Below are 72,089 nucleotides of genomic sequence, written 5' to 3' on the forward strand. Positions count from 1 at the left end.
TTATCAGATTTAGGTCATAAAATTAATTTAGGTAATAAAATCTTAATTTAATGACATATTTCTGCGGGAGACTAAAATAAGACAGCCCAGGCCCACCGGCCTCTGATGAACAAATCCAGAGGACTGGACAGTTCTGTGTCCCTCGACTCTTTCGATTTCACGAAGGCTCGTACTCTGGGTTATGGGAAAAAGGGGTTATTTCATCTGATCCGGGACACAACTGTGTGCAGAAGATAATGGTATCCCCATTTCACGAATAAGTTTGAAATTCAGAGAGGCAGATGACTTGCAGGGTCCCACCACAGAGGTAGAGGTAGGATTCCAGCTGAGTGGGTCTGACTCCCCAACCTATGCCCTTCCATCTCGCCCCAGCAAGAGGGCAGGTGGTGAGCTGACCTCCTGTGGTGAAAATCTCAGTGCTGGGTTGCTATCTGAACACAAATGAAGGACCCTCTGGTGTCTGATCTCAGGAGAAGGCCTCAGACCTGCATCTACTCAAGCCCTTGCATAAGATCCAGAATCCTACACCAAAAAGCAGAAAAGCAAGATTTGGGTGGGGAAAAAAATCTACATTTAAGGTTCAGTTCACAAACCAATTTCATACCTGACTCAATCATTGCAATAACTCTGTGAGATAAAAAAGGTACATTTCATTCTTATGTTACATATGAGGAAACAGGAAACCAAGTCTCAGGGAGGTTAATGCCAACATCTTGTGAAATTTGCCTTATGAATCTTTATTTCTGTCTTTATGAATCTTATGAATCTTTATTTAAGGGATGTAGCATGACGTAATTCCTAAGATCACATAGTAGCCTTAGAACTTAAACATAGACTGTGTTTTTAAATCTATACACATCTTACTTCCAAGAAGTAGCCTCCACTTGAGTTCTTTGATCCTGATGTCTTAATTGAATACCCTTGCTCTCAGGGCTGCCATGTGAGTCTGTGCAGGTTGTACACTGCACAACTCTGAGGTATGTATCCTGAGCTACATAAGTGTGAATGGCACATCCTAGATTTATAGTGCACAACATGGAGGATGTTTTGCAACAGCGCTTGTTGTAATGCAGAATCTGAGATGGCTTTGAGAAAGGAAAATGTAGTCATTACCAAAAAATAATTCTCATAACATGTACAAATTTGTATGAAAGCTGTATTGGCCATGGAGCAAGGAGGTATTTCCAAAGTTTCTACACAGGACCCTGTTCTCTTATAAGAATTCAGCCCTCTATATAATGTTATAATCCAATGTTACTGCAATAAAAAAAAAAAAAAGAATTCAGCCCTTGACGTTAGATGAGTTCAGGTCATCACATGCCATGGAGAAAGGGTTTGCTACAAATAATATCAACAGTACACTGTGTGCTCTTTCTGATTTATTTGAAGAAACATTTATTGAGTGTCAAGTAATAAACTAGATATTCCAGAGATGGGGCACAATCTCTGCCTTTAAGGAGGGTAAAATTGGGGAGAAAACATACATGTGATAATTTTTAAGAAAGCAATCTAAGTAACATTTTAAAAAACCAAACTGTATTTTGCACAAAATTGCATGTTACAGACTAACTTTGCAGTAGGAGACCAGAAAGGGAAGATTGCCATGAGTTGGACTAGTTGAGCACTGGTTATGAAAGAAGTGGTGAGGGTGGGGCCTTCCTGAGAGGAATCTTAATGAATAGATAGAATCTGGGTAGATGGATAAGAAGATTGGGGGTGGGGAAGGAGGAGCATTTCAGCATGAGCCAAGGACTCTCCCTCTACTTGTTTTAACACTTTTTTTTTTTTTTTAAGATTGGCACCTGAGCTAACATCTGTTGCTAATCTTTTTTTTCTTCTTCTTCTTCTTCTTCTTCTCCCCAAAGCCCCCCCGGTACATTCTTGGTTGTGGGTCCCTTTGCCTCTGCTATGTGGGACGCTGCCTCAGCATGGCCTGATGAGGGGTGCCATGTCTGCACCCAGGATCCCAACCGGTGAAACCCTGGGCCCTGAAGCCGGAGTGCATGAGCTTAATCACTGCCACAGGCCGGCTCCCTGTTTTAACACTTCTGTACAACATCAGAGAGATATTGCCTGCGGCTGGCATTCTGGTGAGGCTGTTTCTTTATTAACAATAGAGTGGTTATAAAAGAAACATTGAATTCAAGAAATCTAGATAGGCCTAATAAAAGAGACAGCAAAACCCAAATCCAAAACACCATGCAGGCTCTCTCTCTTTGGTGCTCATGAGATGCCATGTGCAGAAGTCAGTCAACTGAGAAGGGGAGATGCCTGAAGGAGGTAGGGAGGCTGGAGGCGGTTAAATCGGATGGCCTCCATTTACAGCAGGTGGGGCTACAGTGCAAATAGGACTTTTCCTGTTTGGAGCAGAACCCCATTACTTTGCTGGAACTGGACAGCAAGAATAACATCAAGTTTATGAACTTTCTATCAGAATGTACCCCCACAGAATACTGGAGGGCTGGGAGGTAAAATGTGATCAGCAACAAAACTGAGCCTGTACTTGCATATGTCACAAAGTTTCACTGTCTTTAAAGTCATCAGGTACAGCGTTGAAATGAAACTGGAAACAAGAGTCAAGAAAGAGAGCAAAGTCGGATGTTTTTATACTCCATAGTAATCCTTTTCCCCACGGTCTTGTTTCTCCATGGAAAACAGAAGACTGAGCTATGTAAACCACAACTGCGGGTCGGTGGGGGGGGAGGGCGGGGGGGGGGGGGGCGGGTGGTGGATGAGGGGCAAAATGGGAGCAGAAGGAGCTGCTGGTGACATAGAAGTATTTTCACATGCACTGAAAGAAACGTTCTTCATCTTCAATGCAGGAGACACCATGTGACACTTGTCATGGAGGGATTTGAAGGATCCAGTGAAGTATCCCCAAAGTTTTCCTTCACAGTGGGTATTTAATATGGGTCTTCCATGCTGAATGAAAAACAAGAGAACATAAGTTAAACTAAGGAGTTTAAAAAATTGCAAAAATTAACATGTTACTACTAAAGGTAAATATTCACCAGAGGTGAGAAGAGGCCTAAAGGAAACATCTTTCAGACCGGTTAGACAAGCTGCAAGGCATGCACTAAGGCCAAGGAGCAAGCGGAGAGCCCTAACGCAGCACTTCTCACACTTTTAGGGCTTTCTACCCAGAGATGGCATTAAAATCAGGCTCTGAATCAGCTGGTCTGGGTGGGCCTGAGAGTCTGCACCTCAAGGAGCTCCTTGCTGATGCTCATGCTGTCGGCCCACTCTGAGAGAAATTTCTGTCATCCAGGCTGTCCTCAGATTGAATGAGCATGAAGGACGTTTTAGATAGATTTTGAGTGGTGGAAAGTCAGGAAAGTAGAAGACATGCTCAAATGGAAAGAGAAATCAGAGAAAATCATTAAAGGCCTGGTGGTAGTTCTAAACGACTGATTCTGGTGGGATAGGATTTGAGGAGATGGTAACAAATTTAGTTTCATAGAATAAATGCCACATTTCTGTGGGTGACAAAGTTGTCTCATTCTTGGAAAGGGTGGGGGAGAACCAAATATGGGTGTCTTAATAGCACCTTTCGAAGGGAGAACCAGATTCTGAGTTGGTTCTCATGAAGAACTCCCAGGGTAAACCACAACTCAGCAGCTGCAAACGTGCTGGCCAACACTGAGATAAAAATGTTTCTGAAAACAAAATTTCGCGTATACCCTCCTCTGAGGTTGGCATCGTATCTTCCTGTGTATCTTGGGTGTAGCTTTTACCCAGGCAGAATTTAGACACTAGAAACCAAATGAGGTGATAAACAGAACCAGTTTGCAGAAGAGTCAAAATAACCCAGAAAGAATTGAAACCACAAATGCCCTAGGAGTCAGTCATTCACCAACCCAAAGCTAATAAAGAGCTCAGTACCTTTAAATAAATTGATATACTGTGTTTAGTGTAACAGTGTTCATTTTACCTTTGGCTGGTTCTAGAAAAATACCCTACCTCGTCCACCCCACCCTTCCTCAGTGCCATCGCACAATGGTTTCAGTGTAAAAAATAGAAATCACATTATTGGAGGGGGGAGGTGTCCAGACTAAAACTCCCACCTGGGAATCCAGAGTCCCAAGTTCTGGAAGCACAATGGTTAAAGAGCATGATCTTTGGATCCAGATGGGTACAAATCTCAGCCTTGCAGTTTATTCAGGGGCCTCAAGCTGCCTATTTTATTTGTCCGCGCCTTGTCCCTTTCCCTGTAAAATGAGGATATTAATAGTACCCGCCCCCGCAGGCTGGTAGGCCATATTAATGATTTAAGACGGGTAAAACACTCAGAACAGTGCGCAGCATGGAGTTAATGTTTGATAAATGTTTACTATTACTGTAACTAACTCGGTCACTGGCTCAGGGCCTATGGGAAAGTTATTGAATCGGCTCCATTATAAAGACAGTTTGAAAAAAATGTCCACTAAGATCCTTTCTAGACCTAAAATTCTATGACTCTGTGAATTAAAGTCAGCTTGGTCAATAAATGAGAGGTGTGCCAAGGAAGCTGGGCAAATGATTCTTCTCTGCTAGGTCCTTCCTGAACATCTGGTGAAGTATTCAAGATCTATGTTGATGGAGCCAGGCTTCACCTACAACTTCTGTTCACAGCTCCTCAAGAAGCCATGGCTCCAGGCACTTTACTCACCGGCCCCGGTAGGTGCTTTCACAGTCCGGGTACCATACCACTGCTTTTATCATTTCCTCCTCTAGACTGTCTTCCCTGCTTCTCTCCACATACCTAAGTCCTATCCATGCTTCAGAAACCGACTAGGTTCTACCTTCTTTATAAAAGTTTTTTGTGATCATCAAGCTGCTTCTGTATTGAAGAAGTCTTTTCTTTAATGCAGAATTCCTCTGCCATTACCATTCTCTGCCTTGTATTTTTCTGAATTTTTTTCTATAGTTCTGTCCTCAACTAGATAATAATCTCCTTGAGGTCAGGGTCAAGGACTTACTCCTCTTGGTGTCTTGGTCAAGCTCAGCATTGGTCCAACACAAAGGTGTTCAATTAAGAACTATTGATTGATTCATTGTAAAAATCAGTGAACCATTAAACTTAATACAGCAATTAGCTTTACCTGGGAATTAACTTAATGCTAATACTCTTCCTGATAGCATCTCTTCCTGCCCCCCAAGGTCCTCTAAAAAAATTGAACTGATCTGCTTCCATCTAGTGGCAATTAAAAAACAGGTGGTGCCTATGACCAGAAAACAACTCTTGTGTAGATTGTGCCAGAAAAGACTTTCACTCAGTGGTTGTGAGCATGAAAGAAATCTTTACATCTTGTGGATTTCCTGCCCACAGAGATAGGGAGGCCAGCCCAGAGAAGGATCTAGGAGCCCATCCCCACTATAAAATAGAATAAAAGAACATCCACTGACCCTCAGTACTCATCCAGTTATCACCTCCCCCCCCACCACCCCCCCCCCCGCCCCAACACACACACACACACACACACACACACTCTTGTCTCCTTCTGGCCAAGCTGTTGAAAAGAGATGACTTACAAGTTCTGCCTCTGCTTTCTCATCCCCACTGATTCCTCCACCCCTGGCTATCAGACTTCTACCCTGACCTCAACACTGAAAACAGTCCCTCCACTGACACCCTTGTTACATCCAGTGGAAACTTACTGATTCTCCTGGAGGCATTTGAAACAGTTTCCATTTCCCTCTTTCCTTAGTATTCACCACCCAAACTTTCCTCATTTTCCTTCTGCCTCTCTGGAAAACCTCTTCCCATTCTCCTTTTCCTTAGCTGACTTGTTCGATGTTGATGTTCCTCCAGTCCCCACTCTCTCTCCCACATCCTCTTCCATTCTCACACTGCACATTCTCCCTGGATGATGGTGCCTGCTCCTGAGATAGCAGTTACCTCTTGTAACGTGAGAACCCCCAAATCCATTCTGTCCCAAGATAGCCCCTGTGCTACAGCTAGAACCAATGGAATACGGATGAGCCACAGGCACCTAAAGCTCAATATGTGCAAAACTGAACCCATGATCTTCACCTCCAGAACTTCTCATTCTTTCGTGTTCCCTTCTCAGTAAACAGTATAATACAGACAGCAACCATCCATCGGTTCCCAGATCAGAACCACGGCAACTTCTTTGATTCTTCTCTCTCTCTCTCTCAGCCAATCAATCACCATATTCAGTTGATTCTGCCTCCTCTTGTCTCACAAGCTCATCCTCACTGCTATTTCTCTAGACAGGCACCTAATAACTTCAAATTCCTCGAAAACAATTCTTTGCCTCCAGGCTCAACCACTTCCCATGCATGTTTGCATACTTTGGTATAGAGTGACCCTCCTAGACCAAACGTTGAGATCCTCAAGATGCATGTTTCAACGTGACATTCACCTGCTTAAACCCCCGTGGTGATACCCCAAAGACCTCAAGATGAAGTCCCTACTCTTTAACATGGCTTATAAATTGCTTTATGATCTGGCCTTCCTTGCCTTATGTCTCCGCAGTTTCTCTTTTGCATTCTAAGCTAAAGCTTACTGAACCACCGCGAACTTCTCTATAACAATTTGTGGTTTGTAGGACGGTGGTCTGAACAAGAAACCAGCCTCCTCATGGACCATCCTGCTTCATTTCCAGCATTTTAAAAGGAGCTCAGTTGTCTAGCTCAGTACTTAGCATGTCACCAAAGTCTCATCTCCATAGTTCTTTTTACTTGCACCCTCCTTCCTAAAATTTCAAAGCAAGTCACTAAACCCCTGAAACTGAGAAATGTGTTGCCATCTTCATTTCTGCCAAATGGGCCACATATTTTCACATGTCTGCATCTCCTCTCAGTATATGTTTCTCCAATTGTGAAACATGAAGTTCAAGACCAAACTGAAAAATTGCCTTTTAGGGGAAGCTGCAGATAGAATTCCTGCTCCCCACATTTTCCACATTTCTGAAAGTCAATGCTTACCAGAGGAGTAGTCATTCGGCCCCTCAGGCTGGGCATTGAGGGCCGGGGCTCTGGAATTATACCTTCTTCTTAGGGCCTGAGCTTCAATAGTTTCTCAATAAAGACTTGTTGAATTGAATGTTTCCTGAATACTGTATTTTGTATTGCTCTCGTGTTCATCCAGGACAAGAGGAAATATACCATAATGCTTCCAATCCTTAATGAAAATTCAGGGACCATCAGAAAGATCACCCTTTATACAGCTGCCCTTTCTTAATAGGGCATTACTTGTTTATTCATTCCTTCAGCTCTACTAGCACTAAAAAAACCCACAGCTTTTAAGGGAGGCTAGCAGATCAATCATTTTAACTGGAAACTTCATTTGGATGAGACCCCATGTAAATAACTACTAAGGAGTTAATATGTCTAGCTGTAACAGGAAGTATCTTAAGAAAGGTAGAGAAGAGATCAACAGATGTAGAAACTCCTCACTCATAAAACTTACCTTTTCCGAGACTTCTTGCCTAAAAATAAAAGAAATAGAAAAATGACATCAGCAAAACTAGACAATTTCAATATTTTAAAGTAAGAGAGAAGGGAGATTCCAACTCTCAAAATTGTCTTTTGAAGTGAATTATGCATTTGTTACGTGGGTCCCATCTGTGTCTAAAGGGATTTGAGGTACTGGCTTAACATTCAAATTCAAACAGTGGTGGATATTCAGACAGAACAGACGCATTGAGGCAGATGCTTCTCAGAGTTCCACTCCATCCTCTGTGCTCCTCCTAAAGACAAAAGTCTAACCTGAATTGCCTGATAGTCAGGCCCAATACCCCCATTCACGTGTTTATCCCTTCCCGACCTGCCGTCTCCTCCTACTTGCAGATTCTCTCCTAAGAAACATACCTGCTAATACTGCAAGAATATGTGTCACTACATCTCACACCACCTTCTCTGTGAGAAACCACAGGAGACATTTCACTGAGGTCTAGTGGTGGGAATTACATGCTTTGTCTGAGTAACCAATGTGTTTTTATCTTACAAACACAGTGAACGTAGTGACTGGTCGTGCTTCCTTCTTTAACTGGCCACAAGGAAACAGAACCAGATCTGAGACCCTCTTCTATCAAGTGGGTAGGACTTTGTGACACACATTTTTCTGTCCCAACTTCACCCCTGGCTCCAACTTATTGTCATACCCTAACTTTTGACCTTTTCTTACCTACTTTTAAATTAATTTTAACTTGCTATGTTGAATGCATTTTGTAAACTATCTTACATTACTTTTGAAAAAAGCAGAGTACAAATAGGTAGATAAATGAATGAACTGTAGAGTTGAGCTCCAGAGGAAATAAAAGCAAAAAAAAGCTTTTTGAGGAGTAAAAAACCGCTGGGAAGCAATATATTTCAGTGGCTATACAGTGGAGCTCTAGAATCATACAATCCGGGCATAAGTCATATTTTGCCACCTGCACTGTGTCTTTGAAGAGCTACTTATCCTCTCTAAGCCACAATTTCTTCATCTCTGAAAGAGGCATAATAATTATGTCTTTCTCCTTGCATTGATAAAATAAAATGTAATCAAAGATTTAGTCCAGGGCCCGGAGTTTAAACAGTGCTCAATTACTGTTTTAAACCTTTAAAATGTTAGAAATTACTATTTTAAATATTTTTTCCAGAATTCAGCCTGCTGATGACATGGACCAAAAACACTTGAGCAGGGAGAATTAAATCTGAGTTCACTTCAGATTCATTCCTTTATCTTCACATAAACATATTTTTCTTTTAGGAACAATGAAATGGGTAACAATACACAAGCAAGAATCTGTTCCTACTGAGAGAGTTTCTTTTTTGAAAAAAAGGGAACTAACGGGGCATGGGTTCATTTTCATGCCCTGTTCTAACCAGGTGAGTTGGCTCAGGTGGAAAATTCTTCCAACCGAGGAAAAAAATAGAGCCCCATTAATCTGAAGACCAGTGGTTGATTTTAGGGGGCATATTTAGATGGATGTCTGATTTCTAGGTGGGCCTCTGCTGATGCGGGACTTTAGAGATTTGTCCTAAAACATCATTGCCTCAGTTTCTCATTTACCAGACAGGGCCAATGATAATAACTTATTAGAGAATGATGATGCTGGGGGAAATTGCTCCTGGATGAGCTCATGCACAGGGGAGTATGTTTCTGGAGCCTGCCCTATGACTTCCTCAGGAGAAAGGAGCTAAAATCTAGATATCAAGACAACTAACGCAGAGGCCGAGTGCAAATTCAGAAGATCCACCTGAGGACAGAAGGATAGTGGTCAAATTCTGGTCTTTGCATTGGCTTCTAGGATCTAAATATTCACCTGTGCCCTTTCTCAGCTTTCTGAACCCCAAAGCCTACAAAATTCTTAGAGTTGGTGAATACTGTATATATGCAGATTGAGGGGTTTTGACTTTTATTCTTGTATATGCATCAGCTACATTGTGTTACGAAAGCTCTGGGGGGTTAGCCTGGGAACCTACCCATCATTTCTAACATTGTCTCTACGGGAAAAATAGTCTTCATGTTTCAAAGAACTAACAGCTAAAATTTTTAGAAGACAGAGTCCCTTAAAAGTTGGAAATATCAGAAGATGTTTCACAAATGAAGATCATTTAAATGTTGCTTTAAAGATACCCTGATTTTCCTACAACTTCAGTGATCTTTTGGGGCGTCTATTCTCTCTGTTGGCATAACTGTAACTCGTCTAACTGCCTCTTATCTGTTTCCTGTTTGCCCCACACTGATTCCCACAGCAGGGGCATGCAATGTTCAAGTTATCGGCTTGAGATCTTGTACAGAAATGACTCCAAGCTAAAAAATTTGAAAACAACCCCACTGCTTTTCTCATCACTGCCCATAAAACAGCCTGAGCCAGCTAACCAGCCCCGCCCCCAACTAAATAAACATGACTTCAATTCTATTCTTTTGATTCTACTAACATTTATTAAAATATTTTAGAATTTAGAAATATCTTCCTTAGTAAGGGGACTCGCAGCCCCAAAGTCCTTAAAAGTTTATTTAAATCATAGCCCCCTTATCCCAGAGGGCGGTGTGCAATTACCCACTCTATTCTCTACCCTCTCAGCTTTGCCGTCTTTACCCAAGGTAGGAGGAAAGGACTACTGGGATTTGATGGAAAGGATAATCGATGGTAGGAGAAGCACGTCATTCTTCTTTTGCCTTAGTGCAACACTCAAGTATATAGTATAGTACTATAAAATGGTATAGTACTATAAGGGACCCAATCTTAGCAGAATTTCTAATAGCAGGAGCAGAGACATTTTAACTGCTCAGTGCTGTCAGGTTACAGTTAATGAAGTTCTTGCACATTGACAGTGTGCACCTCCATTGTCTTTCTGGGTTGGTTAGGAAACTAATCTAGTTCCTTTATTCTTAAATTTGGGATGGAAGATCAGATCATTGTGGAAGGACATTAGGGGTTGGTAGATAATATTCCTGCAATTTTTGGTGAGGATGGTGGGAGTGGGGGTAACCTTTACCTACCGTATTCAGTGACAAGAATACTAATTAATTTGATGGAAGTAAAATTAAAGTGGCAATTAACTGACCCCATAGAAAGGCAAGACACAGCAGTCGGTTAGCAGTTGTTTTGAGGTTGTTGATGGCCCCTGAATTTGAAGCAGAGATGTCTTAAAAGCTGCCTAATGTCCATGAATTTCATAGTCTGGAATGTTTCTGCCAGAAGAGTTTTGCCAAATGTGGCAGCACACATCCAAGGCCTGCCACAGACTGTGGACCTGTAACAGGCAGGTTGGTCCCACTTTAGAGGTTGGACACACTTAAGAGGGAGGTTGGGCGTTGGGGATGCTGTTGTTCTTTTCTAGTGATGTTCCATCTACTATTCCAGGAAGCAGATATTAGCTTCTCAAGGCAGTCCTCGTTATTCCCTTTTCTTCTCCGGTCCAGGGTGGAAGGGAAGCATGAGTATGGAGTGCATTTAGTTAGAGCTCTGACCTTGGTGCATAGACATTAGGGAGAAAATGTGGGGATTTCTCCTAGGGACAATGCAACTCCCACGTGTCAGGAGCCAGACAGGTATGTGACTCATGATGAAGTCAGATATTTGAGAACAGTGCCTTGGAAATGTTATCAGATGTTAGACTCACTTCCTAGTGGAACTGTAGCACTGAAATCAAAGGCATGGAGGCTCTTAGAGGACAGAGATTACTCATCCTTCTTTCAGAGTTAAATAAGAGAAAGAACCATTAAAATATCTCATTTGTCTGTTGTCACCCTAGCAAGGTACCTTGAAGACAGTAGGCATTTTTTAGAGGTTTATTAGATAAAAAGCAAAAATCAGCCAAATTGTTTTAATGAAAGTATGTACTGGGCTGCTTCACACATCTCCAGGGACTGATGTCTATAAAACATAGAGCTTGGTATCCTGCTTCAGCTGGATCTATCATATTTAATTTCCTGTGGGTTTCTATAGTTTTTCCACTTTAAAGTTATATTATTTTCATATGAAGGTGAACTCACATACCTTTTTTTAATCTCCTTGCCAGCCAAATGATAAATGCCAACCCAGATAATGCAGTAACCATGACTGCCACAGGGATGAAGAGGGGGTTGTAGTCACCTTCCTTGATCGCCGTGAAACTCCTGTCCAACTCTGAAAGAGAAGTCAGCACAGCACAAAGCATGAGGCCACAAGCATTATTTCCTTAGCGCCATCTCATGATATTAGACTTCTTTCCTCCTACATTTCCCAGTAATAGCCCGTTTGATGCTGTTTGACAGATGAGGAACCAGCATGGGAAGGCCCATGATGAGTCTACGGCAGAGGCAAAGACTAGACCAGCTTTTCCAGCCCAGTGCCTATAGATTTGCAATCCCCAGACTTGTGACTCTTGGAATTCCTGGGAGATGTACCTAAAAATCTTGGCAAGACGTGATCATCATTGTATTTATCTCCATAGCCTTGTTCAATAGTCGGGACTCTGAAATACTAAAAAGTCTATTATGACTTCAGGAAAAATAGAAGCCAGTGATCTGAACCAGGTAACTTATCAATTAAAGGGAACTATTAATGCTTTCACTTTGAAGCAGTTGTACAAACACGTGCACTTGTTGTTTACAAGCCAAGGACCTGCACTAATCTATCTCTCAAATGACGTGGTGCTATCATTTCCCTCTACTTCCTTCACAAATAAGTAAAAGGATACATCTATACATCCTCTTGTAAGTGTGAACTAAGTTCATTTGGAGACTTTTATTGAAAAAATACTGATGTGAAAAAAATCTATCTTCTGATACCACCAACTTCCCAGAGGATCCAAACAGAGGACACCTATTGGCAGCATGAGGATGAGGAAATGGACACTAGCCCAGCCTTGAAAGGAAGTCCCATAAGCCTGATATACAACCCTCCCCTAAAGGCTCCGTGCCTCCTCCCTGATCCTCTACCCTGCTGCCTGTTCCTGGGCCACACAAACACCAACTTCTCTGAACCATCTACTGATCCAACTATTTAAAGTCTTTTGCCATTGGTACAGGTGGTCTCTTGGCAGATGTGGGTAGCTATTCTTTTGCATGCTAAATTAAGGTTCCTTTATTTAGCACCTATTGCCAGGCACTGTGTCAGGTGGAGGGTATAAAGAGATGAGGAAGACATGGTCCATCTCACGCACAGAATAAATAAGAAATAAGTCAGTAAACACAGTGAGTTTAGACATTAAGAGACTAGCTGTTAAGGGAGGAATGAGTCAAGGGGGAGTGAGTTTAGATGTCAAGGAGGAGTTGAGAATTGCCTGAAAAAAGAACTAGCTGTCACTGAAGGAAGAGGCAAAAACAAGCAAGGATTTTATAGTAAATTAATGTGTACAAATTTATTTTTAAGCCACATACATTTAGCCAAATGAAATTTAAAAGTTCAGTATATCTTTCTCCAGTATCTGCTCATCCATCAGCTCCACCTTTAAATCTTCAGTAAATTGGGGCAAAATTACTCACTTTGACACATTGGACTAGTGCTGGACCAGATTCCTGATGATCCACAAATAGTTTTCCTCTCTCCAATTAACTCAGTTCCTTCTGAGCAGTTGAAGGTGCATGTGGAGGTAAAGCTGAAGTCTGCCAGGGGGTGACTGCAGTCCATGGTCCCCAAATCAGGTGCTGTTAGAGGCTCACACTGAATCACTTCAAGAAAAAGAAAAGCAGAGACCCTCCCTTCACCAACGGGTTTTTAGCCAAAGCAGCCTGACTCAACTGTGGAACCATCCACATGAGTCTAGATATTTCCAATTTCAAAAATTCCCTCGGCTAATGCTCGCAGACTTTATTTCCTGGAGAATGGTGGAGAGCAGTGAGTCAAGGGTGAAGCCAGCAGAGCACTGAGAGTCCTTGGGGTGGTAGGGAGGGGACAAGGGAAGGGTTGGTTGCTCCAGGCTGCTGCCCCAGCCCTGGTAACTCCCCAACTCTGCTGGGAGTGCCATGCCACGTGGTCTTTGCCTCAAGAGCTCTGATGGAATATTCTCAGTGAATGGAGAGAATTTCCACCCTTACCTGTTCTGAAGTCTACCTAAGCAGTTTTCAAAGACATCCCAATTTTCTGAGGCAAGTCATTCAACTTTTGTAAAATTCAGCAGATTGGTCAATTTACTTCTGTGATTTCAATAAACGATTTTTGATAGTTCTTTTGAGAATTAAACCACTTAAACTAGGGTGTCAGAAGCATAAATATAGAACACGTAACCAAAACCTCACAGGTTCAGACACCACAAGTTTTCTCTCGTATAGAGATAGCCTTCTTGACAGTTAAAAGAAAAACCCAGCATATTTCAGACGAACAAAAAGACCAAGAGATTGTGTTTTAGTGTTTACAGTAGTTGTTATTAGTCTGAGAGTTCTTAGAGAGGAAAAGTAAAAAATGAATAAACAAGATAAAACAATCAAAAAAGACCTGTAGCCCCGAGAAGGAAACTGGTTGGTGTTAAGCAGAACACCACATAAAATAGGTGTTACCAAGAAGAGAGAACAACCAAAAAGCACCTGAAGGTCAGCAAACCTGATTATTTATGCCACGGGAATGAGAAAAAGAAACACAGCATAACCATGCTGTTGTGCTGAAAATTATGTGTATACTGTAAAATGGCTTCAGAGGTATTCGGTTGTTATTTTTGTTTGTGGGTTTTTTCCTATTTTAGTAACAATAACGCCTTTGAAAAGCATCACGGTATAATCTAAGTTAGGTTCAATTAGGCTCCAAAAGAAGATCCAGACTTCTTAGCGAGACTCTGCTGCATTTTCTGTTTGCAAGCCGAGGACTGCCGTGACAGAGCCTCCAGTCGGGACAGTCACTCACCTTGACAGGTTGGTTCTGGAGATGACCATTTTCCAGATGGCCCACAAGTGGTTTCTTCAATCCCGACGATCTCTCTTCCCTCAGAGCAGTTGAAGACACACTGTGAGCTAAAGCTGAAGTTTCCCAGAGGATGAACACAGGCCATGGTACCCAGCTCTGGGGCTTGCAAAGGCTCACACTGAATCACTTCAAGAAGAAAAGAAACAGCTCTGGGTACTTAGTGTTAGCAAGACGTGCTGACTGGGGGTGAGTCTTAGCTCTGCCACTTGATAACCAAGGGCGTCTAAGCAAGGTGACTTAACCCCTCCAGCTTCAGTTCTTTCATCTCTAAAAGAGGAAAAATGATAATTGCATTGACTTCCTACAGTTGGTGTGGGAATTGAATGATTTAATGCAAGTCAAGGACTTAGAACATAGCCTGGCTCATAGGAAGTCTTAATTAAACATCAGCTAGTCTTCTTCTTATCTTTAGTGTTATCTTGGGAGAGAATTTTTACCTCTGGCTAGGTTAAGTGGGAATGACCTGCTCAGTTTAGAAATAACTGTCACATCAGAACAGCTGAGCATACTAAAGTGTTGGAAGTAGGAGATCGGAGAAAGAGTGGGTGTCCATAATTAGTCTTCTTTACCAGAAGAGAAGATAAAACCTTCGGGAAACACCTTAGCCTCAATTCTGTCTTCACACTGTCTGGCTCAGTTCCAGAATTTCAGTTCTTTTGATTTTGGCAGCCCTCTCCAAAAACTGTATCTATTTCCCTGCTCTAAATGCTAATGTAGTAGATGAAATTAAAACTTGTAAATCAGAGGCATGCCCCATGGCTGAGTGCTTAACGTTCTGCGTGCTCTGCTGCGGCGGCCCGGCTTCCAGAGTTGCGGTCCCAGGCATGGGCCCACTCCACTCATCAGCCATGCTCTAGAGGCGTCCCACATACAAAAAATAGAGGAAGATGAGCACAAATATTAGCTCAGTGCTGATCTTCCTCAAGCAAAAAGAGGGGAGGGTTGGCAGTAGATGTTAGCTGAGGGTGAATCTTCCTCACCAAACAAAAAACCTAGAAAATTCTTGGAAATCAGTCTTCACATTTTAAGCCCAGCCATGCCATTTTAGCAAATATTGCAACTCTCAAGTCTTATTCCTTACCACATTTGAGCCATTGTTGTGATCTTATCATGGGATTTCAATGTAGAATGGACTGATGGAACTAGAAGAATTTTCATATTTACATACACAGTATAAGTCCAAATTACAGTAAATTATTTTGTCTAATTTAATCCACACCGACAAGCAAGTGCCTAATATATTCCAGGCATAGTCTCAATCTTACAGATGCAATAATAAATAAGATGCTTACTGATCTCAAACTACTGTCAGTTACCAGAAGATACAGGCAAGTAAGTAGATGACTTCAACGAATGTGGAATAAATAAAGAACTATGTGGAGCTATTGGAACAGAGAATAGGGACACTTAGCCTGTCTTGGGGTCCAAAGAAAGCCTCCTGAAAGTAATAGTCCCTGAACTATGTCTTAAAAATGAACAGGTGTGATAACCATGTGCAAACTGAGAGAGAGCCATGAGCAAGTTAATGGGATACAAAGCACAGATGGTAAAAACTCCAAGCGTTTTTATGTTACTAGAAGGAAAGAAGAGGCAGGGGATGATGTGAGATGAGATTAGGGAGAAAGGAGCTAAGACAAAATGCTTTTATCTTTTTTCATTGATTTGAATGAGTGCCAACTATATATCAAGCATTACTCTAGGACTTGAGGAGATTAAATTTCATCCTATAGGGCAAATGATGGGTAGAAATAAAAGAGTGTGATGTTTGCTTGATAGTTTTTGATTGATCAGCCTGCCTGTAGTATGAACAATACATTTGAAGGGAGCTAATTTAAAGTCATGGAGCTCAGCTAAGAAATTGCTGCAATAATCTGGGAGAAAGATAATAAGGGCAATGGTAATAGAGTTGACAAGTAGGAGACAAATTGGGGAGATAGTAAGTTGCAAACATGAGTAGTGTGTTACTTTACGTAAATGCAGGGGGAGATGAGAGAGTTTCATACCAGAGTACCCATATGAGTAGTGTTACAACATACTGAAATAAGGAATAAAAAAGGAAAGTGGGCTGGGGACAACTGATTTTACAGTCTTTTGGGCATCCCAAAGGATATGCTTGGCATATTTGGAGTACAGGATTGGAAGCAGATTTGTCAGTCCAAAGCTCACATAGGTTTATGAATCCACAAAAATTTGTACATTTGATCAGAGGGGCCGTGTAGAGTCCGAAGAGCAATGAACGGAAGATAGAAGGTGAGAACTAACAATAGCTTCTGGGCTTGGATAAGTGCCTATGAGGAAACCAGAGGAGAATTGATCACAGGAGAAAGAATAGCAGGAAAGAGTGATAAGATGGAAGCCAAGACAAAAAGAGTAAAATGTTCAAAAGGAGTGAAGTGAGCATGCCAATGATAGAGGAATTTAAAAATAAAATTTACGAATGAGAGGGCCAGACCGGTGGTATAGTGGTTAAGTTCAGTGCTCTCAGCACTGGCAGCCTGGAGTTCGTGGGTTTGGATCCGAGCCCAGACCTACCCCACTCATCAAGCCATGCAGTGGTGGCATTGCACGTACAAAATTAGGAATATGGGCACAGACGTTAGCTCAGGGACAATCTTCCCTACCAAAAAATAAATAAATAAAATACAATTTAGGAATGGAGCGAGGGTTAAGTATTGGGGAGGAATCATGGTCAGGAATCAAGTGAAATGAGTTAGATCTATTCCAGTTGGTTAACATTTAAATTTATTTTGGCTGTAATTCTCCATCTATTCATTACAACGTTGCTTTCTTTTTCTTCTTATGATGTTCTATTTTATGCATGAGATACTTCAAACAGAGTTCTGAAACTCAAACAATATTACTCAAAGGATTTGACATTTCTTTCAGCAGTGAGTTGACTGGGTCAAAGACTCCTTGTCTTTGAATCTATGTATTCTTTCCTTTCTGTTCATACCACCATGACTCTGAACGATTTCAATAGACTCCCGATGATTCTCTCCATCTTCACTCTTTGCTCTCCAATCCATCTTATGCACTGCCCTAAATACAAGTGTCAAGATACCACGTGGCCTCCCCTTGTCAATTAAAGGTCAGATTGCTTTGTTAAGCAATTTCCGGTCTCCACAAGTTCACCCCAGCATACCTTGCTTTCCACCAAACTAAATTATGAGAATATATAATTTCCACTAGTTAGTTGTAAATCCTTTAAGGGCAGAATCTATACTAGATTTGTCTTTGTTTCCCCTGAAATACCCAACCCAAATAAATGTGTTGGATTTATTATTATATATCTCTGACATATACTGCATAAAATTATGTGAACTTTTCTTTTTGGCCTTGCCCTGTAATCCCTTTGAGGATTACATAAAAAGAAAGATTACTTTCTTGGTAATTCACCCCCCAACAATAAACCGTATAGTTCTTCCAGACTTTAGAATTCTAATGAATCCATCAAGCTCATTAGATTATGAGTTTCTTAAGAGTGGGAACCCACCATGCCTGGTTCATTATTGTAATCCTTAAAGCTTTTATCTCAGTGCTGTCTTCTTTGTGGCACTCAAAAAGACATGTCTAGAAGTGAATTGAAACTTCATGCTGACTTATGAAATCTTTACGGAAAAGTAACAACATTGTGCAAGCATAGCCTTCTGATCAAAACTTCTCATTTCTCAGAATGGCTGTTATCATTTTGCCCCAGCTGACCTCCATAAGCTACAATAAGCCCTGTAACTTTGTGTAGGAAGAAACAAGGAAAGAAAAGGGACTCACCAAACTGACACAGGGGCCCACAGTACCCCACGTCACAGATGCAGATGTAATTATTATTTTTTCCTTTTTGAAGTTGATTGGCCTTGAGCTAATATCTGTTGCCAATCTTCCTCTTTTTTTTTTACCCACAGCCCCAGTGCATAGTTGTATATCCTAGTTGTAAGTCATTCTAGTTCTTCTATGTGGGATGCTGCCACAGCATGGCTTGATGAGCAATATGTAGGTCCACGCCCAGGATCTGAACTGTCAAACCCTAGGCCACCGAGGTAGAGCATGCAAACATAACCACTCAGCCACGTTGGCGGGCCCCTGCAGATGTATTTATTGACAGTTTCCTCTACTTTGGGAATCAGGTGGTCATTGGCGACCTTTGTAGAGAAACTTTAATGCACTAACAGAGAAGTGAGATCGTGGTGGAACAAAAGAAAGGATGAGAAATAAGTCAATAGAGACAGTGAGTTTAGATGTTAAGAGACTAGACCTTACGGGAGGAGTGAGTTTAGATGTAAAGGGAGGAGTTGAGAAGTGACTGGACAAAAGAAATAGCTGCCATTGAAGGAAGAGGCAAGAATAACCAAGGACATTATAGTAAATTAATGTATAAAAACATAGTTTTAAGCCACATACATTTAGCCAAATCTTTCCCCACCATCAGCTCGTCCATCAGCTCTATCTTTAAAACTTACTCACCTTGACACTTTGGACTAGTGCTGGACCAGATTCCTGATGATCCACAAATAGTTTTCCTCTCTCCAATTAACTCAGTTCCTTCTGAGCAGTTGAAGGTGCATGTGGAGGTAAAGCTGAAGTCTGCCAGGGGGTGACTGCAGTCCATGGTCCCCAAATCAGGTGCTGTTAGAGGCTCACACTGAATCACTTCAAGAAAAAGAAAAGCAGAGACCCTCCCTTCACCAACGGGTTTTTAGCCAAAGCAGCCTGACTCAACTGTGGAACCATCCACATGAGTCTAGATATTTCCAATTTCAAAAATTCCCTCGGCTAATGCTCGCAGACTTTATTTCCTGGAGAATGGTGGAGAGCAGTGAGTCAAGGGTGAAGCCAGCAGAGCACTGAGAGTCCTTGGGGTGGTAGGGAGGGGACAAGGGAAGGGTTGGTTGCTCCAGGCTGCTGCCCCAGCCCTGGTAACTCCCCAACTCTGCCGGGAGTGCCATGCCACGTGGTCTTTGCCTCAAGAGCTCTTGTGGAATATTCTCAGTAAATGGAGAGAATTTCCACCTTCACCTGTTCTAAAGCCTGCCTAAGCAGTTTTGTTTTGTTTTGTTTTTTTAAAGATTGGCGTCTGGACTAACAACTGTTGCCAATCTTTTTTTTTTCTGCTTTATCTCCCCAAACCCCCCTGTGCACAGTTGTATATCTTAGTTGCAGGTCCTTCTAGTTGTGGGATGTGGGATGCCGCCTCAACGTGGCCTGACGAACCGTGCCATGTCTGCGCCCAGGATCCCAACTCTGGGCGGCCGCAGCGGAGCTTGCGAACTTAAACCACTCGGCCGTGGAGCCGGCCCCTGCCTAAGCAGTTTTGAAAGACTTCCCAATCTTCTGAGGCAAGTCATTCAACTTTTGTAAAATTCAGCAGATTGGTCAGTTTACTTCTGTGATTTCAATAAACGATTTTTGATAGTTCTTTTGAGAATTAAACCACTTAAACTAGGGAGTCAGAAGCATAAATATAGAACACGTAACCAAAACCTCACAGGTTCAGACACCACAAGTTTTCTCTCGTATAGAGATAGCCTTCTTGACAGTTAAAAGAAAAACCCAGCATATTTCAGACGAACAAAAAGACCAAGAGATTGTGTTTTAGTGTTTACAGTAGTTGTTATTAGTCTGAGAGTTCTTAGAGAGGAAAAGTAAAAAATGATTCAAGAATAAACAAGATAAAACAATCAAAAAAGACCTGTAGCCCCGAGAAGGAAACTGGTTGGTGTTAAGCAGAACACCACATAAAATAGGTGTTACCAAGAAGAGAGAACAACCAAAAAGCACCTGAAGGTCAGCAAACCTGATTATTTATGCCACGGGAATGAGAAAAAGAAACACAGCATAACCATGCTGTTGTGCTGAAAATTATGTGTATACTGTAAAATGGCTTCAGAGGTATTCGGTTGCTATTTTTGTTTGTGGGTTTTTTCCTATTTTAGTAACAATAACGCCTTTGAAAAGCATCACGGTATAATCTAAGTTAGGTTCAATTAGGCTCCAAAAGAAGATCCAGACTTCTTAGCGAGACTCTGCTGCATTTTCTGTTTGCAAGCCGAGGACTGCCGTGACAGAGCCTCCAGTCGGGACAGTCACTCACCTTGACAGGTTGGTTCTGGAGATGACCATTTTCCAGATGGCCCACAAGTGGTTTCTTCAATCCCGACGATCTCTCTTCCCTCAGAGCAGTTGAAGACACACTGTGAGCTAAAGCTGAAGTTTCCCAGAGGATGAACACAGGCCATGGTACCCAGCTCTGGGGCTTGCAAAGGCTCACACTGAATCACTTCAAGAAGAAAAGAAACAGCTCTGGGTACTTAGTGTTAGCAAGACGTGCTGACTGGGGGTGAGTCTTAGCTCTGCCACTTGATAACCAAGGGCGTCTAAGCAAGGTGACTTAACCCCTCCAGCTTCAGTTCTTTCGTCTCTAAAAGAGGAAAAATGATAATTGCATTGACTTCCTACAGTTGGTGTGGGAATTGAATGATTTAATGCAAGTCAAGGACTTAGAACATAGCCTGGCTCATAGGAAGTCCTAATTAAACATCAGTTAGTCTTCTTCTTATCTTTAGTGTTATCTTGGGAGAGAATTTTTACCTCTGGCTAGGTTAAGTGGGAATGACCTGCTCAGTTTAGAAATAACTGTCACATCAGAACAGCTGAGCATACTAAAGTGTTGGAAGTAGGAGATCGGAGAAAGAGTGGGTGTCCATAATTAGTCTTCTTTACCAGAAGAGAAGATAAAAGCTTGGGAAGCATATTGCCCTCAATTCTGTCTTCACACTGTCTGGCTCAGTTCCAGAACTTTAGTTCTTATGATTTGGCAACCCTCTCCAAAAACTGTATCTATTTCCTTCCTCTAATTGGTGGTGTAGTAGATGTACATGAAACTTGGAAATCCATCTTCACATTTTAGCCCCTGCCATGCCATTTGAGCACGTATTGCACCTCTCATGTCTTATTCCTTATCAAATTTGAGTCATTCTCGTTACCTGCTCTTTGAATTCATTGAAGAATGGACTCAAGGAAGTTTAAGAATTTTCATATTCTCCATATAGAATATAAGTCCAAATTACAGTAAATTATTTTGTCTAATTCAATTCATACCCACAAGCAAGTACCTAGTATATTCCAAGCATGGTCTCAATCTTACAGATGCAATAATAAATAAGATACTTACTGATCTCAACTTGCTGTCAGTCTACCAGAAGATACAGACAAGTAAGTAGACAAGTTCAAAGAATGTGGAATAAATAAGAAAAAAATATGTGGAGCTACTGAAACAAAGAATAGGGACACTTAGCCTGTCTTGGGGTCCAAAGAAAGCCTCCTGAAAGTAATAGTCCCTGAACTATGTCTTAAAAATGAACAGATGTGATAGCCATGTGCAAACTGAGAGAGGATGCCATGAGCAAGCCAATGAGATACAAAGCACAGACGGTAAGTGGACAACTCCAAGCATTTTTATGTTACTAGAAGGAAAGAAGAGTCAGGGGATGATGTGAGATGAGATTAGGGAGAAAGATAGGAGCTAAGACAAAATGCTCTTATCTTTTTTCATTGATTTAATGAGTGCCAACTATATATCAAGCATTATTCTAGGACTTGGACAGTTTTATCCTATAGGACAAATGATAGGTAGAAATAAAGGATGTGATTTTTTTAATAGTTTTTAATTGATGAGCAGACCTGTGGTACGAATAACATATTTCAGGGAGCTAATTTAAAGTCATGAAGCTCAGCTAAGAAACTACGGCAATAATCTGGGAGGAAGATAATGAGGACAATGTTGACAAGTAGGAGACAAATTGGGGAAATAGTAAGTTACAAACATGAGTAGTGTGTTACTTTGCATAAATGCAAGGGGAGATGAGAGAGTTTCATACCAGAGTACCCATATAAGTGGTGGTACAACATACTGAAATAAGGAATAAAAGAGGAAAGTGGGCTGGGGACAACTGATTTTACAGTCTTTTGGGCATCCCAAAGGATATGCTTGGCATATTTGGAGTACAGGGTTGGAAGCAGATTTGTCAGTCCAAAGCTCACATAGGTTTATGAATCCACAAAATTTGTACATTTGATCAGAGGGGCCGTGTAGAGTCCAAAGATCAATGAACGGAAGGTAGAAGGTGAGAACTAACAATAGTTTCTGGGCTTGGATAAGTGCCTATGAGGAAACCAGAGGAGAATTGATCACAGGAGAAAGAATAGCAGGAAAGAGTGATAAGATGGAAGCCAAGACAAAAAGAGTGAAATGTTCACAAGGAGTGAAATGAGCATGCCAAGGATATCAGAATTTAGAAAATAAACTTTAGGAATGGAGTAAGGGTAAAGTATTGGGAAGGAGTCACGGTCAGTAATCGAGTGAAATGAGTTTGATCTATTCCAGCTGGTTGACATTTAAATTTATTTTGGTTGTAATTCTTTATCCATTCATTGCAAACATTGGTGGGTTTTTTCCTTAAAATGTTCTATTTTATGCATCAGATACTGCAAACATAGTTTTGAAACTCAGACAATATCAATCAAAGGATTTGATGTTTCTTTCAATAGTGAGTTGACTGGATCAAAGACTCCTTATCTTTGAATCTATGTATTCTTTCCTTTCTGTTCGTACCACCATGACTCTGAATGATTTCAATAGACTCCTAATGATTCTCTCCATCTTCTCTTTTTGCTCTCCATCGTATGCACTGCTTCTAGGATAAATGCCCTAAATACAAGTGTTTAGCTACCATGTGGCTTCCCATTGTCAAATAAAGGCCAGATTCCTTCATTAGGCAATTTCCGTCGCCACAAGCTCACCCCAGCATACTTTACTTTCTATCCATTAAATTATGAGAATATATAATTTCCGCTAGTTTGTTGTAAATCTTTTAAGGGAAAAAAACTATACTGGATTTGTCTTTGCATCCCCTGAAATACTCAGCCCAAATAAATGTGTCCGATTTATTATTGTATATCTCTGACATATACTGCATAAAATTATTTGAACTTTTCTTTTTGGCTTTGCCTTGTCATGACTTTGAGGATTACATAAAAAGCAAGTTTATCTTCTGGATAACTCACTCCCTAACAATAAATGGTATAGGTTTTTCCAGACTTTAGAGTTCTAACGAATCCAGCAAGTTCACTAGTTTATGAGTTTCTTAAGAGTGGGAACCCACCATGCCTGGTTCATTATTGTAATCCTTTCAGCTTTTATCACAGTGCTGTCTTCTTTGTGGCACTCGATAAGACATGTCTAGAAGTGAACTGAAACTTCATGCTGACTTATGAAATCTTTACGGAAAGGTAACAACATTGTGCAAGCATAGCCTTCTGATCAAAACTTCTCATTTCTCAGAATGGCTAGTATCATTTTGTCCCAACCAACCTCCATAACTACAATAACACCTATAACTTTACACAGGAAGAAACAAGGAAAGGAAAGGGGCTTACCGAACTGACACTGCGGCCCATAGTACCCCACATCACAGGTGCAGGTGTTATTATTGATGGTTTCCACACATTCTCCATGGCCGCTGCATGACCAAGGCTTACAAGAAGCTTTAAGGGGGTCAGAAATAAATTATTTTAATGTAATTACTTTTTATTACTCATAGTCATTTCTTTAGACACAGGTAAATTTTTAGCTGAGATTATTTTAATAAAAAGGGAAGGTTTATTTGTACCCCACAGCATTTTTTGCACAAAAATCATATGCTGAAATTTTTATTTGTGTAATATACTGGCCATATAGCCATAGTCATTTGGCCATATAGCCATAGACATTTGGCCATATAGCCACAGACATTTGTTTTTAGAATGAATTCACCAATGCTAATACTCTGTAAAATTTTGGGGAAATTTGGTGACATACATTGAAACTCTTGAAATTACTTTGTTTTTAATGTAATAAGTACATTAAATGATGACCAGACCCCAGTTATTTCTGCAGTGTTCTTGGCAATCTCTTCCTTTATAGAAAATACTATAGAAAGATTTAAAAAGTCCAAACCTGCTAAATTAGTAAAGAGTCCAGCTTACAAAAGATCAAATTAACTATGTTTCACTGTTAAAAAATGACTTGGAAAAATGTTGACTACTTTGGAACTGTTGTAATAGTCTTTATGGAAATTTTTATATGCCACAGATAATGACACGCCATAATGTTTCATTATATGGAATTATGTAAGATGAGGACAAGAAGGAAACATGTAGCATCAAGCTCCCAGTGTACAATGAGGAAACTGAGGTGATGGAGCCTAAGCCCTTGACTGGGCCCATCACTCTGCTTCCGCATCCCTGCGTGATTATCAGGGATGCTAGTTGTCTAATTCTCCCTCCTTACTTCCCACATGGAAATTGATTTAGGGGTATAGTTTTCATACGTAAGGACCAGCCACACACACTAAAAATGCTCAGAAGTGACAAGATTCAAGCTTATGCAGAGAATTGGACATATTTTAGAATGTGCTAGCAACTGCTGTTTTCCTCCAGCATTTCCATGTGGTTCATCCAGTTATTGTCTTCACTTTGGCCCTGAGCAGTGTGGCAGTCTGGTCACTCCCTACCTGTGTAACAGAGGGCTGTCTTGTTTTTGTGGCAGGCGTCATCATTCCATTTCCCTGCGTCTCTGAACCTCTTGATGTAGATCTCCACGCAGTCCTCTTTACTTTTCTTGTTGTTGGGCTCCCCATCTCCCCAGTTCTCTGCTTCTTCAGTGAGAGGCTTGTTGGTTCCCACCCACGTCCATGTTGTTCCTACCTTCCGGATTCCTATCCAGTAATAATTACGATTGAAAGGAAGCACCTCATTCAGGTACTCAATTTCCCCCTTGTTTTGTATGGCAACTAAATCTGTGTAATTTTCCTGGCAGAACTTTCTAGCTCCTGACCAATTCATGGGTTTTTCAGAATAATGGTAAGTCCAGCAATTGGTTCCATGGTGTGTGAAGAAATCTGAAAGACATCAGCATGAATTATACAGACTTACAGTTAACAGCTGATAAGAACCTAGAAGGAATCCAGGCTGGGCCTGGCCCTCAGAGATGAGGAAGATGAGTGTGAGCTGCTTGGGGTCACAGCATGAGTCATTTGCAGATTGGAAGTAGAACCCAGACCTTCTGGTCCTAATAATTTTTCACCATATTATAGAATACTTTTGCTCATAGCTCTATTTTAGACAAATTTTGTGGCTGTCCGGATTTACTTTCACAAAATATTTTTTTCTCAAAATTCTTTCGAGTGAACTTTAACCAACATATTTTAGAAATTCGTATTTCTTTTTCTTAGTGGCTGTCCATCATTTAAAACTAGTTTAAGTACAGTATCATATAACTCTAAAATTTACTGTCCACTTTTTTAACCTGGGATGATTTCCTAATGGCCAACATTTATGTTTCTAAGTGAGAAGTAAAATAAGGACAGGAATAACAACATACCTTTTGAGTAATCTCTTTCATATCAAAAAGATACCATTTCCCCTTGGAAGAGCTGCTTCCAGGAAAGCCTCACTATACAGCCCAAGCCTTATATATCTAGCTACATAATAAAAAATAATAATAATTTACAAAACCAAGAAATGTAGGATTATGAAATTGATTTGGGTCGTGGTCTGTACACAAAGATACTCAACGGACGGTGTTTAATCATCAAATGAGTGCTTCAAATACGAGGGCTTCGGAGAAACTGAAATAAAAACATAATTACACAATGACCCCATAAGAATATATGCCATTCTAAGAATGGTATGACCTGTGTGAAACAATATTACACCACAAGGTACAAATTTTCACAGCCATCAACATTTATTGAGTTTTCCCTGTGTATGGCGAATACCATGGAGAAATACCAAAGAAAACATAGATCCAATTTTCACAGTCTCCTAAGGACTCTAAACAAGGAATAACAGATGCAAAGAAAACATAATTAATTTTTATCAAATTAAAAATATCAGAAATGGACAGAGAACTGGGAAACAGATATGATTAATGAGTAAAGAATGTTGTAAAATAAACATTTGGAACAGAGTGTTAAAGGAGCGTTCCACTAGGATGTAAGTTCTGAGAGGGAAGAAACTGTTTAGTTCACTGCTGTATCTTCAGTGATTGGCACATTGCAGAGGCTCAGAAAACACTTGTTGAATAAAAAGAGCACTGGGTTTCCAGGTGGCACGAGGCAGACATGGTATAAAGAATGCGTGAGGGGCAGAGGAAAGCATGTTTGCTTGACCAGAACTGAAAATCCAAGCTAGGGAGTTGGAAAACATTACCTTACTTAGGAAAAGGGAAAGTTCAAAATAATTGCCGGAGAATTTTCAAGAATCAGACATAAAACTTGTCACATCCATGGGAGAAGGATCAAAAGAAATACATAAAGGGGCTGCCCTTAAAGAGCTCACACCTTAATTGTAGCAATGGCATTGTTGTGCACTAAACTATTGATAAAAGTAGAAAGTGCAGTGCTAAATATGTGGTAAAGATTGTAAGGTTCCTATTAGATGTTTCTTGGTTGACCTTATTCCTTCATAAGTAAGATCTCTGTGGGATTGTCAGGATTTGGAATGTCCAGCAAAGGGTGTGGCAAGTTGAGGAGGTTTCTGGGCAACTGCTAATGGTGAGAGGAAGAAAACAGATGTTCACAGAAAGAGTCAAATTAATAGCTGTCTACTTAATAATTTTCCCTGCGACTGTGTACACCCAGTGGATATTTAAGAAAAATGACCGTAAGTAAAAAAGGCTTAGCAATATACAAACACCATAACGTACCACAACAGAGCACCGTCCAGACCCATAACTTGAAGACATTCCATAAGCCCCTCTGAGCTCTCTGACATTTCCAGGGAAATATCTGAAAATAAAATATAAAGTTATGCTTAGATTCATACTCTTAAATCACAAGTTTACAGCACCTTGGGAAGGCACCTACAACTTTCTTAAAGTTCAAAACAAAATACATATGCTTACTAACCCTGTCCAAGGTAATACATTTCTCAGACACAGGTGAAAGAGTAGCATTAAATTTCCCTCAAAATTGATGCATACTTCTTTTCTTTTTTCATCTCTTAGCCTCAAGTTGCTGATCATTACTGCTCTAATTTCAGTAAATTTTTGTACCTAATTTCCCGCTGAGCTGTTAGATGAAACTATTTGATATTTAGTATGTATTACTTTAAGGTGTTCTTTGGTGCTTAGTAAACTGTTGATGTCCAGATCTAATATTAAGATCTCACACTTGATTATAATGGGTCAATGCTTCCAATACCTGAAAGAATTAGATAGCCAAACAGACACCAGTAAAGAAAACCAGTTCATTTTTTCCAACTGAAAAGAAATATATTTTGATCAAATGAGAAGACCGCAAATTTTCTGCACACCTTAAAATCACATTTTCTGAAGTGTTCTCACTTCTCATGTAACCCCAAGTGTTTCGTTGCAAAAGCACTAATTTCAACAGGCACCAATTCTTCTTCAAGAATCTCACTTGAGGCAAGTCAAGGAGAAGAAAACAGCACATCTGAGAGGAGAAATTCTAAGAACACTTTTTTAGACTCCGCATTTTTAGTTTTTGCCTTTTTTAAAACCAAAAATAAAATGCGTTGCTTCTTGTCCTTTGCCACCTGCCTCTGCAATCCCAAGAAGAGGTTCTGTCTGAGCATCTGGAAATCTTTTAGGCTGAAAAGCTCACCATGGCTCTGCCAGGTCCTTCTCTTGTTCTTCGGTAGCTTCAGCCTCTCAGCTCAGCCCCAGGGCTCTCCAGGTCCTTGTCCAAGCCTAGACTGCTGCGCTGCAGGGAGACTGAGCGGGGTGTCAAAGGCTTGCTTCTTTCATTTCTCTAACCCAGTCTCACATCCTCCTCCTTCCTTCTCCCTCCCCTTACCCCTCCTCTGCTAGCTCCTCTTTCCACACCCCTCTCCTAGTCTGGTTTCTGCCACTTCCCCTGAGAACAAAAGAGCGCTGACCAAGAGTATTGTTGCTTGATTCTCCCTTCCGTCTCCCCTTACCTCCTTTCCTCTTTCTATCCTTCCTTCCATTCTCCTATCCTTTTGTCCTCCTCCTCTTCCTCTCTTTCTCCTTCTCTGTTTCTCTCTCTCCTTTCTTTTTTACAAACACTAGGCTGACTGTTGGCTATTTATGGTAGAGGACCCCTGATAATTGCAAACACAAGGCAATCAAAACAGTATTTCGGACAAATTTACAATGTCTGTTAAACCTAAGTAGAGCTGGACAGACTTGATTATTTCAGTTCCTCCCCTCCCTCCTTCCTTGCTCCCCCTCTAGTGGAGGTCCTTGTCAATGGCACCTCCTAAAGTAAAGCCCTGAGAGAGCAGAGGGGCTCTAGCTTTTTGCCCTAGGGGGTTGGGGGGAACTACTAATACCTTTATTTTTCTGGAGTGTGAAATGTGAAGGAGACAGACTGCTTATGAAATTAGGACCTGTATCATGGAGGGCAGTGGAAAGGGGAAGTCACTGACACAATCAGATTTGCATTTTTAAAAAGTTTATAATAACAACAATAGCTATAGAGTTCAACACTCCATATTTATTACCTTATTTAATCTTTATAAAGATTAAATACTACTACTCCCCAATAGGTACTATCAATATCCCCATTTTAAAAAGTCTTGGAAAGATTAAGAAAGTTGCGTTAGTGACAAAGTTAGTAAGAAACACATTTACGGTTTTGAACCTAGGCGAGTCAGTTCTGAAGCCAGTGATCTTGATTATTAAGCTGCACGTCTTCTGGAAGGAGCTTGGAAGACATGTTGAAGTGAGAACAAACCTGGAGCCAAAGATACCCATGAAGTGCCAGTGCTCCTACTATACCCCAAAGAAGTGTCTAGACTTGTATTTCTAAGTCCTCTCCTTCAGTTCTCTCTTGACTCATGTCTAATCAGGCTTTCAACCACAGCCATTCCCTGAGATTGCTCTCACCAAAGTCCTCCACTTCACTAAAGTCAATAACCAATCCTCTGTCCTCCTCTGTTTGACCAATCAGCTGCTGGTTTTCCTCCTGCTTCCCTGACTATTCCTTCTCCGTTTCTCGTGTTGGTTCTCTCTCATCTCTCCAACCACCAAACCCGTGGAGTGCTTCAGTGCTCACTGCTTTTCTCTTCTTATCCGCCTTCACTGACTTGATGACCCAATCCAGTCTCTTAATTTTGATTACCATCTAAATGCTGGTGACCCCCAAATTTATATTTTCAGCCAGGACCATTCCCCTGCCCTGGGAATGTGCCCTCTTCCCAGCCAAATGCCTACCCGATATCTCCATCTAGTTGTTTAATAAGCCTCTCAAATTTTACATGTACCAAATTGAACTTCTGAAGTTCTCCTCCAAACCTGGAGAACTCTTCCCATAGCCTTTCCCATTTCAGGAAATTATAACTCCATCCTCCAGTTACTTAAGACAAAGACTCCTCTCTTCCTCTCACAACTCATATCCAATATAACAGGAAATTTTGTTGGCTTTACCATCAAAGTATTTTCAGCATCCTATCACTTCCATTCTATTATGCACCCAAACTACCACTGTCTCTCACCTATTTGATTGCAAAGGCCTCCTGTCTGGACTCCATGTCTCTTCCTTTTTCCTCTTAAGGCCTATTTTCAACAAAACAACTTAAGTGATTCTGTTAAAATTTGTGTCATTCAGGGGCCCAGCTAGAAACAGAATTTACTCCAGATGGGTGAATTCTTCACCCACTGCAGAGCCTTTAATGGAGGGGCCACTTACAACAGATTAACAACAAAGTTAAGAGAACAAACAAGAGAAAAGGAGGAATCCAGCGACTGGCAATGGCAGGAAGCAGTTGCATCCTCAGGACTGAAGATTCAAGGGGAGGAGATAGTGAGAACCCAATGTGAACTGTGACTCTAGGGGAGAAGTCACCCGTTAGGAACTGTGGTAGAGGAGAGGTGCAGCTGCTTCCAGAAATAGCACTAAAGCAGGGAAAGAGTGGGCAAGAAACGCTCTGAAGGCTCTCTCTTCTAACTCTCTGATTTCCTTTATGGGCCCCTTATTAATCAAACTGATGGGAAACCGGCACACCAATGACTGGGTGGTGCAGCCTGCAGGAGTCAGCCTCGTGGGATGAGCAGGGAAGAGTGAGAAGGGATGGTAGGCAGGTGAAGGTGGAAGAGGAGAGAAGATAACAAGCACAAAAGGACACAAGTCAGACCACGTCACTCCTCTGCTTAAAACCCTCCAATGGCTTCTCACCCCACTCAGAGTAAAATCTGAAGTCCTCATGTTGAGTGACAGTCTTCCACGAGCAGGCCCTGCTCCCTAGTCAGCTTTGTCCTCTGAGAGCGCCATTCTTTTCTGTAAGCTCAGCTATTCATTTACAGCAAGCTATTGTAATTCACCTAGCATTTCAAAATATTACAGTGGTAGGGATTTCGGAATATTAATCCTCTACATTTTCAGAAGCAGAAGGTCCAGCGTTCAGTAAATGTCAGTTAAACAAATGGATGGATCAACGAATAATCAAACCTCTCTTTGCTCATAAACTAGAAATGTCATTTTTTTTTAAGAGAAGGTTTTCCCTTTTTCGTTTTTTCAGTCTTACTATTTTACCGGATATCTTTGTTATTCTATCACTTGGCTGGACATTTCTGTTTTTCTTTAAACTATAGACAAATCCAGGATTTTCTCCAGGAAGCCAGTTGAAGTGTTCTGGAACCCAGCCAAAATTGTGTTCCAGTCCCAGGGTTGCATCATCTCCACACAGTATACCAGCACTTCAGCGCTTGTCAGAGAGAAGGAGTGACAGGGACCTCAGGTCCCATGCAAAGTGGGTTTGGGGGGCTGGGAGAAGGATATTTAGTGAACATTGTCAAATGTCCATGCAATCTATTCACTTTTCTATACATTTTAAATTCTGCTCTTATATCAAATTAGATTTCTAGAATCTAATTGGACCACATCAACTTAGCCCTTTGCTTAATTCCTCTCACTGAGTCCATCAATGCTATGTTTTTGGCTTTTATCAAAGCATTTTTCATATGGATACTTTTGAATCGTAGAGATAGCTCTTGTGTTTGTTGCAAACATTTTTCTCGAGAATACAGTGAAAAATTTGGTGTGAATTTAGTGCACATTCATCTACACTATGGTATATGATTTAGCCATAAAAAGGAATGAAAGATTGTTACATGCTACAATATGGATGAACCTTATGCTAAAAGAAAGAAGCCAGACACAAAAGGTCAGATATTCTGTGATTCCATTCAGATGAAATATCTAGAAAAGGTAAATTGATAGAGACAGAAAGCAAACTGGTGATCGCCAGGTGCTGTGGGGAGGGGGGATGGGAACTAATTGATTAGTAAGTACAGGGCTTTCTTCTGATGAAAATATTTTCAGCTAGATAGAGGTGGTGGTTGTGCAACGTTGTGAGTGCATTAAATACCACTGAATTGTACACTTTTAGATGGTTGCTTTTGTGTTGTGTAAATTTCACCTCAATAAAAAAAAAATAAAGATTAATGTACATTCAGCCTAAAGAGAAGATTTGGGATAGAAAAGGACACAGGGACATGTTAGCAGCCACTTGAAGGGTGGTCAGGGGAAGAGTGGTCATTAGGCTATTCTGTGGTCTCCAAAGGGTAGAACTAGATTAATAGGCAAGTTTTATAAAACCATTACAAAATCAGAGAGATTGGAACCAATGCTGGAGGACCATTTGCCCACTATGAGATGGTTGAGGGAAAGGTCATTGAATGTTATTGACAGCAGCAGCCCTAAGTCCGTAAAAAGGACCACTGACCAACCCTTCCCCAGCCCACAACCCGTCACACATGACCACAAGTTTAACTTGTTCACACCTGCCAAGCAAGGCTGCATTCACTGCAATTGCCAACAGCAGTTTATTGTGAGTGGAAGGAATGCACAGTCCCACACAACAACCAGGCCAGAGTTAGACCTAAATGTCCATCCACCTCCATGACCCTATCAAGACCAAATCCACAGTGACTGCTTTTTTTTCTTACACCTGGAGCATAAGCCCCTCTGATCACCTTTCATCTCCTAGACAGTTCACCCAAGTTGCCGTCTCCTGACCCAACCTTGATTTTCCCCAACTCTTCCTTGCCATCCTCTGGAATTCCTGCTTCACAATCAACAAACCCTTCATATGCTCCAGTTTCCTCTCCAAAACTTTCTTCTGCCTCCTTGCTTTACCAGCAGCCTGGCCTCCTGAGAACATCACTTCCCCTGCAGATCGCTCAAGATGACAGTGTTTATTCTCTTACGCTCCACACACCGCAGGGTCGGAAGGCAGAGTGGTGGCCTCCTTTATGATGAGCTCCTCTTACTGACCTTTGTTCTTCCAGCCTCTTGTAGAGAAATTGAAAAGAAGATATAAAATAACCCTACTTCTTTGAAGCTCGTGACCCTGAGATATACCATCTTCTCGCTGTCTTCATTGCAGTGACCTACCATCCCCTCAGGCGCTGATGACTTTGGCACCTCACTCCTGGTCTTCCTCTCCCTTTAAGCACCTCCTGTAATCCCATGTGACTCCACCATCCAGGTGCACAACCCATCCCACAGCCTGGATTCTCAGTTCTCCAATAACATTCTCCTCCACTAAGCTACCTTCTAACCTAGACACAGCCTCAACCTTGATGTCACCCAAAACTGTCTCAATGATAAAATCACACAGGTAAGCATCCCACTCTTTAGTCACAGTCTCCTATTCCTGCAGGTTTATTGCACAAGTACCTTGTTGCAACACTTGTTGATCCTACCTTACTGAGCCTCCAGGCCATAACTGTTCCTTTATTTCTAACCACCAGCTTTCTCCTTCTTTGTTTCCACTATATTCTGCACTGTTCCCAAACATATCTTGTCTCCCTAACTGGATTTTAAACTTTTGCCTTCTGAGACAACTCATTCCATTTGTGAAAAGCAGTCCTGCTACTTATGATGAGCCTAAATCTGCATTCGTTCATTCACTTGTTGATTTATTCATTCAATAAATATTTCCTGAGCGTCTACTATGTGTCAACACAACAATGAACAAGGTAATTTGTCCCTGTGCCTAAGGAACTTAGAGACTAGTAGGGAAGACAAATACTAAACAAGTATATAAATAATTATTTAATTACAATTAAAGGAAGGGAGAAAAGTATGGGCTGTGGGAGCATTAAAGAAATGACTTAGTCTAATGGATCAATTGTCCCCATTAGCAAAGAACCTGAAAGATGAGTAGAAGGCAAGCAGGCAAAGAGTGGGAGGCTCCTACATGTGGCGGAGGCAACTCTAGGCAAAAGAAGCCAGCACATTCAAAGGCACCAAAGTGGGCAGCAACAGCTCTCCACAGGGGCTGGAGTGCACTGCCTGAAGGGGCATGGTGTCAAATGAGGTTGGCAGAGGTAGCAAGGATTAGGTTTTGTATGGCTTGTGGGCTGCGCCAATGACTTAGAACTACATCACAGCATATCCCAATAGCATCCTAAGAACCTGGAAACTAATGAGTTTATGGGGATTTTATCATGTAATGGAGAGGCAATGACAGGGGTCCGTTCTGACATTAGTCAGTGGGAATGGAACACAGCTGATGAGAGTTATTAAAAGAACTATTGATAGGATTTGATACCATTGGCAGATCAGGGAGAAGAAAAAACCTCCTTCTTAAAGCCAAAACTCTACTGTGGTTTTATTCTGGGTTTTTTTTTGTTTTTGTTTTTGTTTTTTTGACAAAGACAGGGGACTGTCTTACCACTACATACCCCTTTGCAGTAAAATGATTTTATAAACCAGCAGAATGACTATATACATGCATATATGAAAAGAAAGATATTTTAACTTGTCTTGGCTTAGAATGTTGGAAAAGTGTAGATAAAATTTTGAGGTGGAATTGATACTTATTATTTCTAACTGAAACAGAACCAGAAGCTCTTGCTGTTTAGGTAAATTTTTGTTTTCTTCTGTGAAAAGCTCTCTTCTAATCCTATGGTACTAACACCAAGAATGGTTCCACTTCTCACTTCTGTGTCCATTGACTTGGGCATCTTACCAATGTCCATTTGACTTGGCATCTGTCTTTCTTCTGAAAAAATTTAATTTGTTCCATTTATTCTCTCCTTTTAGACCTGAGAAATCTAACTCTCTGTGCATACTCTTTCTGCATTTCAAGCTGATGTCTCAAGCGTGTGCCCACTTCAGTCCTACCTGGAAACAGCCCTAATTAACAGAATCTATCTTTGTTTTCCATTTTTTTCTTTAATTTTTTATTAATTATTACCTTTGAGCTAAGACGAAGTATAAAATCAAAGTAAAACTAACTTCAGCCTATGACAGTGTTAGAGCCACAATCTTTTTAGTCTGGGTAACCAAAATTTTTTAATTTTTAATTTTTGGTTAAACATTAAACCATGTTTTCTTAGAAATTTCAGATATTCTGATTCTTTGATAACAATGAGATTCTTGAGGTGGTTTTTAGCTTGGTTCACACCAGGCCTTGTGGATTGACACTACTCCAGAAGAGAGAAGACACATATTTTGGATAGGGGAAAAAACTAATCCGGCTCCAAGTCTGAAGAGTAACTGAGTCTGAAGAGTAAACGAAAGTGAGTTGGTTAACTTGAGCAACCTAGAATTGAGACTGGCATGAGGCAAAGACTCCAGGATAAGGACTCTGTTTCATTGATGTTGATGACTTTTTTTTAGATTATTAACATTTTTTCAGTTAACTGTACAGTATTGATGCAATAGCCTATCTGTATAGACTTCCCACCACTAGGATGGTGATAATCAAAAGGATAGACAAGTATTGGACAAAATGTGGAGAAATTAGAATCCACATGTGTTGCTTGTTGGATTGTAAAATGGTGCAGTCCTTTTGGAAAACAGTTGACGGTTCCTCAAAACATGAAACATGGAGTTTCATTTTCACATGACCCAATAATTGCACTTCTAGGTGTACGCCCAAGAGAACTGAAACCATAAGTCTACTCAAAATCTTGTACATGAACGTTCATAGCAGCATTATTCACAACAGCCAAAAAGTAGAAGCAACCTGAATATCCATCAATTGATGAGTGGAAGAAGAAAATGTGGCATATCCATACAATAGAGTATTATTCAGCCATAAGAACGAAGTAGTGATCCATGCTACAAACGGGATGAATCTTGAAAACATTATGCTAAGTGAGAGAAACCAGACACAAAAGGGCAAGTATTGTGGGATTCTATTTATATGAAATGTCCTGAATAGCAAAATCCACAGATGCAAAAAGTAGATTAATGGTTACCAGGGGCTGGGGGAGGGATGTTGGAGAGTGACTACTAATGGGTACTGGGCTTCTTTTTGGGGATGATAGAAACGTGCTGGAGTTAGTTAGATAGTGGTGATGGTTGCATGATCTTGTGAATATAACAAAAACTATTGGATTGTACACTTAAAAAGGCTAAATTTTATGGTATGTGAGTTACATCTAAATAAAATAGAATTTTATGAAAGAGCCCACACACAGAGCTAAATATAAACATGTTTATTTATCAAACTCACAGTGCCATGTCAAATACGATAGTATGACATAAGCTTAAATAAATACATACTTAAAAAACTACAAAATATTTTAAATCATAATTTAAAATATTTTATAAAACCCGAACACATAGCACATTTATATTTCACACAGCTATTTCCAATACAGTATATATAAATATTTACAACATTTATACAATTTCAGAGAAAATAAGAATTCGTTCCATATGGAGCCTGATCGCAATAGTTGTTTGTTTTTTATCTCCTTCATTTCCCAGATTTCTTTTGCCCCTTATAAACCTCTGCCATTCTGGGGCGGGCCCCGTGGCTGAGTGGTTAAGTTCACACGCTCCACTTCGGCGGCCCAGGGTTGCCGGTTCAGATCCCGAGCGCAGACATGGCACCACTCATCAGGCCATGTTGAGGTGGCGTCCCACATGCCACAACTAGGAGGACCCACAACTAAAATATACAACTATATACTGGGGGGATTATGGGGAGAAAAAAAAATTGGCAACATTTGTTAGCTCAGGCGCCAATCTTAGAAGAAGAAGAAAAAAAAACCTCTGCTGTTGTGATCCTTATCAAACCTCCCGGCTTATTTTTGTCTTTGCCTTTGCCAATATGTAGCCAGCACTTCTCTGAAACTTTGCTTTTTCAACACGTGCTAAGTTAATGGCAGTGTGGGAGAGATTTGATTCTCACGTCATCCTGCAAGGCTGAAGCAGCTTTGACAATTCCTGATCAAGAACTTCTCATTGCCAATGACCAACTGATAACAAGAGATTTCCTAGGAATTTTAAACTTCCTTATAAATAAATATGAATACTTGCTCATACGAGCATTCCTCTCTTCAAGAACACCCTAACAAACAGAATGAAGTAATTAGGGAATAATTATTAGACAGCTTCACGTTTTAAAAATCCTCTGGAAAAATCCTTTACACAGTGAGTTTCTATCATGGATTTAAATCTTAGGTAATATACAAGAATTAAACACTGACACACCACGCCTAACAGAATCTTGGTAGGAAGGCAAAGCACATCTACATTTTTTTCAACAAAGACATTCACAAAATTGTACCCTCATTTGTTTGCACTTATGCTTTCATCAAATCAGAACATTTGGCCTCATGGAAGTTTTTCATCATGGAAACCACTTATTTCTGAAAAAAATCCCTGACAGTGTGCAAGTGTGTGCCATTCAGGTTTTACTCTCCTGATACTACTCATGTTTTTAAATCGACCATAAAACATTTAGAACTTTACACTGGTTAACATTGTACATTGCTAGGGGACAGTATTTGCCTTTTCTTGAAATAAATTTACTACAGATGTAACTTGAGAATTTGTTAATAAACAAAGATCTAGGATAAGTAACTTTTACCCTAACATAGTCCTAACATTTACATATTTTAAAGTCCTTACCACACTTGTACTGAATTAAGAATTATAGAATTCATATTATTTTCAATGCAAGTAAAAAGAACACAATCTCTAAGAACACTTTAAAAAGTACTGAATCCCACAGGGATAAAAGTGATTAAGACTGCTTAGCAATCCTCGCAGAGTATTCAGTAGGATTTGCACCATTAACAACCTTTCTCATGAGTCACCTGTAAGTATGAAAAAATTGTGTTTTTTCCAAGTCAGTAATAGAATATCTTTGGCCAATTTGTTTCCTCTAAACTCTTGACAGTTATTATTCATCCCCATGACAGCAACAATGTAATCAGCAGTTGAAACACTGTGAGGGACAAAAGAAAGAAACAATGCCACAGCATCTTGTGTTTCTCCACCGAGATTTCACAGTGAGCAAGGGAGAATTAGAAAAGGAATTCTGAGATTCCAGAGCCTTGGTCTCTTCACTTTTGCTTGGAAGAGAATATCCTTTCCCTCCAGTGGCCAGCACTTTCCAGATCCTGAGACTATGAAAGAGAAAACTGAGTCTTTTTGGTGGCAAGCTGGCCTTGCCCACTGGATTTTGGTCTGTTGAAGTCCTCATGGGTGCTGCCTTCCCAGCTGTGAGGGTGGCAGGTGCAGAAGGTGAGAAGGGCCAGAGACCGTCTCTGCTGTCTTCAGGGTATCGCTCTAGTTCCCGGAAGGCACTGTGTTCCTGCAACTATAAGGATGCACGCCATCAGGAGACAGAATCTGCATACTAATTGGAGCAACAAAATACACCTGCTAACACAGATCACTACACACACTCTCACTGGGTAGTCCAAATATGAGCATCAAAATCCTATTCGGTTAGAGCAGTGAAAGTATTCTGCATAATTGTGTAGTGGTGCGTATGTCATTACACATTTGTCAAAACCCACGGAATATACAAAACCAAGAGGGAACCCTAAAGTAAACTGTGAGCTTTAGTTAATAACAATGTATCAATATTAGCTCATCAATCGTAACAAAATACCATACTAATGCAAGATGTGAACAATAGAGGAAATTGAAGGGCGGGAGTTTGTTGGAACTCTGTGTTCTCTGCTCGCTTTTTCTGTAAATCTAAAACTGCACAAAAATAAAGCCTATTAATTAAAAATAAATCTATTCAGAGGCGACTTGACCCTTTCAAATTCTTGCAAAGCAGAGCAGAGTGGTTAAGAATGCAGATTCTAGAACCAGACTGCTTGGGTTTGAATCCTGGCTACACCACTTACTATCTTTGAGATTTTAGGCAACTTACTTAACTTCTCTGTGCCTCATTTTCTTCATGTGTGTAATAAGAAAAACGGTAATAGTCCCTAGCTCACAGAATTCCTAGCTTAGAACAGTTCCAGAGCATAGCAAGTGCCATGTGTTAGCTGTCATTATTATTATTAACTTTCATAAATGAAATGGCTCAATAAAGCCCAGAGCTTTGTTCTTTTCCTCTCCTTCTACAAAGAAAGAAAACAGCTTTCCATAAAATGCCGTGAAGATAACGATTCCCCTGGCCCCAGAAAGGGGCAGGTTTGGAGGGTTCAAGAGCAACCGTGCATGTAGAGAGGATATCTTTTCTCAAAACCAGATGCAGTTGTCACAGATGCAGTCTTACCTGATTCCTTGGGACTTATGCTGACTCAGAAGGCATTTGGTAGGATCCATCAGACTGAAGGCTTTGGTAGCTGCTGTGAAACACATGAGAGCACTAAGTCAAGCACTGCTTTTCGACATGAAGAGAAAAATGTGTAGAATGTGCAATGGCATGCTTTGTACAAGAATGCGACTTACCTGGCAGGAACAAATTTCTTTGCTGCAAGAGAAAGAAAACCATTAATTTGGACTAAATGACTTTTAAGGACATATCAAATCCAGAGACAACATGACTCTATCCCTTAGTGGTTGCAAACTCAATGCCTTCAGGGCCCCAGAAATAATGGGAGCACAGACAGGGCTTGGAGGCAAGGGCACCACAGATTCCCATGCCAGCAAATAGCTATAGGCTCAGCTTGCCAGGTTTGTCTTCTGATTTTTCACAAGAAGTCCCAAATCTGGATTTTATGTGAAATTTCCTATTTTGTAAATGTCAGAACTTAATTCGAAAATTTTAAAATATTCTGTAGGCCAAACAAACCATGAGTGTGGCTAGATGTGTTTGCATCTTCCCTATGAGATACTCCCAGATTTAAGCCTGTATTCCAAATAAGTTTTTTGGATACATTTTATCCATTTTCCTGGGAGCACTAATCATGGCAGCCTCATTGCACAACTCCAAGGGGAACCCTAGAATTCAATGTGAATGGCATTCCCTGGAGTTGTACAATATTAACCCAACCAATGTTTATATTTCCTGAGACTCTTTCCACTTTGAGCTCTACTGTAAACCCTTTCCCTAAGGCTTCTGCTTAATTATGTTGCAGTTTGTTAGTGTTTGTCTAGTAACTAGATTCTAATTACTATTTAATATCCGCAAGAGAGAAGATGACCCATTGATGTGAAGAAAAGATTTTTCAAAAACATTTTTGGGGTACACTGGTAAACTCCCTCACCTTTCCTCCGAAGTCGTTTCAGAAGCCAGAAGAGAAACGATGCTAATGTCAAGAGGGAGGTTCCAGCAGCAGAGAGTCCAACTGTCAAGGGAATGTTGGATTTGGCGGTAGCTAAAGAAACAGAGCAGAAGACGGTCATGAGAAGGAATTGAACTTAAGGTCTTTCTATCCATTTGCTCTTTTCTCTGTACATTGATTACAATGTACGAAGCAGAAGAGCTGTCTAGTGCAATATGTGAGGAAGAGGCATGGTATTAAGGGCCTTTGAGATCTGCCCCAAACCACCTTTGCAAGCTTGTCTCCCACCACTGCCAGACCAAACTCTAACGTGCCAAGCCTTTTCACAGACCACACTATGCCCTGGTTAGTACTGCATGCTCTCTCTCTCAATTTCCCTCACTCGTTTTACTTTTCCCTCTACTTTTCCTTCTAGCTCTCCTTTTTCCCAGTTGTCAGAATTCTACCCATGCCGTCAACAGGTCACCTCTTCTGTTTTCTCTCTATTCTCATAAAATTAAATATTCACTAGTTTGTTAACCAGGGTAACCCTTCTGACCTTTCTGGTTTGGACATAATGGATAGTTCATTATTGTAGCCAGATAATTCCCGCTCTTCTCTCTAGTCCCCCAGGCAACCACCATCAATCAATGCTTCACCTTCACAGGTAGGCAGCATCCCAGACCAGTGTCCTGTGGCACCACATGTCAGAGCTGCAGAGCCATTGAGCGTCCATCCTTCAGGACATGCAAATGTACACACAGCACCAAACACAGGCTCCCCACTGCAGCTCATGCTGACCTTTCCGGGAACTGCCAGGCTTGCACATTGTACCACTGCAAGTGATAGGCACATGGGGAGAGGTTAAGAAAAATCTACTGGAAAACTTCTAAAACTGGCTGAAAAGCCACCAATACACATAACCTATAAGCACTACTTGGTTTTCACTATGTAGGAAATTAGGATCAAGCCCTCTGAGGCCATCTATGTTCAGCAAGGTATGAGGTACTTGATCTATACTCCTTAAAGTCTGAATTCCATCCTACCTTGGCAGGACGGGACCTCCTGTGTCCATTGTCCCTGCAATGTGCACTCCAATTGAGCTGACCCACGTAATTCAAAGCCTTCCTCACAGCTGAAGGCACAGGAGGACTTGTAGGTGAACTCTCCCGCAGCAGAATGGGTACACCTCACCAAACCACCCTGGGGCTGACGGACAGCATCACATCTCACAGCTGGAAGACATGAGCAAACACGTTAGAAGTGTATTTGTGTCAGGCAGCAATGGGTTACTCCAGGTAACCATGTCCCTATCACTTCAATAGTTTTTATCTTAAAAGAAAATAGAAACAAAAACTGTACCTTCACATGTGGGCTTCTCACTGTCCCACTCCCCTGTGGGGCCACACCGGAGCTTTTTGGATCCCTTCAACACAAATCCTTGCTCACAGGAGAATTCACAGCTGGACCCACTTTGGAAACTTCCAGAAGTGCTAGGACGACAACTCATGTAGCCTCTCTCTGGTCTGGACAGGGCTTTGCACTGTAAAGCTGAGACACCAAAATGATAGTCAGAAAATATTGTGGTGGAACTGGAGAGCACTTGGCATTTGAGGGGTGAATCCAGTTCATTTTTGACTAAGCAGTGCTCAGAGAGCTCAAGACTCTTCGTCCCTCCCTGGACAACTGGGAAAATGGCTGCGCTTTCTTTGAATTCCAATCCCCGCATTGACAATGGCACTAATTAAAGGACAGCTTTTAACAGGACTGGTGGTTCCTCAGCACTGTTCTGAGATGCGAAAAAAATTAGAGTTAAGAGAAAGATTTTATGTAGTCAGAGAGCAACTTATGGGTCCTGGATGCTTATGGGTGATGCCAAAAAGAAAGGAAGGGAAGAAGGCAGCCACGTAAAATTTGTCTGCTTTGCAGTTTGGTTTTGGTCTTGTGGCCTTTGCCACTGGAAATTGTTCTGTGCTGTATTTAGCTACGAGAATGCTGGTACCTGATGGTGAAAACTGCTTGTTTTCAATATCCTTGTTCTTGCTTTAAAGTGAATTAAATTTTAGTGCTTATGTATGCCTTAGGATCTCTCTATATGTGACACCACACTTGAAACATTCTCATCACTGCTAATTATGAGCAATTTCAGAAGAAAGGTATGACAAGAGTTTTAGAATCATTGTATCGTCAAAACACTATTTTTAAAATTTTCTCATGTGGTTTACCCTTAGATTAAGATTTCTGCCTGCTCCATGCCTATGTCTATAAAGTTAGTTTAGCACACAACAGTTAAGAAACCAGCAAAGCATCTACATACAATCCTTTCCCTGGACAAGCATTGGTTCCTCTATATGAGTCTCAAAGATATAAGATAAATGTTGCCCGTCAAATGTGATTGCTATAGTTAAAGCAGGCATCTGGTTGCATTTTAGCTGCCCAAGTTTCAAGGTTGCCGCTCTTTAAGAAAAGGAAGGTGTAAAGGAGAGACTTCCAGGCTTACCTTTACAAACCGGAACCTGCTGTGTCCATTGCCCTTGTGCAGTGCATTCAACCTGGGCTGGCCCCTGCAGCACGAAGCCTTCCTCACAGGTGAAGTTGCAAGATGAGTTGAAGGTGAACTCTCCAGCAGAGGAGTGGCTACAGCTCACAAAGCCATTCTGAGGATGGCCGACGGCACCACACGTCACAGCTGTAACACATATGCCCATTTACATTAGCAGGTCTGGCTTGCCCATTTCAAGTAGAGGTTGAGAAAAAAATGTTTACAGTAACTCTTGACAGGGAGCAACTCTACCTTTACACGTCGGCTTCTCGTTGTCCCAATTCCCAGATGAAGTACACTGGAGGTGCTGGGGTCCCGTTAGTTCAAACCCTTCCTGACAGTCAAATGTGCAGGTTGTGTTCCATGGGAAGCTTCCAGGGCTTTGGGAACATTGCATAACTCCATTGGCAGGATTCGTCAAAGCATCACACTCAACCACTGGGGATTTGAAAGAGCATCATGAATTTCACAGAAGAATGATATGTTCACTTCCTGTTGAACTGGAGTTTATAGCAGAGTGAGGGAGCTGCCTTCAAAGGGCAGACACCAAAGCCCTATGTTAATTCGTGGGGACATGCACACCTACAATAAAGCTTTTATGCTTTTTATATTCATGTTTTCATCTTCTCTGATTGATTTTTACTTTGACTATGCTGAGTGACCTCTCATCTATTTTATCATCTCTCTCATCAGGTCTCTGATCTATTTTACATAGGACAAAAGTGAAGAAAAAGCCCTTCTAGCTCAGGATTTATGAGTAGTCGTGATAGAAACAGTGACATATGCAGGACGTTCATTTATTTGAGCCCAGGAGGAGGACCTGGAGGAAAGAGTTTCTTATGTCTGTCCTAAAAGAAGACTGAGAGAGAAAAGGAGATATTGAGACTGCTTGATTATCATGGTCTTCAATTAGTCCATTGTACGAGAGAAGTTAAACAGGGAAAGAAGATGAGAAAGTCATTAAGATTTCTAGAGTGTGGTGCCACTGTTTTATACATTCCCTTAAAAATTACCAGAGCCTCAGACATACCCATTTCAAACATAGCATAAAAACTTCCTCAAACCAAGCAGGTACCACATTGGCTATATATATATATGGGCTGAGAGAACAAGTTTAATTAAAAACAACCACAAAAAGAATTTTCTCCAGAGTTTTGAAATGTTATAAGTTGGATAAAAACTGAGACAATGAGAGATGAGTTAGAGAACGTTCTGTGTGTTCTGAGAGAGATTTACCATGGCAGGCTGGAGGAGGAGCGCTCCACTCTCCGGAGGAAGTGCACTGCATGGCCTCTGTTCTGCTTGGGAGGTAGCCCTCTTCACAGCTGACCGAGCAGGAAGAATTGTAGCTGAAGTTCCCCAAAGGGTGGGTGCAAACAAGGCGTCCGTGCTCAGGAGCTTCCTGTGCTTGACAGGTCACAACTGAAAAGGCAAATCAGATCAGTTCTGCACCTCTCTCACCTTGTGTAGGAGAGAAGAACACTGAAAACCATAACTACTGTCTCCTGAATGTTTCCTATGAGCCAAGCACCATGAAAACATTATACCTGTATTTGTTCATATAATCCTAACCACAAGCCTGTGAAGTTGGTACTACGATTATCCCCATTTTGCAATGAGAAAGCTGGGACTTAGAGAGTTTAACTACCTTCTCCAGGTGCCATAACTAATAAGTGGTAAATCTGGGATTTGAACCCAGGAAGGTCTGACTTCATAGCCTCAGCTCTTAACCACCAACCATATGACAGCATATGCCCCAGGGAAGGGAAGACATGAAGACCTGACTGCAAAGCCAGCTAGGACACAAGATGGTGCCAGCATCTCAAGGGAAGGAGTGGGCGAAACCAAGACTTACCTTGCTCACACCTGAGTCCAGTAAAGCCAGGGTGGCACTGGCAAGTGTAGTTGTTGATGGTCTCCACACATTCACCGTGGCCACTGCAGGATGTATGGGTACAGGCAGCTGCAGAAAATACAATCCATGAGGAGGAGGATTGTTATTGTGCTTATAATGCAGTTCCTTTGAATTTAGGGTCAACAAGGTGCAACAAACACATCACCAAAGATACGGAGTGCCAGAGATTTTAACTGAAGTGCTTTACACAATGCCAAAGATGAGTTTTAGGCTCAACTATTTTAAACCTTGATGTTAATGTACGGATGTCAGGGGTATAGCTGTCACTGGCACCAAGAATAGAAAATTCGCTTTATCACAAACTCTGAAGATATCTCCTCTACCATAAATAAAAACAAGTAACTAAAATAAGTATTGTATGTGTCTGTACACACTTTATATATGTATAGACCTATATGCACGCACGTATGCATATATACATATAAATGCATTCTTGCCTACATTTGCACAAAAAAGCAAAAAGAGATACTTTATTAGTCAAGCAGAATGTTTTAAAACCATATCTTTTAAAACATAAAATTATCACAATAGAGACCAATTTTTGCATACTGTCAACAAATTGTCAAGATGCCCACCCAGTGAAATGACCTCCCCTGACGGCGTCCTGCTCCCTACCTGTGTAGCACAAGGCAAGCTTCTTTTTATTGCAATTCTCATCATTCCACTTGCCCGCATCCTTGTATCTCTTGATGTAGATCTCCACACAGTCCTCATTTTGCTTATTGTTCGGTTCACCTGGAGCCCAGTTCTTGGCTTCTTCAGTCAGAGGCTTCTGGGTCCCTATCCAGACCCACTTATCGTTGACCTTTCTGATTCCAATCCAGTAGTAACTTGATGAATGGTTGAATATGGAGTTGAGGTATTTAATTTCTTCCTGGTTTTGAATCGCAACCAGGTGCGTGTACCTTTGCTGACAATAAGCACTGGCCTCGTCAAAAGTCATGTTTGTTGTGGAGGCACTGTAAGACCAGGCGCTGCTCTCCTTAATCAGAAGCACTAAGGAGGAAAACGTGAAAGGAATGAGAAAGTTTAGTCCTGCCGTCGTTTGACTCTGTTGACTAGGGTTTTTACTGTCTTATTTCTGGCATACAGCGTCTTTTGGGATGACTCAAATGTTTTTCACCTTTTCCAAAGTAAGAAGGGGTATAGACGGGGGAACTGCCATTTATTGTGCATCTATTTTGTGATTGACCCTCCACTTGGTGCTTTACCTAGACTCACCCACCATAACCTATCAGAATACCCACTTCACAGTAGAATAATTATCAGGATAACTACACCTTATTGAGCATCATCTGAGCACTTTACATGAACCATGATACTGAATTCTCGCAATGCCTCTGGGAAATAGATTATTTCTGAACAACACTTTACACATAAGGAAGCTGAGACGCACAAAGATAAAGTAAATTGCCCCCAGTCCCAGGCATAACACATTGCGGGGAGAGGCCAGGGATGCTGCTACACATCCTACAATGTGCAAGCCCCACGAGGAAGAATTATCCGGTCCAAAATTTCAATAGTGCTGAGGAGAAGAAACCCTAGTGTAACTAATGACGTTGACTTACCAAGAGTGAGAGCAGAGAGAAACTGTGAAGCAATCATGACTTCAAGAGTCCTTCTCATCAAAAGATTAGACTTGAAATGCTTTTCTGGGGGAGGAAAAGTACAAAATTAATTATAGAAAGAAATCCTAAGTAGCCAGTTACTCACATCACTTCACAGTGAAGTTTATGGCAGCATCATAAGATTGTAGGTAAAGGATTCTGGGGCCACAATCTTTGTTCATTTCAAAGAAGGTAACTTGAATAAATACATACAAAATTTAAGATTTTCATCACTTAGGTCGAAGAGAAAAGCCAGGTTTTAACTAGTCTGAGTACAATAAGAGCTTGCCCAGGTCTTTTATCAGAAGATATTCTGCATATCTATTAATATTGATAGTCTATGTTTTATTGCCAAGGCTGCTCTAGTAAAGATTTCTTGCACTTACTGTTTTGTGAAGAGCTTGTTTCGGCGTCGGATTCCTCGTGTGTCACCGCTGCTGCTGTCTCGTTCCTCTCTTGCAGTGCTGATGTGAAGTCAGCCAAGAACTGTGGAGCACTGCTCCTGCTGGAGCCCTTTTATAGGCAGGCTCGCTTCCTGTGAATAATTGGAGGATATGTCCATCCCTAGTAAAGAGGAATTCCCCAGCTGCATCCAAAAAATTCCTGGGACTATCCGTAACGCTAAAAATTACAATGATCTCAGAAACTCTAAACCTTAGAACTAATTCTCCTTGGTTCATGCCTCCTTATTTTACATGAATTCTGTTAATATTACACAAATGTGTGGTTTTTAATTCTAATAACATAAAAGATATGTCTTTAAAAAGTTTTTTAACAATTGCTTATTAGCAATATCTCTCCCGTAATTGTGGTAGGAATTAGAATTTCATAAATGTAAGTGAACTAAGAATAGTTTTGTCGTCTATGGACCACTCTCCTCAATTTTCTCATCCACAGCTGGCAATAATGGCTTACCGCTCACTTTTTTTCTCTCTCTCCCCTACCAATTCAACCTGTTGTAAGTACTGTCTCACAGAGGAATGAATCACAAGGTTCATTCTCAGATTCTGTGCATAGTTATGGCAAAATTACTCGAAATGCTGTCTGTCACTTAAATGTTTGAAATAATACCCTGTTTCTTAAAAATAACAAAAACGGGAAACAGGCTTAGGTGTTTATGTCTAGAAAACACTCACGATTTGTTCAGTGAAAAAATAAAGATGAAAGCTATATATACTCATATTTAATTGACCCAAATTTTGTTCAAAAGTTTTAAAATATGAATGTGCAAAGAATAAAAACTGTACCAAAATGTTAACAGTGGCTATCTCTGGATGTTAGGATTTGGGGTAATTCTTATATCCTTCAAGATTACTTTCAGCATTTTCCAACTTTTGGAATAGGCTTCTATTACTTTTATGGTAAAAATAACACAGTTTCAAGAATCCTGTGTCCAAATGCCACTGAAAGGGATATATATATACATATATATATAAAAAATATTATTTATTCCTCCTCTTCATGTTGACATTTCTTTTGGGTAATTGTATATCCATTCCCCATCTCTGTACCTTGTCTAATTTAAGTAATAGAGACAGTAAATGGGCATCATTTTAATTTCCATAATCTGTAGGGTTTCAGAGATCAAGTGAAGCCAATATTCCATAATTACAGCTTTTTAAAATAGGAGATCTAAAACTGTGTCTCAGCAGACAAGAGTGGATAGTTGGGTGGGTAACAGGCTTAGTTTTCTTACTACTCGTTAGCCCTGGCTCTTTCTACATACACAAAAACAGTCAAGACCTAACCCAGAGAAAGCAGTTAAAATCCTTGATGCCCCATTAAATATCCATTGGGTATTTTGCATGTTCTTCTATTTAATTACCTAATCCTCATAACAGCCTATGAAATGAGCACTCTTATTATCCTCGTTTTACAGATGAGGAAATTAAGAACCCAGGATTTTACCTGACTCATCAGAGGTGCAGAGATAAGGCATTGAAACCCAGGCAATCTCCAGGGCTGACTCCCTTAGCTGCCACCATGGTTTCTCTTGTTGTTAAGGCCACCATGAGCCTCTCTGTTCTACCCAAGTCTTCCGTTCTGCCCAAGTCTCCAGTCCTTGCCCTTTTCTTCCCAAGAGCAACTTGATCATCCCAGCTCTCCGCTGGAGGGCTGTGTCCTGGATTCCGAGATATGAAAGCAGAAAGGGACCCTGGAGGCAGTGAGCAGTAGAGAAAAGATGCAGTGAGAATGGACCCTGGGTCCTCAGCATACAGGGATCAAGTGGACAAAGAAACAAGCAAGGCAGGCTGAGCTATACCTGGGAAAAGCTGTCAAGGCCTACACCACACTTCCAGGAGATCCTGATTCAAAAGCAAATTCTCTCTACGGCTAGAGGGCAAAATGATTATTTTAAATTTACATTGACAGAACTTCAGGGAGGGAACCCGATAACAGGAGCCCAAATAAGAGAAATAAAGAGCGGAAGAGATTTGTAAGCAAAGGTAATTTATTATTGTTAGCAGCAGAGGTATGATATTCCAAACCACTCACCCTGACAGCCAATCTGCATTCTCTCAGAGTATTCTCTGTGTCCCTGCCACTGAGGTTGAAAATTAGGTCCCAGGATACTGGGAGCTGAGGGGCTTTCTTCAGGCTCCAAGATTGATGAAGAAGCCATAGACAAACCCAGTTTGCCTCTCATAGAGAGACCCCAGCACAGTGAGGGGCAGGAGTGGGATGACAGCTGGACTGTCGCCCCTTCACCTGCTTTTTCCTGTCAGGATCTGATGAGGGGCACCCACTTGTTGGAGATGGAGGAATGGTTTGAAGAGGAAATTGAATGAGAGTTGAATAGCAGGGGATGTTGAATATTATTTCCCGCTCCCCAAATAAACCTAATTTCCCCAAATAACAGGCTGCTAGAGGTGCCTCAAGACTCCACCAAATCTCCCAAGCTCTGAGGATGTAGCCTGCTGACTTGGGGCTGCTCAGTTTTCAACTCTGGTTTCATTTGAACCCTTTTACAATCTCCATCTTGAGAGAGCCAAAGAGAAAAGTAAAGAAGCCGGTGCAAACATGGGCACACCCCAGGCTCCACCGGGCCTATTTCATCTCTGAGGCGCCACACTTCCCGGCCTCATCATCGCCTTTCCTGGAAGGTCCTTGCTCTCTCCTCTACATACTTTAATGGGACATCAAGGGCTATACGCACTTTTGTTTCTGTGCCCAAGCCAACTCATTCTCACCTTTATGGCAAAGGGGCATCCCTGATGGAGTGAGAGAGAGGCAGAAAAAAGGATTTTGGCTTCCCCAAGACAAACGTTACAATTTTATCCAAGGCCATCCTGTACACGGTCAATAAGCTAGGGACAGATAAAAGCTATAGACAGGAGATTATTGTGTTTAATGGAAAGTAGGACCGGCTATAACCACATGTGGCAAGACCATCTGTCAAGGTATGAATTTAGCTTTGGTTTCTCACTGCTGAAGGGAGCTGCAAGCATGGGGAGTGGCCTTGCTGAGGCTCTAGTTTTTCTTACCTGTGGGCACAGTGCTGGGCACTTATTTTTTTAAAGCCTTGGTACCTTTTCCCCAAAATCTAGTCTGCTAACATCTAAGGTACTTCTGCAGAGTCTAAGGTAGGGAGAAGAAATCCCAATAAAGATTCAGTCCTATTTGCAGAACACAGATGTGCTATTTCTTCACACCCCAAATCATGAAATAAAATTAATACCAATGTATCATCATCGTATAGAATGGCATTTCTTATTTGATCAAAGCATAAGCATATTTGATGGAAAATTGGTCTGGTTCCCTCTAAATTCATTCCCCAGGAAGGCATGTTCGTTCATTTGGGATTTGTAGACATCTTAGAAGATCAGGTAGGAGCCTTGGGCTTTCTCTCGGTTTGTGCTCCCGCACACAGGGGGAAGAGTGCGGTTCTCAGACTTCTGTCATATGAAGACTCACCTGGGCAGCTCATTTAAAACACGTGTCTTCAGGTCCAACACTCAGAAACTCTGACTCAATAGGTCTGGGGTGGGCCTGGGAAGCTCCACGTTCAATGAGTAGCTCAGGTGATTCTAATACAGATGCCCAAATCACCCCACACTCTGAAATATGCTGGTCCAGGGCCACCTAATATGGGAGATAATATCAAGAGGACCCACGGCAGGTGCACAACTAGGCGGAGAATTTTGACCAAAATATCATTGGAGCTAATCCTGACACCCTCTCTGCTGGAAGACCACAGACGTCATTTGTAACAGTGGGGCAAATCTGAGGAATATCTAGGATGCGTCTGCATTTTGAATTCCTCGTACACAGAAAGTAAGTGGTTTTTAACCAAACAAAGAGAAAGTTCTAAAGAAGTAACATAACTATGTATTTTAAGTTAATCTCTTTTCTCCTCTGATTCAAAAAGATCCTCTAATTCCCCTTTCTGAACTTCCTAGATGATTCTGAGATTTATAATTTTAATGAGTTTCTTTGCTTCCTATTTGGCAACACCTTATCTTGAACCTTCCGTTTTTCTGTTTTGGGCTCTAAGAACTAACTAATGGGAATAGCTCCAAAATGAGCCAACTCCGGAGATTTCCCAAGGCGGAGGAAAGAAGTTCAAGTGGACTTGGGAATGAACGGAGCTGTTCCTGACTGAGCTGGCAGTTGTTAACAGAAGGAGAAAATGCCCCTGGATTTTAGAAAAGCCCCCTGCTTGTTTTCTTTGGCCACTGTGCTGCTTGTTTTGTAAGACAGAAGTTTCCTAAAGGGCTATTATTAGCTTTGCTTTCAGTGCCTCACACCAGAAAAATTCTAGCCTGGTCACTTGTTGAACAACGAGAGATTGCTGTCTTACATTAATTAGACCTGTGACTTGGAGCAAGCTTCTTTGCCTCTTTAATTAAGTTCCAGATTTCCCATCTAAGAACCAAAGGTACTTGACTACAGTCCCTACCAGCTGTAATATGTTATGACATGTTAAATATAGGAAAAGACAGTAGTTTAAATCCAAGTGTTCATTATTTTTCCTTGCTGGGAAGTTTTTAGCTAATAATTAATGATGATTCCATATATAACGTGCCTACTGTGTGCCAAGCACTTTACATACATTTCTTCATACAAATTTCACAAAATGAAAGGTAGACATTATTATTTCCTTTTACAGAGGATGAAACACAGACCTAGAGAGGTTAACTTGCCTGTTTTTTCAATTAATAAATGATCGAGCAGGAATTCAAATCTGTGTCTGAGTTATTCTAAAGCCCATGTTTTTTGTGTTGACTTCCTGTCTGCTCAGATTGAAATATACCTTAGTTTTTTCATGAAAATGTTATAGCAACCTCTTTGACTTCCTGTTCCCCTACCGGGCTCTGTAACTTCAGTGTCTTAGGTTGGGTCCCTTCTGAAGCAGACCTTGAGACAAGCACATGTGTGCAAGTCGTTTATCTGGGAGGTGATCCCAGTAAGAAACAGTAGGGGAGAGAGGAAGTGAGACAAGGAAAGAAAGGAATCTAGTAAAGAGTATGCCAATAATCGTGTTACCACTGTGGGAACCAGGACTCAGCCCCACTAGAGAACTCTGGGAGACATCACAGTGAATCACCAAGGATGGGGCAAGGGGATATATGGTGCTGGGGGATATATCCACTGTGGAAATTAATAAAACAAACCTTAACTAAATTGGAGTCAGAAAAACCTGTAGGGGGAGTTCTCACTCCCCATCACACATGGTCAATTATACCAAACAGGAAGAGATGGACACTTGCATCTTGGACTGGAAGTAAAACTACTTTACTACTGAAGGAAGATTTCTCTCCCCACCTGGCAACAGCCCAGCCAATGAGGAGCCGTTTCTGCTGTGAACTGTTACTTTCCTCCAATGGACTTCCATTTAGAACAGTCCTCCCTATTCCCCTTTTTCTCTCTAAAAGCAGCTCTCTTCCTTTCTTTTCTAGATTTGCCTATGGTTTGCCATAGCACATCTTGAATTGTAATTCTTTTGGCTATTCTGAAATAAACTCATTTTAAGATAAAATAGGCCTATTTGCTTTTTAAGTTGACACCACCGACTCCAGTCAATCATTGGCTGAGGGCTGATCCTGGGAGGGTGTGGTTAATTCCCTTGCACTTCCAAATTGATTCCTGAGGCCAATGAAAGCCCTCCACAAAGATTTGCAGGTGCTTGTGGTTGGAAATGACATGACCCAACTCAGGTTTTAAAAGGATGATCTGTATACTGTGTTGGGACAAGATAGGCATGTTTATTTTCTATTGCTGTCATAACAAATTACTACAAATTTGATGGCTGAAAACAACCCAAATTTATTATTTCATAGTTTCTGTAGGTCAGAAGTACAGGTTGGCTCAACTGGTTTCTCTGTTTTGGGTTTCACATTGCCAAAATCAAGATGTCAGCCAGTTGGGCTCTTCTTGGGAGAGTCTGGAAAGAATTCACTTCCAAATTCATTCAGATTGTTGGCAGAATCAAGTTCCTAGTGGTTGTAGGACTGAGTCCTTGTTTTCTTGCCAGCTGCTGGTCAGGAGTCATTCTCAGCTGCTAGAGGCCTCCTGCATTCCCTGGCTGATGGCCCCCTTGACCTTCCAAACAAATAAGGGCAGGTAGAGTCCCTCTCTTTGAATCTTTCCAACTTCCCCTTCTGCCTCATCTCTCTGCCTGACTGCTACTTCCTCTTCTACTATTAAAGTCTCATGCAGTTACATTGGGCTCACCCAGATAATCCAGGATAATCTTCCTATCTTAAGGTCAGTTGATTAGCAACCCGAATTCCATCTGCAAAATCCCTTCCCAGCAGTACATAGATTAGTGTTTGATTGGCAAACCAAGGAGTTGGGGTCTTGGTGGGTGGGAGAAGAACATGTAGGCAGTAGGGAGTTACTCAAAGAGAGTCAATCCAGGTGCTAGGTGAATAGCTAGCCTAAATTAGTGCTGGTATGCTAAGGCCAATTCTGTGGTGATGCGGTTTCTGACTTGGTGTTTATTATACCTCCTCTGCTTGGAAGTGGGACTAATTCCCTGAATCCAGGGATAGTCTGGACCTTTAAGTGGGAATTAAATATATAAAGTATAGCAGACATTGTAGTTTCCCACCCACTTCCCCTTGGCACTCATCTTTCCTGAATAATCCAGTTTCTTTAGTTTTTATATCACACTTGTTCCTTCACTCTTTAAACTGATACCCCATACATGGAGACTTCACTTACTTGAATAATAATTATGATTATTAATCTAGCAGCTACCCTTGATTGGCCACTTCACACCAGAGGCAATACAAAGAACTTTGAACATATCATGTCATTTGATTACCATAACATCATTAAGAAATAGGTTTTACTATCCCTATATTACAGATGAGGAGACTGAGGCTTAGAGAGTTTAAATAACTTGCCTAAGATCTCATAGCCTGTAAGTGGTAGAACTAGGACCCAAACTTAGGTCTATCTAGCTTCAAAGTCGATGTTCTTGGCTACCATATTGCCTCTGCTATAAATAACAAAACCGTTGCATTCTTTTTAATCCACTGCTTGGGATCACTCGTGTGCCACACTATGTCATATGCAGCTGTGGACACCAGCTCTAAGATCACCACCATGGACTTAAAGGAGAAGAAGGAAGTTGTGGAGGAGGCAGAGAATGGAGGAGACACACCTGCTAGAGGGAACACCAGTGAGGGACATGGAGAGCAGGATGTAGACAAAGAAGGGGAAGCAAGCGACAGGGAAAAGGAGGAGGAATAAGGCAGTGGTGAGGAATAGGATAGAGAGGAAGACAAGGAGGCTAGGGTAGCAAAAGGACAGCCGAAGATGGTGAGGATGATGCTGCTGACACGAAGAAGCAAAAGACTGGTGAGGAGCAGAAAAGGAAAAGTTAAACAAAAAATAAAGAAAGAAAGAAAATAAAGAAAAGAAAAGAAAAGCCACCGTGATCTATTTACCATCCACTCCCCATCTCAGACTCTAAACGTGGTCAACTCTGAGTAGACAGTCCTGCAGCCAGCCCACCTTGGGCAGCGCCACCCACAGATGACATGCATTCTCCACCACCCAACCAAAACCACAATGTGAATTTGAAACAGGGGAGGAAAAAAGAACCAAAATTTCCATGGCCCTGCATTTTTTCCTAAAATTACTTTAAAAAGGAAAATTTGTAATTTTTATTTACATTTCATATTTTTGTACATATTGTTAAGTGTCAGCCATTTTTAATTATCTCAGATGACCAAATCTGCCTTCACAGTGTTTTCTGTCCTACCTCTGACTTTCCTTGTGGTAGGATCATGTTCATTATAATCTTGAAGGAGGAAAGAAACTTGTAAAAAAAGGAAAAAACACAAAAAATCTTATTCTGAGCATTCCACTTACTTTTTTGTGTATTTATACTTAGGTGTACTATAAACAGTTGCCTTGTAGAAAGTGGTTAAGAAGGCTGAAGATATGGGGCCGGCCCGTGGCCATGCTGGCACTGCCTGTGTGTGTGTCTTGTCCATGGACAATGGCTGTCTGTGCTATAGGAGTGAGGGTGGTCAGCCACATCCTTTTCACCTTGTTTGCCAATGTATAGGTTGAGAAGTTGATGTTTACGCGGAGCAGAGCATCCAGGATAATGAAATGATAAATCTGACAAGGAGGAGCATGCGTGCATTGTCCGGAAAGAGGACTGTGGAGGAAGATTTTGGGCTGACTTTCAAAACGGAATTTCCTTGCTCTCTGGGTGTTGGCTTCCTTGGCCTTTGATGGTTAGGGGTTCCTTTCCTTGTTCGACAGTGTTGATTTTGGCGAGAAAACAGAGCTGAAAACCCGCAGGTCATTCTCTGGGGAGTGTTACCGGAATACAGAAGGCAGTTTTACGAAACCAGCAAGGTTTCATCTCTGCTTTCAGCAGATAGGAAGAGAGGAAGAGATGAACAATACCTTTATAAGAAGCTCATTTTGTCGCTTGATCTCATAAAAAGATGCCTCCAGTCAGTCTGGCTAAGGTAATCAGCATGGGAGCGTCTTTATCTATGATTCTAACAAGTGGAATGTTTCCCTTAATTAAGAGAGCCTTATCTGACTCAGGGAAATGAAACCCTTTCTCCGATATGAGCGGGACATAATCCTCACTCATAAAACTCTCAGGAGAAATAAGGTGATCAACTGGAGCGGTCGGAAATGAGTCACTTTCCCTCCTTGAAATATTCAGAAAATTGAAGAAAAAGTATACTTTGGGGGGGTTCTCTTTGTCTAATAGATAATTGACTAAGGTCTCCACTTCACTGAATTACTGGAAAGTAGCATGGAATAGAAGAAAAGCCTGGTCCTTGTAGTTCTGCAAATCAGCAAAACAAACAAGAAATTCTGGGTAGTACCACAAACTGGCTGTGTAAACTTGAACAACGTATTACACCCATGTGAACTTCAGGTTCATCATCTGTGAAATACTATGGTATCCGTAAAATGGGAATTCTTTCTACATCATAATGCTGTGATTTTTTAAAAAGGTAAAAATTGATGAGATAATATGAATAGGGCACTTGGTGTAAAATAGTATTAGAAATGCTAATTTTAGACTTAGCTGTTCAGAGATGATCAGCCAATGCTGGCCATGCCAGACAGCCACTCAGAATTTGCCTGGCCTTTACAACAGGAATAAATAATTGTTAGCAATGCCTCAGTCTTAAAAAAGAGACTATCAGCCTGGGCAGATAGGAAATTTCCAGGCTAGTGTTGTGAAGCCCATTCCTTGAGAAACAGATCCTGGATTGAGTGAAGGAAAAGAAAGGGGAAATGCTGCCAAGGCAGGGCAACAAGGCCCTTTAGAGGCTCTGGAGAGGATGGATTGAATCCTGGAAGATAAAGTAGATAAGACAGTTGATCTTTCCGTGAAATGGGTACCAAGACCTTTCAGAGTCCCCAGTTGTATAAATGCCACCACAGCAATGGTTTACAAAATATGTTCCATGAAACACTATTTTCCAAGATGTGAAAAGAAGATCATACCCGGATAAGTTTGGAAACACTGCATGATATAGTTCTCTTCCTGAAGACTTTTAATGCATGTTAGCATGTTAAAGGCTCTGAGAAGTCCTTCAAGGTGGAAATGTGTTCCACATCGGTCTAACTCAAAATTTTCCCAATCTACTTGATTACAGATACTTTTTCCTCTACAACACCATTCTCTGATATACTTCTAACAGTATGAAAAAGAGATATGCACAAAGTTATTCATTATGGCACAATTTTCAATAGCAAAATATTGGGAACAATCTAAATTTAAATGCACAGCATTTACCTTTTCTCCCTAAACTATGTGTATATAACCGAGATTTACAGAACCCTAGAGAAAATGATTCACTCACCAGCTAAGGAACATTCTAACCAATATACGCTTGTCTTTCTGTGTGCTGTGTGGACCTCTCAAATTCCAGTCAGTCTCAGCAAAATTACAAATTACCAAATGTTGTGTCCATTCAATACTCAGGGCTGCAAATATCGTCTTTGCAAGCCAAGGGCCTGCTGTACAGACACGTGTTTCTATAAGTGTTGGTTCTCCTCTAACAAAATAGTCCTTTGATAAAAATAAGGAAAACATTTTGTACAAGAGAAAGGGTCTCTCGGCCTCCTACCCACATAAGCAGAAATGTAAGAGGTTTTTCAATTATTTTTTCCATCTACCTTACAACCTTTGGTGCTGGCTTGGACACATTGTCACATAAAAATTCAAGGTAGGAAAAACTTGTTTTGAGATTTGTTTTGCTGAGTAACTGGTCCACGAAGAGATTTGACTTTGCTTTTACAAAGTCCAACCTGATATTGTGTGAATTTTTCATAGCTCATCATCTTTAGAGCTGTTTTTGTTTGTTTGAGTGTTCTGGGAATCTGAAGCAGAACCTTCCTGTCTTAGGACAGACTGGCTACAAATGAGCAGCTTCCCTCAAAATGTTGGAAACGTAAAAATTCCAAGGTAAATATGACATTCTCCTAGCCTGTGCTATTTTTGGAGACTTAACAGAATCAAAGAAAGTCCTGACAAGGAAAAAAAGTTATAAAAATTATAGGATGTGGGAGGAAGGAGAATAGAGATCATACGAGGACAAACTATTTAAAAGGGGGGAAGTTCTCTCCAAAAGGCCGCCAGCACACTCTTTCGGTGAGGCTGAGAGGAAATCCACTTTTGTACATTGCTGGTGTGGATGTGAAATGGTACCACCCTTACAGAGAGGAAATTGGCAATATCTAGCAAAACTACACTTGCATTTATTCTTTGACCAAGCAATCCCACTTCCAGGAATTCAGGGTGAAGATATATTCCAATAATATAAAAATATATATGCACAAGATTATTCACAATGGTATAATTGTAATAGCAAAATATTGGGAACAATCTAACCGAACAAAATAGGAGACTTATTGAATAAACTATGGTACACCTATTCAATGGAGCGCTGTTCAATTATGTTGTTAATTTTAAAAAAACAAGGTGCCAAGGAGTAAACATATATATATATATACACATATATAGTGTGCTAACTTTAGTATGAGAAAAGAAAGATAGGATAAATATGTATGATCTGCTTATTTTGCAATAACAAGCACAAGAAGGATAAAGCATAAAGTAATGAAACTGCTTATCTCCTGGAGTTAGTGGGAATGGGGTGGAAGAGCATGAGGCTTCTCTGAGTATGTACCTATACATGGTTTTGAGTTTTGAAGCATGTTCATGTTTACATATTCAAAAATAAGAATAAACTAACATGAGCAGCCCAAAAAAATCTAAAATTGAATGCAAACAGAAAATAATTGAACCTAACATATAGACAACACAAACTCAGAGAAGAAAAAAAAGAGCCAATGCAAATACCAGTGGAACATAGTACTCTGTGCATGCTCAGTGGGTCTAGTCTAAGAACAAAACAATTGCAAAAATATCTTAAACTTTAGCTTGTAGGATTTTATTGGTGGTGGCATCAATGAACTAATCCTGAAATTATTTTTTGTGTGTTATAGGATTGAGTACATGAATAAGTATATTGATGTTATTGGGAACTAAGATTATCACTGTAGGAGGAGAGAGATATAAATATGGACTCGACAAATGAGAGAAAGACCCTGTGGTGAGATATCTATATAAACTCTCTGTTTTAAAAAGTATATCTCCTAGCTTTGTCCACTGACAGGACCTAGATTCAATGATATCCTAGCGGAAATAAGCACATCTATTGCCCAGAACTTGATTTCTAAATACTGTTCTCCCCTAAAAGGAACAAGGTCTCCTTGGGGAAATGATTGACACTAGGTCTGGGGCAGGTAAAGTACAAGGTGAGCCTGGAATTTCTTGCTGTGCCAGAAATAAGCAAGTGCTCAAAAACTTATGGGAACTTATCAAAAAACAGGAGGCAGCCTAAACAAATTCTCACTTGCCAAGTTTGGGACAATTTGAGCATCAGAAAGAACATTGAGAATAATGGATTATAATACTTTGTATTAAAAAAAGAATCCTCGAGCCCATAGAGGAAGAAGGAAGGGGAAGCTCTTGTTTACAGAAGAATATCAAATAATAAATAGAGAAGAACTGACAGAACTGGAGAAAAATCGTTTTTGCAAATGATGATTGTAATAATGAATTCACGCAAGTATTATTTTGAAGGCATTTGAATACATAAGTAAAACTTTTTGTTTTATAAAAAATAGATCATACTGTATACAACGGTTTGTTTTTGTTTTTGTTTTTTTGATAAGGAACCTTGTTATTGTCTCTGTATAATTTTTGAACCTATTGCTTGACAACCAGACGTTATGTGCCTCCTTGACATGATACAGCAGGAAGTGCACAGCATTGTGTGTGAAGTATCCTTGCCTAAACAGATGAACCTGAATCTAGAACAAGCCTCTAAATCTAAACATAAGTTGTTAGGAAATACCATGCCATACCCATTAAAATGATAAAACTTGGTAAGTCTGATCTTTGCAAACTTGGTGAACACGTGGAACACTGGAAAGTCTCACACTTTGCTGGCAGGAGTGCAAATTGGCCCAGGTAGTTTGAATTTGACAATACTTAAAGGATGGAAAAAATCACCTTCTTTCAGGCAACTGTAACTAATGAATGCACTGCCATTGGGGAAAGATGGTTGGGGAAGAGGATATTCATACAGTCTCAAGGTATCACCCTACAGATAATTTATTAATTACAAATGGAGAAAGGTGCCTTTACAATGGAGAAATCTGACAGACACCAGCTTAGACTAGTGATCAAATTTAACATCACCAAGAATGGATCAGAATGAATTATGTGTCTCCTAATGTGATGCACTGGGAAGGACACCACATCATCAATATAGTAGTCTTTCGTGTTGAGCCAACAACCCACGGTAAAGGAAGCTTTGTTAATAACTTTCCAGGGTCATTGGCTTTAACCTGTTTTGAGGATCTTAGATTCCTTATTTTCTTGTCAGCTCAGTGATTCATTTAAGAAGACAATTTTTGTATTCTATTCAATCTTGGTTGCTTTAACTTGGAGGGTCTTTCAAACTTTCTAACTCATCGTATTGCCAGATATGGAGAACAGCATGGTTTCTTTTGAAAATGTCTAACTCTATATTACTTGGGTGTGTCACTTAGATTCATACAGACTTTTTGCCTATTAATGTGGCACCATGTGGCAATGGCTAAGAAAAGTGTTTATACCCTTTTATTCAATAATATGACTCTTGGGAATTTATTCTAAGGAAATAATTTAATAGTAACAAAACACGATTAGCACAAAACATAACAATTTGATTTGGGCAACCAAATACTGGAAACAACCTAAATGTCCATTAGGGAAATCATTTACTATGCAACCAGTAAAACACTCATTATGAAGCCTGTGGTAACAGGGAAGATGGTTCCGATGCTAAATTTTAAAAGCTGAACATAAAATTTGTGTACACGCCAATTGAAACTTCTAGAAAAACATGCTCACATAAGAATAAGATGATACACAAAAGATAGTTGTGTTAGATTGGTGAAATTGTGGCTGATTTTGCTGTTTTAATTTTTTTCTTTGACATTTTTATGTCTCATTGTAATTTTAAAATGAAAAAGAATTTGCCACTCATCTTTGCCACTTCAAAGGGAAAAGAGACATGTTTAACTATTCTGTTCTTGCTGAAGTCTTGGCAGTTTCCTCATGTGTAAAATGGGGCTACTAACTCCAGTTTCAATGAGATAAGATTAAAGAATCTAGCCCGGTAGCTGGCACATGGAAGACAGTTAATAAATGGTTATGGACTTTCTTTCTCATATCCAAGCATGGTAGGGCAAGGGGTGGGGAGGGATCAGTGCCTTCCTAGAGGTCTAGTGTAGAGATGGCGGCACCAACCCCTGGGAGACAAGATCTTGGGAAGGGTGGTCATTCCAGAGCAGACAGTGAAGTGAGAATTCAGGAGCTGGTACCCTCATAAGAAACAGCTGTTTGCTAACTCCTTCCCATGCAAGGTTCCCCTTCCCACTGTACTTTGCTTACCCTTACATGAATGGTGGCAGAGGAAGGGGAGACAAGTTTGCTCTTAGCTATTCACCGTGCTGTTTACTGTGCCTTCAGTCTTTCTCGTCAGTTCAAGCTGGAATGTAGATCTGAATTAAAGTCCCTGTTCTGCCACTTAAAATGTGACCCTGGGCAAGACGCTGGTGTTCTCTGAACCTCAGTTTCTTCATTTGTAAAATGAGACTATTAATCCATACCCCACTTGCCTCTCAAGTGGTTTGTAAGGTCTATAACTTAAACATAGCCAAGTTGCTCTCATCATTATGTTGGTAAAGTTACTCCAAGATATGATGGTAGAACTGCTTGGCTTCACTCCTCTGGGATGTTCCTGGATTGTTCCCTGTGGGAGAGTTGATCTGATGGAGACTACTCCTTCATAACTGGAAGCCTGAAACTCTAAATGTAACTGGCCATTGAACAGTGTTCTTCTTTGGAGAGGACTTTTAGCTACTTCCCATGTACTTTCTTATTTCTCAGCCATGTTCTTTCTATTTCCTTATTTCCTATGTCAGATATTTTCCCTATTTGAAGATTCAGCAACTGTTATCAAGTATCCTCCATATTGGTAAATACAATATCCCCTATTGTATTTATAGAAAAGAAAATATATTGTTGTTTATTAGTGAACGATGGTATAGTATAGTATAAAAGTACTGGTCTTTGCAGCCAGATAATCAAGGTTAGAATCTCAGATTCTCACTTTTTGCTTAATGGCCTTGAGAAACTCATTTAATCTCCACAAATTTCTCATTTGTAGAACGAAATTAATAACACCTATTTTATTGGATTGCTGTGAGGACAAGAGATAGCTAACACAGCATGGCCTGGTGTCTGGCATAAAACAGGTTCTCAAAAATTAGTAGCAATAGCATTTTCAAAAATAGGTCATATTTTAGAGCAGCTTTAGGTTCATAGCAAAATTGAGCAGAAAGCACAGAGAGTCCCCATTTATTCCTTCCCCCACCCCATGCATAGCCTCCCCCATTATCCACATCCCCCACCATGGTGGCACATTTGTTACAATCAATGAACCTACATTGACACATCATTATCACCCAAAGTCCATAGTTTACTGTAGGGTTTGCTCTTGGTGTTGTACATCCTATGGATTTGGACAAATTTACAATGAAATATATCCACCATTATGGTATCATACAGAATAGTTTTACTACCCAAAAAATCCTGTGTTTCACCCACTTACCACTCCCTCCTCCCAATCCCTGACAACCACTGATCTTTTTACTGTTTCCATAATTTTGACTTGTCCAGAATGTCATAAGTTGAAATCATAGAGAATATAGCCTTTGCAGATTGGCTTCTTTCACTTAGTAATATTCACTTAAGTTTCCTTCATATCTTTTCATGGCTTGATAGTTCATTTCTTTTTAGCACTGAATAATATTCTATTGTTTGGATATATCACAGTTTATTTATCTATTCACCTACTAAAGGACATCTTGGTTGTTTCCAAGTTTTGGCAATTATGAATAAAGCAGCTATAAACATCCATGTGCACTTATGTGGACATAAGTTTTCAATTAATTTGGGTAAATACCAGGGAGTGTGCTTGCTGGATCACATGGTAAGGGTGTATTTAGTTTTGTAAGAAACTGCTAAACTGCCTTCCAAGGTGGCTGCCCCATTTTGCATTCCCTCCAGCAATGAACGAGAGTTCCTGTTGCTCCACATCCTCACCAGCATTTGGTATCATCAGTGTCTGAGTATCACATTTTGATGTAATTTTTCCTAGATTTTCTTTTTCAATGAAGTAAGATAACAGATAACAGAGAAAGGATATATAGTGACCATGCTGTCTTTTATTTATAGTCCATCAACTAACGAGATGCTCTGGCAGCTCATTAAAAACAATTGGTGTTTGTAACTCTGATCCTCCTCTCACACCGCCATGACTACCATCCTTGCTGCTGACATGTACAAGAAGGAAAGGAAGTCTTCCTATATCTCTAGGTTGCACTGGGTGTGCCTTTTTCTGGTTCCCTGGGAGGTGAAGCATGATTTTTGCTTTAATTAAATGAAATATGGCTCTGCATTGTTATCAAACTGCTTGAAGTGCCACATCTCCTGAACTAAACTGTAAGCTTTGGAGAGCAAAACTTGTATTTGTGTACGCTAGTATGACACCATGGCACACATTATAAACTCTTATGTATTGTTACGTGAATTTATTTTTTCTGAATTAAAGATAACTCCCACAGTGGTACTTCCACCTCATTAATTCTTCATTTTATACCCAGCCCCTAATCTGTGAAAAGTGAGTCAGATCAGCATGGCAGTAAGATATGGATGACCATGCGCAACTACTGGAGTTGTCTGACAGTCTCCTCTGTCATCATTTCCTTCCTAGGCCTCTTCTCCTTGTGGACGATGTGTAGTTCAAGAGAAAATTCAGTAGGTAAATTTGCTTAATGCACACACAGTACACAAGAGAAATAGGACAGAGAATCCAGTGCCTCATAAATTGTCTGGTATATAGTAGGCACTAAATAAATGTTTGTTGAATAAATGAATAAATCAACGAATGAATCCTTACCTTTAGATAATGTAATAGGCAGACTAATGGGTCCCCCAAAATGCCCAAACTCTAATCCTCGGAACTTGTGAGTATGTTACATTATGCAGCAAAAGGGACTTTGCTGATGTAGTAAGGGTACAGACCTTGAGATTGTGAGATTAGCCTGGATTACCACATAGGCCCAATCTAATCACATAAGATCTTAAAAGCAGAAAACCCTTCCTGGCTAGGTTATAAAGAGATTAGACAGACGAAAAGGGGGAAGAGATTTGAAGTAAAAAAATCTGTCTACCCACTATTGCTGGCTTTCAAGAGGGAGGAAGGGAGCCACAAGCTGAAGGTAACCTTGGGAAATGGGGAAAGTCCCTCAGCTGACAGCAAGCAAGAAGGCATACCTTGTAGAGGAGGAAGACATTTTCTCTACTGTCTCTGGGTTCGTCTGGCCGGAGAATGAATTAAATTCACATGAGACAGAATAGCAGGAGAAAATTAAACAAAGCTTTATAACATGTATACATGCGAGAGGTCAGGCAAGCTGAGCAACTCGCCAAGATGGCTGAAACCCCCACCTTAAACGTCATATCCAGCTAACGACAAAGGAGGATGTTGGGGGTGGAGGGGGTAAGTTACAGGAGGTTACCAGAAACAGGAATAAGATTATTATGCAGATTTAAGTCCTTGCCTTTGGCATTGATTAAGAGTTTCCAGAGATAAGGTCATCCCCTTTCTTCTTCCTGGTACAGAGAGGGAGATGTCTTTACAGATGGAGATCTCCTTTACAACGTAAATGCTTCTTAACAAAGGGCAAGCAAATTCCACTCCTCAGAGCCTCCCTCCCTGTCCCAGTTTGTCAAAGCAACCAGCCCCAAATAATCATGCCAAAGAGACACATCTTGGGGTGGCCAATTCCAGACCCCCACAACCTTAATCCTAAAACCACTGGATTCTGCAACAACTCAAATGAGCAAGGAAAATGATCTCCAACTAGAGCCTTCAGAAAGGAATGCAGTCCTGCGACACCTTGATTTTCACCAGGTAGACGTGTCAAACTTCTGACCTACCGAAATTTAAGAAAATAAATTTCTGTTGTAAGCTGCTAAATTTGTGGTAACTTATTGCTGCAGCAATGGAAAGCTAATATAGAAAGAACTGAGAGAGAGAAAGTGAACCCTTTCCCGAAAATTTTGCAGATATCTGAGCCTACGCTAAACAAGCTTCTCAGAAGATTAGCTGGTTCTATAGCAAACTATTACGTCCAGTCCTCCAGCCTCACTTTCTCAGGCTCACTGCATGTCCAGTATATCCAAAGGAGGGTCAAACTGGATGTCAGGTAGCTGGGAAGATGGGATTGGAAATGAGTTGTGCTCCAATCAAGAAGACAAGTGGTAGGAGGCTGGCTCCTCTTTCTTGTATGTCTCAGGCTGCAGTCTTCTGAGTCCTTCTCCTTTGAGGCTGTTGTTGACAGCCACAGTAATCTGATGGAACCTGGATCCCAATGAAGGATATAATAGTAATAATGGCTCTGACTTCCAGGGACTCCAATGTCCCAAAGCACTAGTTGAACAAAGTCTGTTGGAAATGAGCTTCAATGGGGAATTTCCTGAACATATTGTCTATTGTTATAAAGCTGGGTTAGCTTCCTTACCTACAATTATGCCAAGCGGTCACACTACACAATCTCTAGGGACATGATATTAGTGATTGTTTTCAACATAACTAACTTCTTAATAGACATTTATAGTAAGAGCAAAAGATTCAATGACTTTTCTACCAAAAGTGGAATTGTCTATGCAACTGGAAGGGAAGACAGGAAGAGGGTGATCTCCAGGAAGCCACTAAATGGATTGGCACCTGACTCTGCATTGTGCATTTCCTTATTTTACTTCTCAGCATCTCTCAGGCCATTTTTTCGGAACATCAATTTGGAAAGTATTAAGTCTTGTCTCTGAGAATTTGATCTAAGGATAACTTGTTCCTTGGACCAGGAAGACCTACTCTGGGGTCTGGAGTCCTGTGGCTGACCTACCTAGGTAAGTGTAGTTAGTAAAAACAGTGAGAAATGACTCAAATTCTGTTGAAAGCCCAAAGTACTGACCAGGAACAGGTATGCTCTGACCCATCTCACAAACAACTTGAAAATTTCCTTCAGAAATCTTAAGTGTAGACACTTAGGAACTAAGTCACCAAAGCACAATTATTATTAAATAGACTCTTAGGTGACCTTTAGGGACTATTTTACAAATTATTATAACTGAGAGTTGGTCTAAGCCAGTAGACTATTCCATATATGATTGATTGACAGTGTCCACACTGCTAAAATAAGTTGCTTCATAAACACAGGAGAATTCATTTGCAGTTTCTACCCAGACCTAAGGCTAGAGCTCTGCCAAGAATAAGTCTGTGTTTTCCAATTTACTACTACATAGAGGGATTTGTGTCCATTTAGATCTACTTATATGTGACCAGCTAGTCTATTTCATTTTTCTATGCCTTAAGCATTAATATGCCTACCAACTCTAAAATACCTGCTCTTAACTTGACAAAAATACCTCAAGCTAGGACATCCTTAGGTGAATACTTAGACGGTCATAATTTCTTGTGTATTATGATCTGTCTTCTCCTCTCTGAGACATAGGAGATAAAATAGGCCAATCTAAGTGATGTATTTCATGTGGGAATAGGTGAGAGGGAGGAATCTAAGTTGGCTCTCAGTGTCTGGTTTGGATAGTAAATAGTTATGTTAGTGAAGACAGAAAATAAAGGAGGATTACTGGTGTGTAGGGAAAGATAATGAGCTCAAGTTTCAACAAGCTGAGTTCCAGGATGTGAGCTATCCAGGTCAATTTACCCAACAGGCAATTGGCAGCAAAGCTCTAGAGCTTAGGAGAGAAGAATAATTTCAAGCTGGTGGGACTGTAAAATGGTCTAAACACTCTGGAAAATAGTTTGGCAATTTTTTAAACTAAACTTGTGCTCACCATACAACCCAGCAATTGAACTCTTAAACATTTCTCTCAGAGAAATGAGAAAAGAAGCCTATGTTTACACAAAAATTTGTGTATGAATGTTTGTAGAAGCTTTATTCATAAATAACTGGAAACAACCCAAATGTCCTTCAGTGGGTGAATGGTTAAGCAAATGTAGTATATCCATTTAGTGGAATATCACTCAGCAATAAAAAGAAATGAATTATAGTTGTGAACTATCATTTGATTGATACATGCCAGAACATATCTTGAAGGAATTAATGCTGCATGAAAAAAAAAAAGCCATTCTTGGAATGGTACATACCGCATGATTTTATTTATGTAACATTTTAAAAAACACAATTATAAATATAGAGAACCAAATTAGTGGGAAAAGGATGGGTGTAACTATAACTATAAAGAGGTAGCAAAGAGAGCCTTGTGGTTGAAGGGTTCTGTATCTGGATCATGGTGGTGGTTACATGAGTCTACACATGTGACAAAATTGCATAGAGCTACATACACACAAAAATCATATAAAACTGGTGTGATCTGAATAAGCTCTGTGTATTGTACCAATGTCAATATCCCAGTTTTGATATTGGACTATAGTTACACCAAATCAGTTGACTTTAAGTGTAGGAAATTACCTCCAATAATTTGGGTGAAACTCACCCAATCAGCTGAAGGTCTTAAGAGCAAAAACTGTGCTTTCCCAGAGTTGAAGAAATTCTACTCAGATCTGCAGCATCCAGTCCTGCCTGAGTTTCCAGGCCACTGGGCTGCTCTAAAATTTCAGGCTTGCCAAGTCCCATAAACACACAAGTCACTTCCTTAAAATAAATCTCCTTGTATATACTGATACAACAAATGGTTATGGCAGCTTTATTTGTAATAGCCCCAAACTGGAAACAACCCAAATATCCATCAATAAGTCAATGTATAAACAAAGTGTGGATATTCACAAAATGGAATTCTACGCAGCAATAAAAAGTGATAAACCATTGGTACACACATCAAGGATGGATTTCAAAACAATAATGTCAAATGAATGAAAAAGAATACATACTGTATGATTCCATTTATAAAATTCTAGAAAATGCAAACTAATCTTTAGCGACAAAAAGCAGAACAATTGTTGGTTGGTGGAGGGGAGGTTTCAGGATTTGTGAGGAGGGAAAGGTGGATTAAAAAGGGAGCACAAGAAAACTATTGGGGGTGATCGATGTGTCATTATCTTATTTGTGGTGTGGTTTCACAGGTGTATACATATGTCAAAAGTCACCAAATTGTAGACTTTAAACTAAAATGTTCAGTTTATCATACATCTATTATACTTCATAAAGCTGTTGGAAGGAAGGAATGAAACCCTTACTTTTAAGGATTTTAGAGTCTTGTTTTGGAATTGATGAAGGACATTGAGACTTGTTGCACATAAACAATATAGGGAGAGGAGTCCACAAAAGACTTATGTATTTTCACCTGCCTAATGTGTTGCATCAGCACCATTGGCTGCTATCCTTCTCCTCTAAATACTCCTTTCCAAGCCACTCACTAATCCAAGCCTTCCCTTCGCATCTCATGGGAGACTCCAAACTAGTTTCCTTGCCTCCAGTTCCTCCTCCTTCCAATACATCCTGCATTCCACGGTGCGATAAATTTTCCTTAAATTGAATTTGCACAATTAAAGTTGTACGATTGTATTTGTACAATTATAATTTTTTTAATTTAATTTAAATTTAATTTTCATTTAATTTTTTAATTGTACTTGTACAATTTGATGTGGGCTCGGTGAGTCGAGGAATCAAAAGAAAGATTTCTTGGACTCTCAAGTTCTGGCAGTAGTGCTCTTTTATTCAGCAAGTAGCATGGAGTAACATGGGGACAGGACCCATGGGCAGTAAAGAGCTGCAAACATGGGTTGAGGGTAGGGCTAAATTTAAGGCATAGGTATGTGAGTTATCTCTTTATAAGACAAAGGAAAGATTATATATATAAAAAAAGTCGTTAAAATGGTATCAGTGCAGGTGGGGTCTAGTTGTTGGGTGGTCCTATAACTTTAGATAAGAATCAGATCAGATCAGGTCAGGACGTCCTATGCTTCCCAGAGGATGATATAGATCAGTACGTAGGACCAAGTCAACTTGAGCTTCTCTCCCTGGGGCAGCCTTGATCCTCATCACAATTAACATCAAAATTGTACTGATACAATTAAAGTTTTTAATGTTTTCCCATTGTCTATAGGAAAAAGGATCTGACTTCTTAGCCTGGGCATCAAAGCTCTCCCTAATCAGACCTCAACCTGATTTCATGGCACTAATTCCACCACAGTACAGGTCCTGTCCTGTGTCTCTTGCCTAAGTTTTCTCTGCCACTGACTATTTCTGGAGTAGTGTACTCTCTCCATCTTGGTTACTCAACTGTATCCAACCTCCAAGGCCATGTTCTTGTTCCAAGCCCTACAAAGCCTCCCTGACCACTTCAGTCCGCAGTAGCATTTACCTATTCTGAACTCCAGGACATTCTTCTGACTCTGTAATTCACATTTACTCACAGATGATCTTGTGATATTCCATGTTGACTTATTTACTTTTAATTTGCATTCAATAATGCAGCCGTTCAACAAATATTTATTAAATGCCAAATCAGAATAAGATTATTGCCTTCAAGTAGATTATAGTCATGTTTGAGATTTTATTTGATAGCTCTGTCGACGAAAATAATCCATAACCAATCTATAAATGAAAATTTGGGTGAGTTTATTCTGAGCTGAAATCTGAGGACCATGGCCCGGGGCCTCTCTTCCCAAAGGAAGAAAGGGCACCAAAGAAGTGGGGTGCATAGAGTGGTTATATACCCCCAAACAGGGTGTTTCACATATGATTGAAATGTCCCTCCCACAATAGTCACAAGATTGCCCTGTTGGCACAGCGCTTGATGGACACAGCAGGTAGTGGGTCTGCTATCTCAGAGGGCAGTAGCAGGAGGCAAGTCTATTGTCTCGAGCTGGGTGGTCACAGGTGAGTGCAGCAATCAGTTTCTAGCCTAAGGAAAGATGCTTAATCCTTAAGGGAATGCCAACGTTGGGAGGGGGAGGGAAGTTGCACATTTATCTCAAGGGCCTTTGTTCTTGCCATAGGGAATATCTAAAGCAGACATACAATGCATGCTCAATGGCCTTGGTCAGGCCCTTTTGGAAAGGCAAGGTCAGGCCGAATTAGGTTTATACCAAATGGCTTCCTCATATTCTCCAATATATCCTATTGCTTGCCATTTTTATTTGTCAGCTCACAGGTAGAAAAATAATTATAATGTAGTAAATTTTGTGATAGGAGAAGTATTAGTTCACAGAGCAGGAGAAACTGAATCCAGTCTGGAAGTTTGGGAAAGATGCTTGTAAGATCAGAGTGAACTTGGATATATGTTGATACTTGCTCATTGTATCCTCCTCAGTTGTCTGACCTGAAGAAAGGAATATCTTTAACAAATAACAAATTCCCATTTTTAGTTTCAAGGATATTGCCCAGGTTAAATTAATCAGATGTCTGACTTTCAGTTAGGAATATGCTTACAAAACTTGGTGATTAGAGACCAATTCCCGAACACAATCATTCCTTAGAAAATATGCGACAGAGAGATGAGGGGCCCAAGGGCAGAGGGATAAAGAACCAAAAGCCATCAGTTTGCATAGGAAACACCTTGCTTAACCAAACCTTTTAAATTTTATTACTATATTAGTCACTACAACTATTTTCTAATTGCTATGGTAACAGAGTATTTAAAACAAGCCTTCATTATGAATTGTCACACCATTGTCTCAGTCAAAACCACCAACATTTTTCTTGTTATTGATATTTATGGAAACATCCAATTCCAAGAAAACAAGGAGACCTCTGAACTTTCTAAATAAGTACTCCAAACTCTCTCGTGTGAGCAGGGTGAGCAGTAAGCAGTTTGGCAAGATTACCAACCACTACCACAGAGGAAATAGAGTCCAAGCTAAGACTTAAAAAGTAAGTAGAAATGACGCAGGCAAAGATGGATACTGAGGGGGAAGAGCATTCAAGGAAAGAGAACAATATAAGCAAAAGTCCAGAAATGGTAAATAGTGACAGTACATGGTCAAAGTCAACAAGAGTTCAGAAGGGATACGGGCAGTGAAAAAAACGCTAGATAAGGAAGCCGGGACCAGCTTGTACGCCCCGTGAATTACCCTGGACATTATCCTAAATGCAAGGGAGCAAGCAACGGATCTTTTACTCATTCATTCAACAAATATTGATTGAGAGCCTTTTTGCTGGGCACCATTTCTAGCACTAAGCAGTGAATAGGACAAAGTCCCAGATCTTGTGGAACTGACATTCCAGAAAGGGAGAGGGAGACAATAAATAAGTAAACATAATTGAACAAGGTGATTTCAGACAACAATATCTATGGTGAAGAAAATAAAACAAGATTATGGACAGTGACAAGGCGAGAGAAGGAAGACTACTTAACTTTGGATGGTTAGAAAGGGTCTGTCTGAGAAGGTGACCACATTTGAACTGAGACCTGAAGGATACCAAGAAGTTGGTGAGCAAAGATATGAGGACAGAAGTTTAGAGTGAATAGTAAGTGCAAATGCCCTGAGGTGGGAAGAAAGCTTGGCCTGTTCAAGAAACAAAAAGGACAGTGTGAGGGATGGTCCCATGGCATAGTAGTTAAGTTTGGCATGCTCTGCTTCGGCAGCCTGGGTTCACAGGTTTGGATCCCTAACATGGACCTACACCACTCATCAGCCATACTGTGTTGGCAACCCACATATAAAGTGGAAGAAGACTGGCACAGATGTTAGTTGAGGGCTAATCCTCCTCAGGAAAAAAAAGAATACAGTATGCCTGTAGTGTAGTGAGCAAGGGGGAAATAATGAGATAATGCTGAGGTTAGAATTATAAACAAGGCCAGATAATATAGTCTCACAGGTCATGATAAGGAAGTTAGATGTTATTCGGGAGCATTTGAAAATCATTAAAGGTTTTAAGTTAGAGTGGGAGGTTTGATTTATATTTTTAAAAGATCATTATGGAGAATTATTTATGAAGAGGCAGGAGTGAAATAAGTTAGGGGCTATTTAGTAGCCCAGACTAGGACTGGATTAGGATTATAGCAGTAGAAATAAATAAAAGTGGCACGTATTCAAGATCTATTTTGGAGGTAGCACTAATACAATCTGTTTATGGATCATATGTGGGAGTAGGGAAAAGGGAGAAATTAATCATGATTCCTAGATTTGTGCCTGCGCAACTGAATGAATGGGCACTATGAATTGAGATAAGGAGATAGGGAAGGAGAATAAGAATTACAAGCTTTGTTTTGCCAAGTTAATTTTGAGAGCCCTGTTAGACATGCAAATGGAGATTTCAGGCAGGCAGTTGCACGTGAGCGGAGCTCAGTAGAAAGTTAAGGGACAAAGAAAATAATTTGAGAGTTATTGGCATATGCATGGTATTTAAAACCATGGGAGTAGATGAGATACTCAGAGTAGGTGAAGATAAAGAGGCAATGAAGCCCTAGGACTCTGGGGTGCATTTAGGTGGTTATCAGAGACACAGGAACTAGCAAAGGATATTGAGACTGAGCAGGCAATGGAAGCGGGAGGAAAACCAAGAAGATGCAGCATCATAGAATGCAGGAGAAGAGAAAGTTTTAACAAGGCAGTCATTAGCTGCTGGGCATTTGAGTAAGATAAGGACACAAAAGTAACCACTGGATTTGGAAATACAGAGCGATGGGCACTTTGACTGCAGTGGCGAGACAGAAGCCCAATTAGAATGTGTTGAGGAATAATGAAAAGTGAGGAAATATAACCTGCAAGGAGAGACAATATTTTGAGACATTTTTCTACAAATGAGAACAGAGACATGGAGTCCTAGTATGTATTATTTGTCCATGGGAAATGTAAACAGTTTGAGATGAAGGGCAGTATTTTACCCTTTTTATACATCTATACTGCCTAGCATACAGCTATGCTCTTAAGTACATCCTCAATTCATACTGGCTGAATGACTGGATAGATGAATGGATGACTTATGATTTGCCAAGAAGAGGACCCTGCTAGCAGAAGTAAAGCAACACCGGAGAAAGGAAACTTTAGCTTTTCGTTAACTTTGATGTCAATGAAACATGAAAGTAGGACACTAGAAGAGACCTAAATAATTGGATGCAATTGTTTGCTTAGAATTTTAAAATGTGGTCATTGATATTGATATGGTTCTAGTGGAAAATTCTTGGTGTTTCATTGCAATATCTTGCAATTTGCTT

General features: G+C 40.5%; 2 protein-coding genes and 1 pseudogene across 4 annotated transcripts; 1 reads left to right on the forward strand and 2 right to left on the reverse strand.

Moving 5' to 3' along the window:
• Positions 1–1,366: 1,366 nt before the first annotated feature.
• On the reverse strand, positions 1,367–28,244 carry SELL (selectin L). Of its 2 annotated transcripts, XM_070591404.1 has the most exons (12): positions 27,977–28,159; positions 27,058–27,139; positions 25,732–25,978; positions 24,863–25,249; positions 23,748–23,855; positions 20,404–20,589; positions 18,777–18,962; positions 14,259–14,444; positions 12,908–13,093; positions 11,439–11,567; positions 7,415–7,433; positions 1,367–2,922 (listed from the first exon to the last, which is right to left on the reverse strand). In XM_070591404.1, the coding sequence occupies exons 4-12, from the start codon at positions 25,191–25,193 to the stop codon at positions 2,904–2,906; spliced, it is 1,350 nt and encodes a 449-aa protein (XP_070447505.1). In that variant the 5' UTR covers positions 25,194–25,249; positions 25,732–25,978; positions 27,058–27,139; positions 27,977–28,159; the 3' UTR covers positions 1,367–2,903. The 2 variants fall into 2 exon arrangements, with proteins under 2 accessions (XP_070447505.1, XP_008523771.2); XM_008525549.2 differs by lacking the exon at positions 25,732–25,978 and having other exon boundaries at positions 27,977–28,244.
• Positions 28,245–35,775: 7,531 nt separating this feature from the next.
• Positions 35,776–47,975, reverse strand: SELE (selectin E). Of its 2 annotated transcripts, XM_008525540.2 has the most exons (15): positions 47,729–47,975; positions 46,207–46,355; positions 45,782–45,865; positions 44,829–45,209; positions 44,154–44,261; positions 43,535–43,720; positions 42,551–42,736; positions 42,257–42,445; positions 41,119–41,307; positions 40,803–40,991; positions 40,416–40,592; positions 39,760–39,870; positions 39,002–39,023; positions 38,826–38,898; positions 35,776–37,907 (listed from the first exon to the last, which is right to left on the reverse strand). In XM_008525540.2, the coding sequence occupies exons 3-14, from the start codon at positions 45,837–45,839 to the stop codon at positions 38,841–38,843; spliced, it is 1,854 nt and encodes a 617-aa protein (XP_008523762.2). In that variant the 5' UTR covers positions 45,840–45,865; positions 46,207–46,355; positions 47,729–47,975; the 3' UTR covers positions 35,776–37,907; positions 38,826–38,840. The 2 variants fall into 2 exon arrangements, with proteins under 2 accessions (XP_008523762.2, XP_008523763.2); XM_008525541.2 differs by lacking the exon at positions 47,729–47,975 and having other exon boundaries at positions 38,826–38,895; positions 46,207–46,316.
• Positions 47,976–53,332: 5,357 nt separating this feature from the next.
• On the forward strand, positions 53,333–53,655 carry LOC103554478 (prothymosin alpha-like; annotated as a pseudogene).
• The last annotated feature ends 18,434 nt before the right edge of the window (positions 53,656–72,089 follow it).

This window comes from Equus przewalskii, chromosome 23 (genome assembly GCF_037783145.1).
Source record: "Equus przewalskii isolate Varuska chromosome 23, EquPr2, whole genome shotgun sequence".
NCBI lineage: Eukaryota > Metazoa > Chordata > Mammalia > Perissodactyla > Equidae > Equus > Equus przewalskii.

Excerpts from the sequence above, each read along its gene's own strand:
- SELL (XM_008525549.2), bottom strand. Across the intron at positions 25,250-27,057 it reads CTGGACGGTGCTCTGTTGTG|ATTTCTTCACACACCATGGA; the intron begins GTACGTTATGGT and ends GATGTCTTTCAG. Across the intron at positions 18,963-20,403 it reads TCCAGAACCAACCTGTCAAG|TGATTCAGTGTGAGCCTCTA; the intron begins GTGAGTGACTGT and ends TTTTTCTTGAAG.
- SELE (XM_008525540.2), bottom strand. The coding sequence starts at position 45,839 with ATGAGAAGGACTCTTGAAGTCATGATTGCTTCACAGTTTCTCTCTGCT. Across the intron at positions 43,721-44,153 it reads TGGACTCAGGTGTGAGCAAG|TTGTGACCTGTCAAGCACAG; the intron begins GTAAGTCTTGGT and ends TTGCCTTTTCAG. Across the intron at positions 38,899-39,001 it reads AAGAAATTTGTTCCTGCCAG|CAGCTACCAAAGCCTTCAGT; the intron begins GTAAGTCGCATT and ends TGTGTTTCACAG.